The sequence below is a fragment of the Microcebus murinus genome, chromosome 16, assembly GCF_040939455.1.
Source record: "Microcebus murinus isolate Inina chromosome 16, M.murinus_Inina_mat1.0, whole genome shotgun sequence".
Classification (NCBI taxonomy): domain Eukaryota; kingdom Metazoa; phylum Chordata; class Mammalia; order Primates; family Cheirogaleidae; genus Microcebus; species Microcebus murinus.
The window spans coordinates 51025420-51084110 of NC_134119.1; the positions used below are offsets into that span (position 1 = coordinate 51025420).

The 58691-nt window shown below is 56.4% G+C and overlaps 3 protein-coding genes and 1 long non-coding RNA gene across 12 annotated transcripts; 2 read left to right on the forward strand and 2 right to left on the reverse strand.

Moving 5' to 3' along the window:
• Positions 1-341: 341 nt before the first annotated feature.
• Positions 342-14944, reverse strand: FGFRL1 (fibroblast growth factor receptor like 1). Of its 9 annotated transcripts, none has more exons than XM_012783394.3 (8): positions 14771-14944; positions 13991-14091; positions 12066-12146; positions 3977-4249; positions 2762-2842; positions 2362-2646; positions 1918-2271; positions 342-1703 (listed from the first exon to the last, which is right to left on the reverse strand). In XM_012783394.3, exons 2-8 carry the CDS (start codon positions 14073-14075, stop codon positions 1255-1257), a joined length of 1608 nt encoding a protein of 535 aa, XP_012638848.1. In that variant the 5' UTR covers positions 14076-14091; positions 14771-14944; the 3' UTR covers positions 342-1254. The 9 variants fall into 9 exon arrangements, with proteins under 9 accessions (XP_012638848.1, XP_012638847.1, XP_075849028.1 ...); XM_012783393.3 differs by having other exon boundaries at positions 14621-14944; XM_075992913.1 differs by lacking the exon at positions 14771-14944 and adding an exon at positions 14320-14392.
• Positions 14945-15298: 354 nt separating this feature from the next.
• Positions 15299-21082, forward strand: LOC105881657 (uncharacterized). The gene is made up of 4 exons (XR_012912551.1): positions 15299-15568; positions 16065-16341; positions 17105-17265; positions 20575-21082. It is a non-coding gene; the product is annotated as an uncharacterized LOC105881657 (long non-coding RNA).
• Positions 21083-32041: 10959 nt separating this feature from the next.
• On the reverse strand, positions 32042-47747 carry IDUA (alpha-L-iduronidase). Its single transcript, XM_020281825.2, has 14 exons — positions 47424-47747; positions 46604-46744; positions 35668-35753; positions 35385-35492; positions 35014-35109; positions 34685-34887; positions 34416-34595; positions 34090-34306; positions 33457-33669; positions 33233-33354; positions 33026-33151; positions 32869-32945; positions 32453-32553; positions 32042-32277 (listed from the first exon to the last, which is right to left on the reverse strand). Exons 1-14 carry the CDS (start codon positions 47597-47599, stop codon positions 32144-32146), a joined length of 1980 nt encoding a protein of 659 aa, XP_020137414.1. The 5' UTR covers positions 47600-47747; the 3' UTR covers positions 32042-32143.
• On the forward strand, positions 40032-46913 carry SLC26A1 (solute carrier family 26 member 1). The gene is made up of 2 exons (XM_012783390.3): positions 40032-43304; positions 44115-46913. Exons 1-2 carry the CDS (start codon positions 42714-42716, stop codon positions 45639-45641), a joined length of 2118 nt encoding a protein of 705 aa, XP_012638844.2. The 5' UTR covers positions 40032-42713; the 3' UTR covers positions 45642-46913.
• Positions 47748-58691: the final 10944 nt, after the last annotated feature.

Sequence of the window (58691 nt, forward strand, 5' to 3'; positions counted from 1 at the left end):
AGAGGGGTGCCACTCAGCCACGGGCGCGGGATGTTGGCCTGGCCAGGTGTGCAGGCAGTGCTGCACACACACAGCCCAGGATGGGTGAGACTCGCTGGCCTGGGTCCCACACCCAACGATACCCTGAGGCTCAGAAGTCCCAAGTCCTCTGCTGGGAGGCACTGATGACAGTCCCCAGGTCTCAGCCCCTGTGGCCTCAGGCGAGCAACAGGACTCCCCTGGCTGCTGGTTTCGTAAGCCACGCCTGGAAGGCAGGCAGGCATGCACACGTGAGCACATGTATGTGCATGCAGGCATGCTGGCGTACACCACAGACGCAGACACAGGCAGAAACACCAGTGTAGAGGGAAGGAAGCACACTTTCATGTTTAACAAAATAAATTAAATATACGAGGCTTCAAGCTCAAACTCTATATAAAATTACAGAGGTCTGGGGCCACCACGGGCAGTGGGTGGTGGGTGCCTGGCCCCAAGGGTTGGGGACATGGGATAGGTTACAAGGCCAGACTAGTCCTGGGACCCAGGAGAGGCCAAAGTCCCGCAACCCAGCCCTCCATCATTATTAATATTATCTTAATTCCTTAAATATAAATACCAAGGCCCCTTCCCTGGCAGTGGGAGACGGGTGGGGAGGCGCAGGGAGCTGCCTGCCACCCAGCTCCTGCCCGGCAGGCCCTCGGCCTGCTGTGCCCCTGCCCAGGCCCAGGGCACCAGTGGACCTCTGGGCACCAGGGCAGGTGGCAAAAACAACCAACTAGACCAGGCAGGGACACAGGTGGGAAGGGGTGGGGAAATGACGGTGGCCATCATGAAATCCCCCTCGCAGAGCTGGAAAGGTTCCTTCATCAACGAGCCCATCACCACATGCACAGTGCAAGTCACACAGCACACAGCTTCCTGAAGGCGGCTCAGTCCCCGTGTGCGTGTGTGTAGGCAACATGACTGTGTATGCTCGTGTGTGTGTCTGGGCAACGTGTATGTGCATGTGTCCAAGCGATATGTCTATGTGTGTGCATACCTGTGTCCAAACATGAATGTATGTGTATGTGTGTGTCCAGGCAACATGTCTGTGTGTGCGTACATGTGTGTGTGCATGTCCAGGGCTTTGTGTGCCTCACACAGGGTGCCCCAAGGTGCTGGCCACACCTGCTGTGGTGGGTCCACCTCCCTCCTTGTGCTCTGCCCCCTGCCCCTCCCAAGCCGCCTCCTGTCTGCCCTCGGCCCCAGCACCCAGGCATTCAGAGACGCTGCCGTCTAGCACTGGTAGTGGATATGCTGGTGCTGATGCACTTTGCCCTCCACGTGTGAATGTGTATGTGAGTGTGTATGTGTGTGCGTGTGGATGTCCGTGTAGAGTTTGGGGTACAGCTTGGGGCCAGCAACTGGGCCTGGGCCCAGCAGGAGCTGGGGGGCTGCCGGGGGCCCGAGTTCCTCACACAACCCCACGCTAGGGCCAGGGTTGAGGGCAGCTGATGCAGGCAAGTCCTTGTCCCCACTGCGGTCACGGGCCGTCCCAGGCAGGCGGTGCCCGGGCATGGGAGGGGCAGGTGCAGGGGTACATGGCTTCTTCTTGGCCTGGCAGAGCCACAGGAGCACGGTGCCCAGGATGAAGACAGCGCCGGCCGGGATACCAATGACCACAGGCCATGGGAGGCTGGTGGTGGAGGATGAGGGGGCCACCGGTGGCCCTGGTGGTTTGGGGTCTGCAAGAGAAACAGAAGAGAAGAGGTGGGGAGGGAAACATCGCCACAAAAACAGGGAGCGTGTGCCTCGGACCAGCCTATGTGTGCATGGCAGGGACAGCAGCCCCAGAGCTGCCCTGCCCGCGTGGCCCAGGGAGGGAGGGGCCCATCCTAGTCGGGTGGTACCAGGACAGTGGTGGGCGCTGCGTCAGCATGGGGTGGGCGGCCCACACACCTGGCAGCACGGTGAGGAAGGCGCTGCGGAAGCTGTAGCCCATGGTGTTGGCGCCCAGGCAGATGTACATGCCCGCGTCGTCCTGGCGGGCACGCGTGATGAGGAGCTTGTTGAGGTAGGAGCCGTCCGGCCGTGACCACACGTCACCTGTGGGTAGCACCACAAACTTCTGGCCGCCCACGTCGATGGTGGAGTTGTGGCGGCCCTCGGCGCCGTACTCCACCCGCTTCAGCCACTGGATCACGGGCTTCACGTCGCTGCGCACCTTGCACTGGAAGGATGTCGTCCCCCCAAAGTCCACTGTCGTGTTCACGGGGTGCGTGCCTGTGAGCACAGGCTTGGAGCGGGTCCTTTCTACAGCAGGGACACAGCACTTTGACACGGCTCCCAGGCCCACCAGGCTCCCCAGCCACACCAGGCCCCCCGCCCCAGCCCCACACTCACGGATCACATCCACCTTGTAGGTGGCATTGATGGCGCCCACCCGGTTTGACACGCGGCACGTGTACTTGCCGCTGTCCTCGGGCCGCAGGTTCTTCAGGCTCAGTGTCCACTTCTTCTTCCTGTGCTCGCTGGCCTCTGGGCGTGTCAAGGCCTGGTCGTCCTTCATCCATGTGATGTCGGGCCGTGGATGCCCACTGGCCACACACTTCAGCCGCACAGAGCTGCCCACTGGCCGTGCGATCACCCGGCGCCTCATCTTGGAGGGCTGTGTGAAGCGAGGCCGTGCTGTGGGATGGGTGGCATCGAGGTCAGTGGCCACAGGTCCATGGAGCACCAGTAAGGATGGGCGCCATCCCATCCCCTATCCCCAGCAGATAGGGCACCCCAACTGTATGCTTACCCCACTGCTGGCTGGCCGGGTCCTCTTGGCCCCCAGAGAAGCCATCAGGACCCAGGCTCTCCTTCCCTGGGCCAACGTCATCTGCAGAGAGAGAGGGAGGACCCGGAGGGAAGACAGGTGAGGGGGTCCCAAGAAGCCCCCACCAGATTGCATCACAGTCCCCTAAGCAGGAGACCAGCGGCACACACGTCGCAGAATCCCAGGGACAGCTGGGCAGGTGACCCTGCAGGCGGGGGTGCAACTGGAGGGCCAGCCCCCCCACCCTGGCTCCGGGGGGTCTGCAGGACCAGAGAGGGGGCCAGCCCGGCGGCAGCTGCAGTAACCCTAGCCCACATCAAGGGGCCGAGGGCTTGGCAAACAGACGTGGCTCACATACCGCCTGGTCATCGTTCCCTCTGAAAGGACGGAGGGAATGGTCGCAGTATTCCCACTGCACACCCAGAGGAGGCCCTCGGGGCCCGAGTCGGGCAGTGCCGGGGCAGGGCACGGCACACTGAGGAATGTCTCCTCCACCCACCCTGTGACAGCCGCCCACCCTGTGACAGCCGCGTCCTCCACCAAGACTGGGACCAAGGGCCAGACTGTCTCAGGCCACCCCAGATGCAACTGGGGGTGTGGGTCCGGCCCCTCCATCATGAAAGGGGCCAGCCTGGCTCCTGGGAGCCCCACCCCAGCACCCCACACCGGGGAGCCTGGTGGGGGCCAGGCGGGTGCAAGTGCCCAGTACCAATGTGTGGAGGGCGTGTCGACAGGACACCTGTCCATTCCCCAGTGCCCAGGCCCCAGGGGCAGAAGAGAACAGAAAGGCCATTCGTCCCGGCGGCCCCTCTGAACTCCGAAACCTGAGCCTCAAAGTCTCAGCCGACGCCAAGGCACACCCTGCCAAGACTGCGGCCCCGCCCAGGCCTTCAGTGGGACCACTGCCTGGGCCTCACACACCTCCACTGCCCCCAAGGAGGGGGGGAGGATAGGAGCCCAAGGCTGCCCTGGGGGACCTAGTCTAGGGCCAGTGACATAGTCAGGCCCTCCTGGGTCCTGTTCAGGCTCTGGTGGGCCAGGTATAGACTGAACAAGTGGAGTGGGTCAGGGGACACAGGGCAGATTTGCTGCCCAGGACTATGTTGGTTCACCCGCCCCAAGTGTGGCTCCCCAGGGCACCTGCTGCCCTCCTGCACACCCCCTACCCAGGTGACCTCTGACCAGCCAATGACTGACCCATCACAATGAGGGTGTAGTTGACACTGAGGCTGCCAAAGCCATTGGTGGCCTTGCACACGTAGATGCCAGCATCCTCAGACTCCACTTCCTTCACTCTCAGGCCCTGGGGCAGTACACGGAAGCGGCTCCAGCCACTGTGGATTGTGCGGCCATCCTTGGTCCACATGGTCAGCGGTGGTGGGTCCCCTTCCACTGGGCACTGCAGACGCACGGTGCGGCCCAGCCGGGCTACCTGCCTTGGGACCACCTTGTCAGCCATCCTTGGGGGGCCTGCAGGGGTGACGGAGGGCACTGTCAGGGAGGTGAGGATCAGCAGAAGTCCAGAGTAGCAGTGGGCACGAGGGACCCACAGCTCAGTGTGGTGATGGGAGCTGGGGTTCCACCTGGCATCCACCCACAGGAAGTGGAGGCTAAGCATGTGGCCCTCTTCCCAGACCACAGTGGCTGTGTCCACCCAGCACCCACCAAAGCACGGGGAACAGATCCAAGCACCACCCTAGCGACTCTCCGTGTCCAAGGTGGCCCATGAGCCTGGAAGCAGGCTCTCCTCGAAGGAGGACAAGAGCATAGTTTGCACCAGGGCCAAAACACAGCCTGACTCAATAATCCCTTTAAAGCCACAAACTAAGAAAGTGGGTCCAACTCTCAGTCACACAGAAAGGAGCAATATGCTGGGGCCTCAAGGACAAGGCGGCTCCAGGGAACAGAGGCCCCAGGCCCCCTGCACTCTGATGCCTACCACCACAGTGGAGTGCCCATGCTCCCCTGGCCCCTCGTGCCAACCCCACCAGGTCAGGGGCCACAACTTCATGGCATCACCCAGGTCTGCCCTGCAGGCATGTGCGTAGGCATGTGTGACTTAGTCTGTGAGGGCACCAGTGTGCCTGCTGTTTCCGTATCGGGTCTGGCAGCCCACGTCTGTGTCTGTCTGTGTACGTGCCATCCATACCTGAGTTCACAGACAGCATCTGCCTACGTCCGTCTGCCTGCCCCTGGGCCATGCCTTCCCAGGTGGCTTAACCTCCAAGGGGCATGACCCCAAGGCCCTGGGGTCAGGGGGTGTGGGTCTGGAGAGAGCAGCGGTTGGGAGGTGGGCCCCAGGAGCTGCAGCGCTCCTGCCTAGCTGGCAGACCCCTAGGCTACACCTAGGGGGTAGTTTGGCCCAGGGAGCCAGCCCTCCAGTATGGGGGCCACATGAGGAGGGACCCACAGCAGAGAGGCCGAGGCTCTGCAAGGCTGCTCGCCCACCAACCCTTGCCGAGAAATCAAGTCCAGGGCTGAGGCCACGGCTTCCCTCACCAACAGAGAGAAGCCCACTCTGCCCTCGACCCTGGCTGGGCCTGCACCCCATCGACTTCTGCCCTGCCCGGGGCCTCTGGGTTGCTGGACGGACTGGTGGCCTGGGAAGGTGGGTCACACATAGACCCTGCAGGTGTCAGAAATGCAGGCAGGCCTAGGCCTGGACGGTACTCCTGGGGGAGATGCCCCCTCGGTATGTGCTGTTCCCAAGACCCCACTCGCCCACCCGCTGGTGAGGGGTGTCTACCCTGCACTGCAACCACCCCTGGCCAGGAAGGTCAGCACCCAGGCTTAAGGCGCCAGAATGCTATCAGGAAGGGATCTGAGGAGTCTCTGACTCCAGGTGGCACCATCCCAGCCCTGCTGGAGGCTGGGCTATGGGGACAGAGGTTTCCTCCCAGCCTCAGCCCACCTGGCCTGGCCCACTACCCTGCCTCTCTGGGCCCTCTCCCCTGACTCACATCTCCTCCAATCAGGGCTCTCCCAGCTTCACTGTGGGCCCCAGGCCAGTGCCAGCCGAGGTCCCCACAGCCAGTAGCCCCTCCTCACCAGCCCCCCTGGATGGCCAGCCCACCTCGGCTCCCTCCACCACCCACCCAGGGAGGCTGGGCAGTTCCAGAGCAACAGTCGCAGCGGGAGGATCTGTAGGGCCCATGGACACATGGCTGACTGACCCCTCAGCCATCCAGGGTCCCGGCCCCACCCCAGGCAGACTGTGACTGACATCTGTTGCTCCTGAAACTCCCTATCCACGGGGCCTTCCAGGCTGCAGGACCTGCCCTGCCTGCACCTGCTGGGCAGACACCGGGCACAAGCCTCGCACACACGCCCACGCCCACATGCACACGCCCATGCACACGTGGAAGGAGCAAGGGGAAAGACTGCCCAGCCCTATCCTGATCTTGCACCCCAGAAAGGAGCCCACCCCAGTGGCAGAGAAGCCCCAGCCTGGCTGCGCTACAGGGAAAGTCACCTCCAGCCTCGTCCCCTCCCTGCCTCCAGCAGAAGGAAGAAGTTTGGGGCATCTGCAGGGAAGTAGGAGAGGACAGGCACAGATGGAGAGGTCAGGACCCGCCCACGGTCACTGTCAAGAAGAGGAGCAGAGCCAAGTGACCACCAGACTATCAGACTGCCAGACTGCCGGAAACGTGGCCCCCAGGGCAGCCTACATGCCCTGCAGCGGCAGGCCAGAGGAGCCAGCCTTATCCTAAAGCAAACAGCCCTCCTCTCCCCTCCCCTCCCCTCCCCTCCCCTCTTCTCCCTTCCCTTCCCCTCCCCTCCTCTCCCTTCCCCTCCCCTCCTCTCCCCTGCTGCAGGGCCAGCCCTGCCCCCACCCTACCCCCACCTGGGCATCCCTGGACCCTCAGCAGGGCATGCCCAGCAGGAAGCTTGCCCCCACCAGATTCCTGGGAATTCTGGCTGCCAGGACGGCTGCCTTAGCTTTATATTTAGCCCAGGAAAGGTGAACCCCCACTGTTGTACCTGGACAGGCCTCCCAGCCACTCAGCCAATGGGGAAACTGAGGCAAGACCTGAGGCCACGAGCACCTGGTGGGGGAACCGGCTGGCCCCTCCCCAAGCCTAGGAGGAAGCTCAGCATAGCAGACAGTTCTGGGGCTGGGGCTGGGACCAGCAAACCCCGCTGTACACACACCCATCACGCTGAGAAGCCAGCACAGGCAGGTGACAGATGGCTGAGGGTGGTGAGGCCAGGACAGGGTCTCACTGCACTGATGGGCACAGGGGACTGAGTGTGGAGGGGATGGGCTGAGTGAGGATGGCCAACAACCCCTTCCCCCTCCTCCAGCCCCACCCTGCCCAGGTGTGAAAAACACACACAGGAAGTCAGGGCTGGTGGGGGCTGCCCAGAGCAGCAGAGCCCAGAGTGGGGGACAGTAACCTAGGGGCTCACCTTCCCACTCCTCTGGACCAGGCCCACGTGAGCCCAGCCCCCAGCCCACCCAGAGCTCAGGCATGTCACACACAGACCCTGTCATATGTTCCCAGACAAGTCAGGAAGGACAATTGTCTCTAGACACATAATCTGTCCCCAGACAATGTCCCTAGACACACATTCTGACCCCAGTGTCACCAGACACACTGTCCCAATGTCCCCAGACTCACACTGTCTTCAGTGTTCCCAGACATATACTGTCTCCAGTGTTCCTAGATGCACACTCTGTCCCCAATGTCTCCAGACACATACACTGTCCCCAAAGTCCCCAGACACACACACTGTCCCAAATGTCCCCAGCTTCACACTCTGTCCACAATGTTCCAGATACATACTCTGTCCCCAAAGTCCCAAGATGCACACACTGTCCTCAGACAATGTCCCTGGACACACACACTGTCCTCAATGTCCCCAGATGCATATTCTGTCCCCAATGTCCCTGAAGTACACTCTGTCCACAATGTCCAAGAAACACACTCTCCCCAATGTCCCGGATGCACACTCTGTCCCCAGACAATGTCCCCAGATGCACACACTGTCCCCAATGTCCCCATATACACACACTGTCCCCAGTGTCCCTGGATGCATACTCTGTCCCCAGTGTCACCAGAAGCACACTCTGTCCCCAATGTCCCAGGACGCACAATCTGTCCCCAGTGTCCCCAGATGCACACACTGTCCCCAATGTCCCCGGATGCATACACTGTCCCCAGACAATGTCCCAGAAGCACACACACTGTCCCCAGACAACATCCCCAGATACGCACTGTCCCCAATGGACCCAGACACACACTCTGTCCCAAGACAATGTCCCCAGAGACACACTGTCACTAGACAATGTCTCCAGATGCACACTGTCCCCAATATCTCTAGATGCTCATTCTGTCCCCAATGTCCCCAGATGCACACTCTCCTCCCAATGTACCCAGACAATGTACCCAGATGCACTCTGTCCCCAGACACACAGTCTGTTCCCATGTCCACAATGTCTCCAGATGCACACTCTGTCCCTAGACAATGTCCTGGAAGCACATTCTCTCCCTAGACAACGTCCCATATGCACACTCTGTCCCTAACGTCCCCAGATGCTCACTCTGTCCCCAGACAATTCCCCCAACACACACTGTCCCCAGTGTACCCAGACACTCTGTGCCCAATGTCCCCAATGTCCTCAGATGCATGCTCTGTCCCCAATGTCCCCAAGGTCCTCACAGTCTGTCCCCAATGCCCACTCTGTCTCCACTCTCCCAGACACCCCCAAGGGCCCAGGGAGGGCAGTGGGGCCCTGGGATGGAGAGCTGAGGAAGCAGCCCTCTGGAGAGACAGGGGCAGGACACCCCGTGCCCTCCCCTGACAGTCTTCACTGGCCCAGCTCCCACACCTCATTGTCCCTACCAGCTGAACTCTCCCCACACTCCCTCCTCCTTTACCTCCTCCGGGAGCTCCCATGACCCTCTGGAGGGGCCCGTCCTGCCCGCCCTGGCTCAACCCACACCCGAGCCTCTCCCCAGCCCTGTGTGCTCCGTCTGTCCAGGGCCTGGCATACGGCAGGCACTCAAGGAAGTTTGGCCAGGAGAACCGGGTGGGAGTGGGTCGGCCATGTGGACACAGAGGCAGGAACCAGAGCTGCTGACAGCTTCCCACCCTCCCACAACCAGTGGGGCACCTCCAAGTGGGGCCTGGTCCAGGCATGGAGTGCAGGGGACCCCAGAACACAGCCACAGCCCAGGGGGGTGTGAGCCCTGGTGTGCGAGGACACACCGTACGCGTGCCAATATGGCTGTGGGAATCAAGGCCAGGACCAGGAAATATGTTGGAAAAAGCCAATCCCATTGTTCCAGCTCCTTTGTGAAGCTGCCCTGCAATGCTCAGGGCACGAGGCCCCTGGGCCCAGGAGCCCAGCCCAGCACTGGGCACTCCCAGGCCTCCACGGCTCGGGCAGCTGTGTCTGCCCTCTGCAGCGCCCACAGCAGCCCCTAGCCCAGGTCAAACAGGCCTCCTGACCCAGCAGGGATGACAGGGCTTGCCGGCTGAAGGTTCCCTGGGCCTGTATGAGAGTCGTTCCCTGTGGCTGAAGTAGCGACAGCATCAGGGTCAAATGCCTGGCTGAGGACACGGGGATACCCCAGGGACAGACCTGCAAGGGCAGACAGACCCCCAGTGTGCCTGAGGAGTGCAGGACAAGTGGAAGCTGACAGCTGGGGTGCCTGGCCCTACAGCCAGCCCCCACTAATGCCCTGACCTTTTGACCTTGAACCCCCTTCACGAAGGGCCTGGACATGCGCCGGCCCAACCGACCTCAGACACGGTGGGAGTGTGGGTATAGGGGAACCACCTGGCTAGCTCATGGCAGCTGCAGCCTCAACAAGCCCTGCACAGCCCGAAAAACTTCAGGCTGGAAGGTAGTGGACCTGGCCATGGCCATGGGTGGGGGTGTCTGGGCCCCCTCCTGGAGAAGTGAAGTGGCAGGAAGGGCTCAGAGGACAGTGTGTGGACTCTGACGAGAGGGCCAGGAGAAGAGCCAGGTGCAGCCTGGCCCACATAGACCTCTGCACCCGGCCTCAGGGGGACATAGCAGAGCCAACCCAAGGGAGGGACCCAAGGTGTCTGCCCTTTGGTGACATGGCAACTGGGTGCTCAGCCTTCTGTGGCTGGCACCCCCAACTCCTTGAAGCACTGCCAGGCACCGCTGTTACAATAAGGAAATGCAGTCCCTGCTACCCACGCTTGGCCTTTACGTGGTATTGCCAGCCCCCCTGGGGCACCCAGCACAGGGGAGAAGCAGGAAACCCCAGAGACAGTGGCCTAAGGGGCCAGCACCCTCCCTAGGAAGCCCTAGTCCCCTAGGGCTGTCTGCTCTTGCACAGGGACTTCCACAAGGCCCTGCTGCCTACACAGTGCTGGGGGCCAGGCTCTGCCCCACCCTGCAACACTCAGGCGCGAGTGCGCGCACGCGCGCACACACACACACACACACACACATGCACATGCTCTATGCACATGTGCAAAGGCCCAGGGCAAACATGGTCACCAGCTGGCCCAAGGTAGCCTCTTGGCACAGAATACACAGGATCTGTGGGGGAACTGGTAGACCCACAGAACGGGTGGCTGCCCCAGAAACCAGGCATTCCGAGCCCGGTGAGCTGGCTGGAGCACCAGTCCACCCCACTGCCCAGCAGTGTGCACCAGGTGGGCCAGCAGGCTGGGGGGGGCCCTGGGGATGCCGCCTAACCCCTCTATGCCTGCTCTGGGAGCCTTTGGGTGGCACCTTCTGTGGACCTTGGCCTTGGGCACTGCTCCTCCACCCCTCAGAGCACATGTAGGCACCAGAGTACATAGGGGATGCCACTGCCCTGGAGGGCCCACAAGCAGCAGACAAAGACCCGCCTGCCCCAGGACCATTCCAGATGGGTACTGGCTCAGATGGACACCCAGGCAAGCCCCATCTCATGTCCAGAGCCCACCAGGCTCCAGGCTGCCCCCACCTCACGGTGCCCACTTGCCTGGTGCAGGCTCTGAGCTCTCCTGACTAGCACTTTCTGGAGGGCCCCGCTCCACAGCAGGCTCTGACCCCTGACCCCATCAGACCATCAGCACCCTGGAGGTATCAACAAGGAAGTTTCCTGAGCCAGAGGCTGGGTGTTTACTGGTGCTCTGTCCACTGCAGGGACTGTGGGCCCCCAGCTGGACCACTGGGCAGCCCAGGAGTGCAGAGGAGGTCAAGGGAGTCACCACGCCTGGCCTGGGCCCTTCCCAGCCTGCCCCTCCCCCACCCCCACAGCTTCTATGAATCTCTCAGGAAGAAAAGTGACTGTGCTTCCTGCCAAGATGGGAAGCCCCTGCCCCCAGGGTGTCTCTCGGGGGTCCCCCCACCCCATGCTCTGCTCCTCCAGGGGATGGGCACCCAGCTCTCCTCCCAGGCCTGCCCTGGCCAAGGCCGCCTCCTCTCCCATCCATCCCTATCCCACCACAGCTGCCCTGGCCTGTGGACCCCACGGCGACAGCCCCACCTGGAACAGGCCCTGCTCTCCTCAGGCTAAGGGCAGCAGACTGGGTACCTGAGGCTTGACCAGGCACCTGGTGACCTCACAGAAGGGCAACAGCAGGTGGAGCAAGACAACACTGGATGGGGGTCATGGGGAGCAGGGATGCGGCCTGGGCCTGCCTTCCCCTCCTCATGCTGATACACCAGGGCTGGAATTACCGGGCAAGGTGCAGCACCAGGCCCAGGCTGCACACAGGGCCAGTGGCCACAGCCCACTTCCCAGCACAGCCAGAGCCTCTGAGCTAGGGCTGGGTGAGCCGAAGGATGGAGGCCACGGCTGGGGAAAAACCAACATTTCCCTTCGTCAGGGCCATGGCACAGGGCGGGTGGCTGAAAGGCGGCTGAGAGCCCGGAGGCCCATTGATTCCCGCACAATGGATAAAGGAGCCTGCGGTCGGAGTTTCCAGGCCCAGCCAAAGGCGACTTTGTTCACCGCTCCTTCCCTCCCCCCCAAGGGGACAGTGATTTATTTTCCCTTCCAGGAGTGGGGCCCTGAGACGCGCACAGGGCGGCTGGCCCAAACCTCCACCTCACAGGCGCTGGGCCCGGCTCGCACAGGTCCACCTCGGCCCACCGCACGCTAGCCAGCCCCTGCCTGGAGGGGCCTGGGGAAGGGGGGAGGGCCCCTGCAGCCCAGCTGGGGGCTGAAGTCAGTACCACGCACACGGCCACAGCCACAGCGTCCCACACTTAAAGCCTCCTCCCGGCACAGCATCCCTGGCGAGCTGTCCCTGAGACTGCACCATCCCTGTAGCATGGGGCACCGCAGAAGGGCAGGGCTCCGCTCACCCCGTGCACACTGGCTAGGTCCAGAGGACAGGGTAGAGTGACCTCCTGCGTTGGCTGCGTAGCAACTGCTCCCAGGGCCATCTGTGCAAAAGTTCAAAGGTGGCACTTCTCAGAAATCCCCCAAAATGACTTCTTTCAAAGTTATTTGGGGAAGGTATTTCAGGCTGAACCTCTCAAGTTCCCACTGTGAGAAACAAAATGGAAACACAGAAAGCCAAATCCAGTCTTTTTTCAAAATTGAAAAAAAGCAGTTTAAGACAAACCCACCAAGATTGTGAAACTTTGGGAAAAGGGGAACTTTTTAAACATGATCCGAGTCTGTTGATGTACTATTTCCAGAAATTGTGACACCACAGGGAAATGGCTTTCAAAAAATAACCCAAACCCTCTATGTGCTGGTTTGCCAGCCCAGCTGAAGGTCCACACTGGACCAGTTTGCCAGAGCAGTAGGAATGACCCCCCCAACCAGTGCAGGCTGGGCCTGGGGGCATGTCCACACAGGTCGGGGAAGACATTGCTCCCCACCTCCACCCCCAACCACAGAGGCCCTCGCCCTAGGATGTGGCTCCCTCCAGCTCCTGGTGCTGCCAGGGTCTCCAGCAGGCAAAGCTGGGCAGACCAACAGCACAGCCCCAAGGCCGCAGCTGTGAGGGCACAGGTTGAAGGGGGTGGCCCCCTCTGGGCATCTCAGTGAGGAAGCAGGCCCTGCCTCAGCTCCAGGCAGTGACCCTGGCAGGACAGAGGCCTCCAGAGCCTTCCTGGCCAGAGAACAGTCAGGTGCGGATAGGGGGTTATCCAGCAGATAAAAGAGGATCCAAAGTCTGGGTCTTTGGCCATGCGGGGTCCAGCATGCCCGGAGTGCCCGCAATGCCCAGGTTGCTGCCTGGGCCCTCAGAACAGCCACCAGCCTGGCCACGCCTGGACAGCCCCAACCCTCCAGCCAGCCGGCCAGTCCCTGGCGGGCGGGGGGGTACTATGGCATAAGGCCCACCTGGGCCGCCGCCTGCCACCCAACACCCGAACGTGGCCATATAAGGCCAGGTTGGGCTGGGTGCGCTCACTGGGCGGCGGGGGCGGGGTGCGAGGCCTCAGAGGACTGGTGGACAGAGCAGGGACGATCCTGAGTGGTCAGCACACCCAAAGGGCCGGCCTGGCCACAGGTCCCGCCTAGCCACAGGGGAGGCCAGCACTGTGTCCTCCTGCTCCTGGAATATGGCGGGCACGCATCACCCACACACCATGGATGCCCCTTGCTGGGGCTGGGTCCAGGGCTGGGGCTACCTACTTGGACATCAGATGCGTGGGGACGTGCCCAGGCCGTGGTGTAGCACATGCTGAGAGGCAAAGTGTGTGGCCATGCAGCATGCAGTCCTCAGGTGTCTGCCTTGAGATGGCCCCTGCCGTGCCACGATGTCCCAGTGCTCTGGGGCTCAGCCCCTCCACGCAGCCTCTACCCTGCACTGCCTGGGAAGGGCTGGATCAGCTGGGGGGCTGTGGGTCAGGATGAGACCCAGGCTCTGAGAATGTCACCAGGTGTCCCCTAGCCCGCCCTGGCTTTCTGGGGTCTTTGCAGGTTCCCAGGGTCCTAATTGGGTCCACTCCCTAAGAATCCAGGGGTGACCAGCTGCTCTGGACTTCAGAAATGCATGTGAAAGTGTGTGTGTGTGCAAGACTAGGAGTGTGTCCTGAGGGGGGCCAGGGCTAGAGTCCACCAGTGGCAATCGTGAGTGAGGTGAGCCTCTCAGAGGAGCTGGGGGACTCTGTGGGTGAGGGGGCCCTCAAGTGCTGGGGGCCCTGGTGAGCAGGCTGGCAGGGGCAGGCACGGGGCGCGTGCCAGGCGGGCACTGTGGCAGGGTTCAGGGCCGCCGCGGGAAAGGGGCGGCGCTCGCCGAGCCAGGCTGGCCTGGCCAGGCGCCAGGACTCACCTCGGGCGGCGGCGGCCAGTGGGAGGGCCCCCAGCAGCAGCAGGGGCAGCAGCGGCAGCAGCAGCAATGCGGGACTCGGCGTCATCTCGGCCTGTCCAGACCTGGGGGCATTAGGGGAGCGATCACAGAGCGCTGGGACTGGGACGCCACTCTCCATCCCAGGACCCCAGGGCCGCCACCACCCTGTCCTGGGCCCGGATCAGCCGGGCCCCCTCCTCGACCCGCTCCAGGTGGAGGAAGCCTCACGGAGAGAAGCTGTGGGTATCAAAGGCAGACAAAGGGTTTACACTAATTACTGGCCTCCCCCACTGCCCCCCCTCTCCAAACACCGTCTGGATTCCTGGCGCTTGTAACTCCGGCCCTGCCCGCGGGACACACAACACCGAGCGGCCCCGCAGATAATCGCCTGCGCCATTAGCGGACAAATTTGCGCTGGGGGGGGGGCACATGGGGTGCAGGGGCAGGGGCGGGGCACAGAGCAGCACTGCGGGCCAGGAAGAAGCGGCCGCATGACCCGTGCCGGGCGGCCCCGCACAGGGGCCGGGGGCCAGACCCTCCCCGCCTGCGCCTCAGACCCTCGACCTTCCAGTCTGCCCACCCGGGGTCTCGGACGCGCGTGATGGGGCTCACCTCGGCGGGGGCTCGGCGGGCGGGCAGGCGCGCGGGCGGCGGGAGTCAGGGCTGGGCCCGAGGGGTGCGCTCCGTGGTCATTGTCGCCCCAGGCGCCGCATCCCGCCGCCCAGCGCCCCCCGGGCCCGGCCTCGGGCGGGGTGGCGCTACCTGGGCACTGGCGGCTCTGGCTGGGGTCCGGATCTGACACGGGCGCGCGGGGTCCCAGGCCGAGCAGGCGGCAGGGGCACGTCCGCGGGCCGGGGCCGGGGTCCCGGGGCGGCGGGGCGAGGGGCCCGGGGCGCCACGCCGCGAGGCGTCCTTCCCTGCGGGGCTTTGTCGACTCTCCCGGAGCGAGCGCCGAGCCCGCCGCGCGCCCCGCCCCGCACAACTTCTGGCCAATCCGTGCGCGCCGGCCCGCCCCTCGCCCCGCCCCGGGCCCCGCCCCGCGCCCAAACTTCCCCCCAATCCGCGCGCGCGCCGCCCCGCCAGCCGGGCTCCTGGGCCTTAACCCTCGCGGTGCGGGCGGCCCCGCGGGCGGCCCTGCGGGCCGGGCGGCTCCCCGGGGCGGGGCTCTCCCCGCCCGGCCCCTGCCGGGCCCGCGCGCCCCTGGAGCCCGCAGGCAACTCGGGAGCAGCCACGCCCACCCCACACCCACACCCGCCCGCGTCCGGGCCTCGGAGCCCAATCCCAGGGCAGCCCCCTGGACCCCCAGAGCAGGCTCTGGCCGGGCCAAGGCCGCCTGGCCTCTGGCTAGCCCCGTCCCCAGCCTGGACTGTCTCCCTGGTAGTCCTGGGGCGGGGGCGAACTGGAAAGGTGCGGGGCGCTTCCCAGCCTGGAGGTCCGCGTGGGGGAGCCGTTGGGAACAGCTCAGGTCGAGATTGGCCGCCTGGGCGGTGGGGGTGGTGGGGAAGGAGCCCTGCCCCGAGCGCCTTGGCTTACTTGGTGCCCCTGACCGCCTGAGGGCAGGTATGTTTCCACAACTCACCTGGAGGCTTCCCCGCCTGTCATTCGCTAGTGATAGTAATCATCGCTAGTAATAGACAACGCCCCCTTTAATCCTGCTACCAGGCAGGTGTCCCCTGCAACAGGTGAACAGCGAAGACAGCTTACCCGCGGTTTCCCAGCCCGCATTCGGCATGTGCAGGACTCAGACCAGCCAGCTGCCGAGTCCAGCTCTTCCCTGTTCTTCCCCCGCACCGCCCGCCTGCACCCCTCTCCGTGCCCGCCCAGCACACTCGGCTCCCAGGCCGCTTAGCGCCATCAGCAGGGCCTCTGCCCCGCCCGCATTCTCTCTGGCCAGAATGACTGGGCCAGCCTCCTCATGGCCTCCCCTCACCCTGCCCAGTTTCCAGTGCTCTTAACACAAAACCCATGGCCTACCCACTTCCCACATCTCTGCCCCGCAGTTCCTCAGCTCTGGCCAAATTACCAGCCCCTTTTCCACCCCATGCTTTACCCTTAGGAACCCTGCCCAGAATGGCCACTCTCTCTGGGCTCAGAAGCCCCTCTTCCAAGAAGCCTTCCAGGGAAGATTGATATTGGAGAGGCCTTGCAAGCCAGTGTCTCCGGGTAGAGAAGAGCTGGTGAGGGGATGCCAGTTTTCAGGCTTTGGGGCTCACCAAGGCCCAACTAGTCACCCATCCCAAGCTGGTGAGGCCAGTGAGAATCCAGCTTCCCAGCCCAGCGTCCTCAACCCCATCTGTCTCTGGGCCAGTGTGGGCATCTCTAGATGGAGGGAGGTGAGCAGGGCCCATCCCCCATCCTACCCTCCTTGGCTCAACGTGCCCACTCTGCACCCTGGCCAAGGTCAGGGCATGGGCTGAGTGGCCCTCTCTGGGCTGCAAAACACCAGGTGGCCACGGCTGAGGCCTGACACAGCAGCAGCCAGAAGAGAAGGCCTCGGCCACCTGAGGACTGTCCAGCTGGGGCCAGGGGTCACAGACAAGTGCTTCAGAGCAAAACGAACAGGTGGGTGTGAGGTCCCAGGTTAGTGGGCAGGCAGCCCTAAACGTCATGGACAGGTTTTCTAGGAGACACCGCTGAAGCGTGAAGAGCTCCGACAGGTGTGCAGGCTGCCCAGGGCAGGTGTGTGAAGTGAGGGGAGAAGGTAGGCAGTGGGGAGGGATCTCAGCAGGTGAGGTGGCCCAGGCGGGCACAGCTGCGGTGGAGGGGATGGGACGGGAAGTTGAGACTGTAGGTAAGCGGGGAGGGGGGGGCGGTCCACAGCCCCTGCCGGCCTTGCACGCAGCCCGCGACTCAGGCCTGGCCATGCGCCACCCCCCAGCTCGCGCTCCCACCGTGCAGCCCCGCACGCCCCACCCAGCAGCCCCCCCTCTGCCAGCCACGCGCCACCCCCTCGCGTGGGGACACGCTGCCCCCTGGCGGAAGCGCAGAGTGTGGCGGACACCCAAGACCCTGGCCCGGGCTGCCCCGCCCCTTCCTAGGTGCCCTGCCCAGGCCCCCTCCTCCAGAAGCCCCCCACCAGCCCCTCTCTCACCCCAGGAGCCAAGGACAGGCGCCCCGTCTTGGACTCCCACTACCACTCCGCGACAGTTGACCAGAGTGTGCAACCAGACGGCCTGGGTGCAAGTTCTGCCCTTTAAAACTGAAACCTCTGTGTCTCAGCACCTCATCCACAACACCTGCAGGATTGCCCAGCACAGGTAAGCCCCAATAAGTAGTAATTTACTCTTCACAAGATCATTTAGCAATGATGTGCTGAGCGCTCCCTCCATGTCAGGATCTGTACTGGAGCTAGAGGTTTGGGCTGAATAAGGTGGATGGCCCAACCTTCTGCAAAGGTGGCATCTCAGTAGCAGGTGTAGAGACTGAAAGGAAGAGTATCAGATGGTAGAAAGAGCTTGGCAGAGAACTGAGATGAAGTAGCAGGGACCAGATTTGCACACTCTCACCTTAAACAAGAAAAGACCACAGGCAAATATATGTGAAAACAGCTCTCAGGACACTGGACATCATGCATCAAAGGACAGTGATCCTTGAGAGACTGGAAACAAAGAGGGGAACTGTGGATTGTCCATGCCCACTGCCCCAGGCACAGTGCAGTAGGTAGAGCCCAGGCAGAGCCCAGCAGTCTCCCTCCATTGCAGAGATGGAGGTGGAAGGGCAGGTGGCGGGAGTTTGCAGGTGCCCCAGAGGGCTGGAAAGGAGAGGGCTGCATAGGGAGAGGACCCCAGATATCCAGAGTAGGGTCATCCTTGAGGTCTCAGCTAAGTACAGATCAATGCAAGGGTGCGAAGGAAAGCCCTAAGGCTGGAGAAAGAGCCACCCAGAAGGATTAGAGCCTACAGGCAGCTGGGAATAGTGCCTGTGCCCAACAGCCAGAGGGGGAACCTTGATTCAAGGAGCATTGATTAGAGGGAAGAACGGTCTTGCCTCAGTAATAGGGAAAAATCAACATGAGACTAAATATGGTTCTGGTCCCACCTAACACAGCTCTAAAATAAGACCCAAAGGACATAGTTTCTAAGTAACTTAATCACATCCCAGAAACAAATGCAAGAATATTTATAAGTATACAAAAATATTTTTTTTTTTTTTTTTTTTTTTTTTTTGGGACAGAGTCTCACTTTGTTGTCCAGGCTAGAGTGAGTGCCGTGGCGTCAGCCTAGCTCACAGCAACCTCAAACTCCTGGGCTTAAGCGATCCTCCTGCCTCAGCCTCCCGAGTAGCTGGGACTACAGGCATGTGCCACCATGCCCGGCTAATTTTATATATATATATCATTTGGCCAATTAATTTCTTTCTATTTATAGTAGAGACGGGGTCTTGCTCTTGCTCAGGCTGGTTTTGAACTCCTGACCTTGAGCAATCCGCCCGCCTCGGCCTCCCAAGAGCTAGGATTACAGGCGTGAGCCACAGCGCCCGGCCTATACAAAAATATTTATAGGTATCCAGCACCCAGAAAGGTAGAATATGCAATGTTGGATACCCAATAAACAACTGTCAGGCATGAAAAGAAGCAGGAAATTATAACCCATATTGAGAAGGAAAAATCAATCAAAACTGACCCAGAAATGACAAAGATGATAGAATTAGTAGATAAGAACCTCACACATACTTACTATGGCTATATTTCATATGTTTAAGATGCTAGAGGAAAGACTGAATATGTTAAGTAGAGACATGAAAAAAAAAACCCTTAAGCCTCAAATTGAATATCTAGATATGAAAATTACAATATTTGAGAGAAAGAATACTTTGGATGGGATTAATGGAAATTGCAAAAGAAAGAACTAGTGAACTTGAAAACCTAGCAATATGGCCAGGCGCAGTGGCTCACACCTGTAATCCTAGCACTCTGGGAGGCCGAGGCAGGTGGATCACTCAAGGTGAGGGGCTCAAAACCAGCCTGAGCAAGAGTGAGACCCTGTCTCTACTAAAAAAAAATAAATACAAAGAAATTAATTGGACAACTAAAAATATGTAGAAAAATTTAGCCAGACATGATAGCACATTCCTGTAGTCCCAGCTACTTGGGAGGCTGAGGCAGAAGGATTGCTTGAGCCCAGGAGTTTGAGGTTGCTGTGAGCTAGGATGATGCCACAGCACTCTAGTCTGGGTAACAGAATGAAACTCTGTCTCAAAAAAATAAATAAATAAATAAAAGAAAACCTAGCAATAGAAACTATCTAAATGAAACAGAGAAAATGGGGAAAAGTGGAAAAAGCATCAGTGAATTACAATTTTAAGTGGTAAAACACAAGTATAATTGGAGTCTCCAAAGGCAAGGAGATAGAGGTGGGGAAAGAAAAACTATTTTAAGAAAAAAATGGCCAGAATTTTTTCAAATGTGATGGAAAATATAAACCCATGGTTCCGCAAAGCTTAACAAATATGAAGCAAAAAGCACAAGAAACATGAAGAAAATGACATCGAGTCATATTATCAAATGCTGAAAATCAGTTATAAAGAGAATACCTTCAAAGTAACCTGAGAAAAAAGACACAATTGGGATAGAGGAACAAAGAAAAAAGTGTTTTCCTGATGTCTTGTTGAAACAATGCAAGCAAGAAGACAGTGGAGCAACATCTTTAAAATACCAAAAAAAGAAAACCTGTTAACAGGGTATTATTTGCCAGTAGAAATGTCTTTTAATAACAAAGGTGAGGGCCAGGCACAGTGGCTCACGCCTGTAATCCTAGCACTCTGGGAGGCCGAGGCGGGCGGATTGCTCGAGGTCAGAGTTCGAAACCAGCCTGAGCACGAGCAAGACCCCGTCTCTACTATAAAATAGAAAGAAATTAATTGGCCAACTAATATATATATATATATAAATTAGCCGGGCATGGTGGCGCACGCCTGTAGTCCCAGCTACCCGGGAGGCTGAGGCAGAAGGATTGCTTGAGCCCAGGAGTTTGAGGTTGCTGTGAGCTAAGCTGACGCCACGGCACTCACTCTAGCCTGGGCAACAAGCGAGACTCTGTCTCAAAAAAAAAAAAAAAGGGTGCGGTGGCTCATGCCTATAATCCTAGCACTCTGGGAGGCTGAGGTGGGAGGATCACTTGAGGTCAGGAGTTCCAGACCAGCCTGAGAAAGAGCAAGACCCCTACTCTACTAAAAATAGAAAAAAATAGCCAGTCAACTAAAAATAGAAACAAAAAATTAGCTGGGTGTGGTGGCTCCCACCTGTAGTCCCAGCTATTCAGGAGGCTAAGGCAGGAGGATTGCTTCAGCCCAGGAGTTTGAGGTTGCTGTGAGCTAGGCTGACGCCACGGCACTCACTCTAGCCCCGGCAACAAAGCGAGACTCTGTCTCAAAACAAAACAAAACAAAAAAACAAAGGTGAAATAAAGACTTTTTAAGGTATAAGGAACTGGAAGATTTAATCACTAGCAGATTGACACTACAGGAAATGTTTTTCTTTTTAATTTTTTTATTTTGTTTTTGTTTTCTTAGTTTTTTGTTATTTGTTATTATCCTTTTTTTTATTGTCAGTGAGTTGATCTTTACAGGAAATGTTAAAGGATGTTCTTCAAGCAAAAGAAAGATAATACCAGATGGAAACCTGAATCTACATTAAGAAATGAAGAGCACCAGAAATGGTAACTACATAAATAAAGAATGTTTTTCTGGCTGGATGTGGTGGCTCATGCCTGTAATCCCAGCAGTTTGGGAGGCTGAGGCAAGGGCATCCCCTGAGCCCGGGAGTTAGAGGCTGCAGTGAGCTATGATCATGCCACTGCACCCCAGCCTGGGTGGCAGAGTGAGACCCTGCCTCTTAAGAAAAAAAGTTCTTAATATTTAAACTGTTTCAAAAATAATCAACTGTTGGCTGAGTGCAGTGGCTCACACCTGTAAACCCACACTTTGGAAGCCAAGAAAGGAAGATTGCTTGAGGGCAGGAGCTCAAGATCAGCCTGGGCAACATAGTGAGACCCCTATCTCTACAAAATAATTTTTAAAATTAGCTGGATGTGCTGATGTGTGGCCACTGCACCTAGCCAAGATGGTAGATTTAAACCCAACCATATTCATAATCACATTAAATGTAAATATTCTAAGCATCCCTACTAACAGGCAGAGATTTTCAGATTAGGTTAAAAAAAAAACCGAAGACTGTTTCTTAAAAGAAACACACATCAAATATAAAGACACAAATAGGTTAAAAGTAAAAGGGTGGGAAAAGATATACCACACTAACATTAATGAAAAGAAATCTTTTCAGGTGCCGTAGCACAAGCCTGTAGTCCCAACTACTTGGGAGGCTGAGGCAGGAGGATTGTTTGAGCCCAGGAGTTTGAGGTTGCAGTGAACTATGATCATGCCACTGTACTCTAGCCAGGGTAACAAAGAGAGACTCTGTCTTAAAAAAAAAAAAAAAGACCAGTCTGGTCAACATAGTGAGACCCTATATCCAAAAAAGAAATTGAAAAAAAAAATCTGGAATGTCTATATTAATATCAGCTAAAGTATACTTCAGAGCAAAAAATATTATCAGAGATAAATAGGATCATTTCATAATTATAAATTGTTAAAATTATCAAAAGGATATAACAACCCCAAACATGTATTCATACAACAACAGATAATAAAAATCCACGAAGCAAAAACTGATAGAAATGCAAGGAAAGATGGTCAAGTCCATAATTATACTCTGAGATTTCAACCCTCATTTCCCAATATTTGATTGAATAAATGGACAGAAAAACATTAGAAATATAGAAGACTTGAACAATACTACAACTAACTTGGCCTAATTTATATTTATAGAATAGTCCACCATTTTCTTTGCCAAAAGTTGAAACATATTTAAAAGGATTCAAGTTGTTCAAAGCACATTCTCTGACCACATGGAATAATATTAGAAATCAACAACAAAAAGATATTTGGAAAATCCCCTAATATTTGGAAACTAAATAATCTAGTCTTTCATTTCCCATGTAGTGAAGAAGAAACCAAAAAGAAAATTAAAACTCTTTTGAACTGAATGGAAATGAAAAAACAACATATCAAAAACTGTAGAATGTAGTTAAAATAGTACTTAGAGAAAACTTACAGCACTAAATATGTATTTTGGAAAAGAAGACAGGCTTAAAATCAGTGACCTCTACTTCCATCTAAAGAAATTAGAGACCAGGTATGCTGGCTTACTCCTATAATCCTAGCACTCTGGGAGACTGAGGCAGGAGGATCGCTTGAGCTTAGGAGTTTGAGACCAGCCTGAGCAAGAGTGAGACTCTGTCTCTCATAAAAATAGAAAAGTTAGCAGAGGTGGTGGCATATGCCTGTAGTCCCAGCTACTAAGGAGGCTGAGGCAGGAGGATCACTTGAGCCCAGGAGTTGGAGGCTGCTGTAAGTTAGGCTAATGCCACTCTAGCCCAAGTGACAGAGCAGGACTCTGTCTCAGAAAAAAAAAAGAAATTAGAAAAATGAGAACAAATGAAATGCAAAGTAATCAGCAGAAGGGAAATATTAAAGCTCACAGCAGAAATCAATGAAATAGAAAACAGAAAGACTATCAAAAAAACTAATGAAACCAAAAGCCGGTTCTTTGAAATCAATAAAATTGACATCTCTTGCAAATGGACCAGACAAAAAAGAGAAAAGACACAAATTATCAACATCAGAAATGAGAAAGGTTGGCCAGGCGTGGTGGCTCACGCCTGTAATCCTAGCACTCTAGGAGGCTGAGGCAGGTGGATTGTTTGAGCTCAGGAGTTTGCGAGACCAGCCTGAGCAACAGCGAGACCCCATCTCTACTAAAAATAGAAATAAATTATCTGGACAACTAAAAATATATAGAAAAAATTAGCTGGGCATGATGGCGCATGTCTGTAGTCCCAGCTACTCTAGAGGCTGAGGCAGGAGGAGTTTGAGGTTGCTGTGAGCTAGGCTGACGCCATGGCACTCTAGCCTGGGCAACAGAGTGAGACTCTGTCTCAAAAAAAAAAAAAAAAAACTTAAAAATTTTTTAAAAAGAAATGATGGCCAGGGGTGGTGGCTCACGCCTGTAATCCTAACACACTGGGAGGCCAAGGCGGGTGGATTGCTCAAGGTCAGGAGTTCAAAACCAGCTTGAGCAAGAACCTGTCTGTACTAAAAATAGAAAGAAATTAACTGACCAACTAAAAATATATATACAAAAAATTAGCCAGGCATGGTGGCACATGCCTGTAGTCCTAGCTACTCAGGAGGCTGAGGCAGGAGGATCGCTTGAGCCCAGGAGTTTGAGGTTGCTGTGAGCTAGGCTGATGCCACGGCTCTCACTCTAGCCTGGGCAAGAAAGTGAGACTCTGTCTCAAAAAAAAAAAAAAAAAAAGAAAAGAAAAGAAATGAGAAAGGTAATATTATTACAGATTCTACTTACATTAAAAGAATAATAGAAAATATAAATAACTTTATGCTAATAAACTTGACAACTTAGAAGAAATAGACAAATTTATTAAAAGGCAGAAACTCTCAAAGCCCCCTCAAGAATATATAAGATAACCTGAGTAGCTATATATCTATCAAATAATTTGAATTTGTAATTATTAATAAAAACTTTCCCACACACAAAGAATACTAGGCCCAGATGACTTCACGGAGAAATTCTACCAAACCCTTAAGGAGGAAATAATACCAATTCTACACAAACACTATCAGAAAAGTGAAGAGAAAGGAATACCTCCCAACTCATTCGATAAAGCCAGCATTACTCTGCTACCAAAATCAGAATTACAAGAAAAGAAACCTACAACAATATATGTCATGAACATAAATGCAAAATGCTTTTTATTTTAATTAATCAAATCCAACAATACAAAAGAAAAGTATACTACCTCATGATAAAGTGGGATTTATCCAGCAATGCAAAGTTGGTTTAACATTTGAAAATAAATTAATGCAACTTACTGTTGACAGAAAAACAATGAGGCCAGGCACAGTGGCTCATACCTGTAGTCCCAGCACTTAGGGAGGCTGAGGCAGGAGGATTGCTTGAGTCAGGAATTTGGGGCTACAGTGAGCTATGATCAGACCACTGTACTTCAGCCTGGGTGACACAGCAAGACTCTGTCTCCAAAAAAGAAAAAAGAGGCCAGGCGCGATGGCTCATGCCTGTAATCCTAGCATTCTGGGAGGCCGAGGCGGATGGATTGCTCAAGGTCAGGAGTTCAAAACCTGCCTGAGCGAGACCCCATCTCTACTATAAAAAAATAGAAAGAAGGCCGGGCGCTGTGGCTCACGCCTGTAATCCTAGCTCTTGGGAGGCCGAGGCGGGTGGATTGCTCAAGGTCAGGAGTTCAAAACCAGCCTGAGCAAGAGCGAGACCCCCGTCTCTACTATAAATAGAAAGAAATTAATTGGCCAACTGATATATATAGAAAAAAAATTAGCCGGGCATGGTGGCACATGCCTGTAGTCCCAGCTACCCGGGAGGCTGAGGCAGAAGGATCACTCGAGCCCAGGAGTTTGAGGTTGCTGTGAGCTAGGCTGACGCCATGGCACTCATTCTAGCCTGGGCAACAAAGCGAGACTCTGTCTCAAAAAAAAAAAAAAAAAATAGAAAGAAATTAATTGGCCAACTAATATATATAGAAAAAATTAAGCGGGCATGGTGGCCCACGCATGCCTGTAGTCCCAGCTACTCGGGAGGCTGAGGCAGTAGGATCACTTGAGCCCAGGAGTTTGAGGTTGCTGTGAGCTAGGCTGACGCCACGACACTCACTCTAGCCTGGGCAACAAAGTGAGACTGTCTCAAAAAAAATAAAGAAAGAAAAAAGAAAAAGGAAAAACACAATATGATGACCTCAATAGATGCAAAAAGCATATGACAAAATTCAACATCTGTTCCGGATTTTAAAAATCAGCAAACTAGGAATAGAAAAGAATTTTCTCAACCTGATAAAAGTCATGGGGAAAAAAAACTACAGTTAACATCACACTTAACTTTGAAAGACTGATGCTTTCCCCTAAATCAGGAACTAGACAAAATCAACTCTTTCCACTTCTATTCAACATTGTATTAGAGATTCTAGCCGGTACAGTATGTCAAGGAAAAGAAATAAAAGGGATCCAAATTGGAAAGAAAGGAATAAAATGGTCTTTATTTGTAAATGACAAGATCATCTTTGCAGAAAATTCTGTAGAATCTACCAAAAAAAAAAAAAAGGCCACTAGAACTAACAAGTTAACAAGCACACTTAGCAAGGTAGCAAGATACAAAATCGTAAAGGATGTGCAGTGAACTTTGATACGCTGCTGGCAGAGCACATAAAATGACACAAACATTTTGGAGAAGTTTGGCAAGTCTTACAGAGCTAAGCCTGCATCTGACACATGAGCCAGTCATTGCACTCCTAGGTCTTCACCCAACGAAAGGAAGGCGTGCGTCTACACAGGGTTTGTGCACAAATGTTCAAAGCAAACCCAAACTGGAAAACGTCCATCAACAAGTGAAGGGGCAAACCAGTTCCTCTACATCCCTACAATGGAATACTACTTGCCAATAAAAAGGGATGAACCACCAACACACACAGCAACACTGCTGACTCTCAGAATAATTAGGCCGAGCCAGGGAAGTAGCCAAAGCAGGTGGCCACCCCGCATGGTTCCATCGTGTAAACTTGTAGGAAGATTCACTGTCAGTGACCGAAGGCAGCCAGTGGTGGCCGGGGCTGGATCAAAGGAGGCAGTGAAGTGGGGTTCAAAAGGGGCATGCGGTAGCTTCCAGGGGGTCACGTGCACAATCTAGATGCTGACTGGGATGTCATGGATATACACAGCGTCAGAATCTGTCATGTGTTACACTTCAAATGGTGCAGTTCTGTGTCAAGCATACCTCAATAAAGGTGTTATTTAATGCAAACGAGACTGACTTGCTAGAAGGACACAGAGGAGAGCAGCTGTGGAGGGGCAGGAGCTTGCTGAGATGGACTCTGCCGGTGTCGTGACCACCTGACACAGTGGGCGTATATTGTTTTAGACTTTTTAATGCACAAATGGCCTCTCTGGTTCCACCTCTGTCTCGTGGCCTCCTCACTGGAGCTCTCCGTCATCAGAGCCCGGCTGGCCTTGTTTTCCTGCCTGCTCTGGAACCACTGTTTGGAAGAACAGTGGCTGACTTCATCTCCAAGGGACATTTCAGGGGCAGCCAGTGATGTGGTCAGAACTGCAGGGGTGCTGGCTCCGTGCTAAGCCCCGGTCAGAGGACACAGGCATTTCTTAGCCTTGACCCAGAGTCCCTGTTATGACAAATGTTTGTGTTCCCTGAAAATGTGTATGTTAAGCCCTAACCCCAATGTTATGTGGAGATGGAGCCTTTGGGAGGTGATTAGGGTTAGATGAGGTCATGAAGGGCCCATGATGGGACTAGTATCCTCAGAAGGAGACCAGAGCTCCGGGCTGGGCAGGACAGCAGGCCGAGGGACTCACCTGCACTCCTGCTGTGGTTGGGACCCTGAGCTGTCCTGGCCTCCCACACCTCCAGATGGAGAAGCTTGGCCTGCTCAGGCTGTCCCCACCATTGCCATGGCCCAGTCTCTCTACTGGGGCTTTCTGCTGCTCTCAGGAGTGCAGTGGTCTCAGTGGACTCCCAGGCCTGCTGGCCTTCCTCTGCCCCCTCCCTCAGGCTCCTAGAGGAGCCACTGTCCTACAAGCCAGACCTAGACTCCGAAGAAGGGGCTCCGCTGGGTGTGATGGCAAGGGAACCGGGCTTTGGCCACTTGGGACTGCTGTGTGGAGATGTTCTCGGCCCAGCCTCAGCCTCAGTGGGGAGAGGGCCCCTCTTCTGTGCCAGTTGGGCTGCAGGGGGGATTCCTGAGCTGGCATTGGGGTGCTACAGTCCAGGTGGGCAGGGCAGGTCTTGTCCTATATCCTGTAAGGTCCTGCATGGCAAGGTCTAGGCAAAAGGCCAAGGGAAGGGGACATGCAGACCCCAGTGGCTACACCCAGGCCTCTCCCAGCCCCAGGGAGGGTGCACTTACAGCACCACCAAGGAGCCTGTCCAGCCCAGGGCCAGCCTCCATCCACAGGCTACAGTGAGGCGCAGGCTCAGCTCAGCCCTCCTTCCCCACCCCCTCCCCCACCAGTGACAGGTGTGGCTCAGGACACAGCCCCTCCAGACCAGGTTCTGGGCCAGGTGGCAGATCCAAGGAGTCTTGGGCTCGCCTTGTGGGTGGGAATGGCCTCACTGGATAGCCCTGGCAGTGTGGGAGGACATGCAGAGGACAGGGGCTGGCAGACCTGGGTTGGTTACCATGGCAACAGGAATGATTATGTAAAGACAAGAAGTCTCTTTGGTGAAACTGAGGGCTGTGTGAGTGGCTAAGGGTGGGTGGGGCTTTGGGGCTCTGCGGGGTGCAGAGGGCTGGGTGCTGGAGCCCAGCTGAAGGCTTGACCCTACGGGGGCCCTTATTTGCTGAGGAACAGCAACTTGCAAGGAAAGGAGGGACACCTGGAGCCATAGGAGTGGTGCAGGGGCAGACAGGCAGGTGCTTGAGAGCACCCAGTCCCTGTGCCAGGTGCCCCCACCACATGTAAAACGCCTGTCTGTGTCTGCACCGGGGCAGCTGCCTGGAAACTGGTGCCAACTCTGCTCAAGACTCACCCCCACCTGCCAGTCCTCTGCCCCACATCAGACCAAGGTGGGCTCCAGGAAGAAGTCAATCCATAGAGTTCCAGGCTGATCCCTACTGGCAGGAGCCTGGGGAGCCTCACAGGGTGGAACTAAATTCATTAAGCAAAACACAAAACGTGGGTTTGGCAGGCCAGCCACCTCACTGACCAGGACTGAGGTCTGGTATGCCTGCCAGAGCACCTGGAGACTGAGTTAACTGCCCTGGACCAGCCTGGCCTCAACCCAGCCTGCCCACACTGCAGCCAGAAGGCCAGGACCTCCCCCTGCAGGGCCTGCCCTTCGGGTGTTCCCAGGGCCTGCACCAGGAACTTGCTGAAATACGGACTCCCGGGCCCACCTCAGACAGGCAGAGAGTCAGGACCTGCACTCTGACAAGGTTACGGGTGACTCCTAAGCACAGGAGCATTTCTGGAGCCACAGGCCCTCTGGGGTCCGTGGCAACCACAAAATGACTGCCCGGGCAGACTCCAAAGCACTGCTTGAAATACTTGCTGGCAGAAAGTCTGTAGGTCTGGCAGGCATGTATGGAACACAAACCACCACAACAAGGCTTCGCGGCCTCTTGTCCAGTTCCCAGACTGCAGCCAATTCATGGACCCAGAGACCTTGTTAGAAGGGGAGACCGGGTACCTCTGAAAAGGACCTGGCCACACAGCCGCTGCTGCACACTCCCACTCACACGGGAGACTGGGGGCCATTTCCAGGGACTCCGCCCTGGGACGAGGGAGGTAGTGAGACCCCCAGGGTTTACTGGACAACAGCTCTGACCTGCTGCTGACACTGCCACCTGCCGGCCACCATGACCCACTGGTCAGAAGGCGCTTTGGGAAATGTAGCAAAGGTGGGGTATCCACTGAGTCTGCATGGGGGGGGGTGTCTGCAGATGCTTCCTGTAGCTATTGTGCAGGTCCCCAGGAGGTCTAGCAGGAACCTGCGCAGTGCCCTGACCTGCAGAGGGAGGGCTTCTTTCCACACTCTCTATCTCTTGCTAGCTGGGTGTTGAGCATTGGTAGGTTCTCACCACCTCACCACTGGCTGCATTAACTGCAGCCGAGGTCCGCTGCAGTTGGATAAGCCAACCAGCCCCTGGCGCTTGGTGCACTGATGCTGCACTGGCAAATGCTCACTCCTCTCCCCATTGAGAAAGAAAAGCAATCGCAGTATGTCTTCCCGTGACAGAGACATCAGCACACCTTCAGTTTGCCTTGATGAACCCACGCTTCTGTGTAATTATGGTCGGGGATCTTCACTTCCTCGATGACATTATGCTAACTGGGCGTGGTAAGGACAAGATAGCAAGTGCCCCAGATGACTCAGGAAGACATGCTTTCCAGAGGGTGGGAGAGAAACCCTGTGAAAGTTCAGAGCCTCCAGTGAAGGTTTTAGGGACCCAGTGATCTGAGAAATGTTGAGATATGCTGCTTAAAGTCAGATGTGGTGTTGTGCCTCACACCACCCACTTCTAAGAGGCACAGTGCTTGGTGGGACTCTGGATCTGGGGTGCAGCATGTACCACACCTGAACATCCCACTCTGCCCCATGTCCTGGGCAACAGGCAATGCTGGCAAACACATGCTCTGCAGTGGGTCCAGGTGTAACAGAAACAACCTTGCTGCTGGCATGGATGGTCCAGCAGACCCAGCCTTGCCTGAGTACCTGGCGGGGACACCATGCCCTCTGGAAAGCACCAAGAGAATGGCCACCAAGCCCAGACCCCTAGCCTCCTAGGCAAAGGCCACTTCCTCCCCTGTCACAATCCACTCTCCACTTAGAAAGCCACTCTGGGCTCTCCGCTCCTCAGCCCTGGTGAAGGTCTAACACCATTCACCCGTCAGCCCAGGGAGAGCTGAGCGCCCGCACCATCACATAAGTAGCGAGACCAGGCCAAGCACATCTGGAAGTAAAAGCCCACGAACAGAAGCTCAAGCTCCCACTTCCTGCCCCTTCTGAACAGCCACACCCCTCTCAGCCTGCACCAAGGCTCCACAACGGGTTTCCTGCCTGCTGCTGAAGGCAGAAGTAGTTGTGGATGTACTGCACACTGTGCCACCCAGAAGTGGACAGCTGCTGCGTCACCACTGCTGGGGGCTAGCCCTAGGAGCGGGGCGTGGAGGGGTCTGCTCCTGGTGTGCAGGGCCAGGTGGCACATTTAGCCCATGCTTGGCTCTGTATGGGCAGTACTCACGTTAGCCAGCTGGCTAAAGACAGGAAGCTTGTGGGCAAGGAGACATGGGGAACAGACAGAAATGTGGCCCCTGGGATGGGCACAAAAGGAGGGTGTGAGTCCAGCAGAAACACCTGCATTTATCCAGAGGGCACCCACCACCCTGGAGATGCTCATGACCAGCGATGTTGAATCCCAGATCCTTTAGGCCACCCCATAAATGCTCCATGGGCCCAGATGGACAGTAGCCTCAGCAGCAGGGACAGAGGCTGTGTGCAATTGACCAAGATGGACCTTCCTGGCTCACAGCACAGGTTCAAGCCTGACCCACCAATGGCAAAGGCCAAAGCTAACCCACCAGTGAGACCAGAGGGTGGGGACGAGTCAGCAACCCAGTGGCTGCCTGACAATCTCAAGGGCTACTGCCCTAGTGGAGATGGTGACCCAGCCTCGCGAGGAGAGACACAGCACAGATCCGGCTTTGCTGTTGCAGCTGAGACCAGTGCCGGCACCACTGCGTGGGGACTCACAGAATTGCCCACTGACCACCACATCACCTCCAAAGGAGGGGCCCATCTCACCCTGCTAACAGCAGGCCCATGCTGCAAATCCACAGCTGAGGGGAAACTTTGAATGTGTTTTGCTGCTGCTTTTGCCAAAAGCTAGAGCACCCAGGCCCAGGAATGAGGGGAGGTTCCCTTGTGGGGTCTCTGTCCCACACCTACAACCTGGCTCAGAAGGTATGAAGGTCCTGGTGTCTGAGAAGGGACGGTGTTTACTGGCAAATCCAGTCCCACTCCCATTAAGCTAGAGACTGAGATGGTCCCAGACCACAGGGTGTTCAGGCTACCCACCTGTTGGGGGGAATGAAGCTATTTTTCTATGGTTGATGGATCCCAGCCACCAAAGAGGGCCAGTGCTTGTTATGCATCTAACTGTGTCCCCCACAAAATTCATATATTGAAGTTCTAATCCCAGCATCTCAGAATGTGTCCTTATGTGGTCGCTGGTCAGCACAGGGTCCTTACAAACATGATCAGGTTAGAACAAGGTCATGAGAGGGTGGGCCCCTATCCAGTCTGTGTCCTTACAAGAAGAGGTCTGGACACAGGTGCAGAGAAAGGCCAGGTAAGGACACAGAACTGAGCATACCATGAGTGTGGCCATGTGCAAGCCCAGGAGAAGCCTCGGGAGGAACCAGCCTGACCTCAAACGTCCAGCCTCCAGAGCTGTGAGATAATACATTTCCAACGTCTGAGCAAGCAGGTCTGTGGTATTTGTCACAGGAGCCCAAGCCAGACTAACGTGGGGCTCCAGAAGGCAGCGGGAGCACTGTGCCCCACACAGGGGACCCCAGCCCAGCCCCACTGCCCCCATACGGCAACAGCAGTACTCAGAGACACCAAGTCTGGGCTCACATGGGGAAAGGGGCATGGCTTTGGGCTTCAGGTGGAACTACTGTCAAAGTGACATCTCTTGACCACAACTTGGTGGTCCATGTTGGCTGGTGGCGTGCAAGGGACATGAGCTTCACACCTAGACAAAGGGCAGGCAGGTGCAGAGAAGCTGGCGGGATGAGGTAAGGGCCTCCACTCCCAGGCTCCAGCCCGAAGGGTCCCACAGGCTGGCTGTGCCCCTGGGCAGGTCTCTGCCCCTTGCCAGGTACCCTTTCTCCACACCTTTCTCTGTCTGCCTGCTCCCTGGGAGCAGTTCTGCACCTTGCCTCCATCTCTACAGTCACCAAATTGTCCTCATCTGGGCATGCCATCTGTTTCCTCCTGGGCTCAGATGTAAAGCCACTATGACCCAAGGGGGTTGGACACAGGCATGGTAGACACTGCTGGCCTTTTCGCTGCTGGCAGTCTGGGCCAGGCAGGGATGCCCATGCAGCCCCAGCTCCTCACTCTGCAGAGCAGCAAGAAAGCAAGGGACAGGAATGTGCCCCTCACTAGGGGCGATGCCACAGAGCCCTGGCTGGGCATGGTGAAGCTGAGCTCCCTGCCTGGAGTGGGCAGGACTCTCCACGTGGCCAGAGCAGTGTCCCTCAGCCCATCCAGGCTAGAGGCAGGCTCTGGATGGGAGGCGGTGGGAAGAGGCTTTGCTCCAGCTGGGTCCTCACCCCACCCAGGCTTCACCCTCAGGGGCCAGCCCCACCCCTGCCCAGTGGCGGCCCACAAAGCCTCACCCAAGACTGGCGTGTGGAAAGGCACTTTAAAAGCAATGACGGAGCAAGATGGAACAGATGGTGCTGAAGGCTGACTGACTGGCCCGCTGCCCCAGGTCACTAGTCAGCACAGGCTCACGGGTCACCAGGGGCTGGTGACCCTCCTGGGGCAGGGACCTCCAGATATGACACAGGGTCCGAGAAGGGGCCTGGCCGGGCCCAGTAGTCCAGTGCTCGAACTCGGTAGGAACCCGAGACAACAGCTGTGTCTGCAGACACAAACATACACATGTGTTACTGAGCGTGTGCCCACCTGAACCTACCTCGATTCCCAATGCCCCTGACTCAAGTCTTTGGGAGGCCCTGACCCTCAGCACACCTGGAACTGTGTGGAGGCGCAGGAAGGGGGGGGGCTGAGGCCAGGGAAATTGGGGGTGGGCATACCTGGGCTAAACACAAAGAGGTTAAACGTTGATGGCTTCCTGCTGACCGGGGTATACACCTTACCATCCTGGGAGAATTGGATCTCATATGTCCACAGGCACCTGGAGAGGTCAGAGTCACGACCAAGGCTGGGAGGCAGGGAAGACCCTCAGCACTATTCCCTCCAGCCCCCTCCCTGTGTCCTTGGCACTCTTCCTGCAATTTCAGGGGAGAAGGGAGAAGGCTGGAGCCCAACTGTTGCCTTTGATGTCCCCTGCAGGTGCCCCTACATCCCACCAGACTAGGTGTGATGTCACACAATGCGGGGGGTGGAAGGCAGAGAGGTAGAGAGCTGGCCCACCACCATGGAGTGTCCACAGGGCCACTGCACCCTGAAAGTGCTGGGGCAAAATGGGAAGTGGCCCCTACTCACGTACTTGGAGCCCACGTACTCATCCGACCAGACCAGAGCCAGTTGCCCCTCAGTCAGGGGCAGTGCACGGAGCCGGGTGACCTGGGGGAAGGGAGGTGCTGTGTCAGGGTGACAGGGTGGGGTGGGCGTGAGTCCGGACAGCTGTGGGGGCTGCCACTTGCCTGGCCAGGTGGCTTCTCTGGGCGTGCACACACATGCACCAGCAGGAGCGAGGGCAGCGGGAGCTCTGGGCGCAGGGTCAGGTGGCGACTGGCAGGGAAAGGGCGTGGTGCTGTGGCCACAGGGTCCTGGGGATAAAGGTGGGTCCTCAGGTATTTCAGGGTGGGCTGACGGCCCTCTGCACCCTAACCCTAATGCGCCCTGCAAACCTCAGCTGCACGCATGAGCCGGAACTGCTCCGCGGAGGGGAAGTCTGGCTGGCCAGCGCGCTGCCACTCGCCTTGGGGGCTGCAGAGCCGGTTGTCCATGTAGCGTGTGAGGTAGACCAGCCCTGCGGAGCACACGCTGGGGCCTCGCCTCACTGGCCGCCCCCTCCAGGCCCCGCCCCTCCAGAGTGCCCGCAGCGAGAGACCTCCCTGGGACCTCAACTCACCTGGGCCAGGGGGCACGCCATGCAGCTTTAGGGTCACTGCAACGCTGCGGTTGGCGTGGGCGAGGGTGTCGTCACTTGCGTAGACCAGCACCGTGGCACGCCAGGCATCAGCAGAGCCCTCCGGGCTGTGGGCACTGGCCAGGACGCCCACTGTGTGGTTGCTGTCCAGGACCACGCCAGCCTGTGACACCTCAGCCCAGAGCTGCTCCCCATCTACAGGGGGAGGCTGTCACCATGTGGGGAAGCTGCCCCTCCACCCTCCCAGGGCCTGGCTTTCCACATCTGTCCCCTCCTCTTGGTAAAGAGGTCCCTGCCTGGGGGTCCCGGTCACACCACAACCTCTGCAGCCCACAGATCCGGAGAAGCATGTGGGATGGGAGGGCAAACCCCAAACCACAACCTCTACAGCCCACAGATCCGGAGAAGCATGTGGGATGGGAGGGCAAACCCCAAGGAAGTGTGCTCTGCCCCCCATGTCCACGCCCCCCTGCCTCAGGCCTACTCCTCAGCCCAGAAGACATCCCTGCCTGACCAAGGCCCTGATCAGCACACCCAGGCCCTCCTCTGGTCCTAGCACACCCAGGGCGTGCCAGGCCGCCTTGGCTGTCTGCAGGCTGTCCTGGCACTGCTCACCCAGCAGAGCCAGCAGCCCCATGGCCGTGAGCACCGGCTTGCGCAGCAGCTGCACGTGGGGCGGGCGGGTGTTGTTGACCTGGAAGCGTGCGGTGAGCGTGCGCTGCGAGAAGGGGTGTGGGTGGTAGCTCAAGAAGGCGTTGTCGTTGCTCAGGAGCGCATAGTGGACGGAGGAGCTGGTGTTAGCCACTAGCATGTTCTGGTGCTGGGCGATGACCTGGGGGCAAACGGGGCGGCTGGAACAATGGCTGCAGTGGCCCCCACTTCCACCCTGAGAAAAAGGTGGCTCTGGGGGGAAGATGTACAAGGGCAGAGGGCGAGCCCACCTTCACAACCATGGCTGCATAGGTCACGTCGGCCCTCCACGGCTGCGGCTGAGACCAGCCCACCAGTGGGTCCGCCTCGTCGTTGTAAATGGGGGTGTCAGCGAACTTGGGGAAGAGCTGCCGTATCTGCTGCCCTACCGCCTTCTCCTGCTCCAGGATGTAGATGGAGCTGCCCGCACCCTGCAGGTGCCACCATGGTCAACTACACCACTGCCACCACCAGAGAGGGGCAGACGAGGGTCCGGGGCTGGCGGAGGGGCGGGCTGCACCTTCTTGTGGAGGGAGATGTAGTCCAGCCGCACGCCCAGCTCCCCCGTGAAGAAGTTGGTGCCGCTGTGGCAGTGCTCCAGGAGGCCCCAGCTCAGCGGAGAACGCGGCGGGGCGTGGAAGGAGTCACCAGGACCGCCCAGCCGCAGAGCGGCACTGGCAGCACGCAGCCCCTCGGAGCAGGCATCATAGTAATTCAGGAAGCCTGGGTGGAAGGGACAGCATGTCCATGCCTGCCCTCAGGGACCAGCAGGTGCAGTGTCCTCCCCACCCCACCCCCACCGTGCTCCCATGCCCCTTTCAGCTCGCAGGACCAGGAAGCACCGCCCACCTTGCGTGGTCATGGAGACGTTGTCAAAGTCGTGGTGGTCCGGCTCATTCCATGTCTCGAAATTCCACTTGGAAACATGCACAAGTCCATACCTCCCTGCAGAGCGTCCCTGCTGTCACACGCGCTCCACCCCTTTGTGTTGGAACATCCAGCCCATCCGTAACCCAGGGAGTCCCACGTTGGAGATTTGGGCCTGATGGAGGGTCTGAGTGCAGCCGAGCCTCCCCCACCCTGTCTACCCTCCCTGCCATCAGGAAGCCCTGGCTCAAAGGGGCCAAACACAGAAGACCCAAGGGATGGCCTGGGTGATGGGGGAAGGACAGCCTGCCCAGGAGTATCCACCCTGTCCCCAGGGCCTGCACCCTGCCCACCAATGTATCTCCTGGCTAGGAGAGAGACCAGGTCCTTCCACGCAAACACCTGCTGCTTGTCCTCAAAGTCAGTGAAGAGTCCCGAGGGGCTGCCCATCAGCTCAAATCCTACAACAAAGGAGGATGGCAGCCCTGCTGCCCACTGCCCATGCCATGCCCATGCCCTGCTACAGCTTGCTAGTACCAAGGCCGGTCCTAAGCAAACAATCCACAAGGACCCAGAGGGGCTGGGTGGTGGGAGAGGGGGTGCAGGTGGGCTGAGAGGGTAGAGCCAGCCACTCACCTGGGAGGAGCTGATTCTCCCTGAGAAGGTCCAGGTACTTGTCCAGGTGGGTGAAGTTGTAGCTCAAGCCCTGCCCAGCTGATGCCCTGTGGACAGTCAATGTCAGTGTGGAGAGCTCAGAACACAGATGTAACTTAGCTCTCTACACCGGGACTGTGGCCACATTCCAGCAGAGCAAGAGCTACCACACAGGGCTGAGACCCAGGGTTCCTGATAGGCCCTTTCCCTTAAAAAATAACCAACACTATGGAAACCTATCAGCCACTCACAGCCTAGTGTGAACTAGTGTGCCTGTACTTTCAAACCTCCCACCTCTTCCTTCAAGAGATGGAAGACTTGGGGTGGAGACTCAGAACAGCCATGAGGCTCAGAGGTGCGATGGAGCAGGCAGATCCTTCAGGAAAGGTACAGGATGGGCACTGTGGGACAGGAGCCAGGAAAATCCCAGTGGCCATTGTACCCTGACTCTCTGCCTCTCCTGGAATCCAGGGCCCCAAACTTGGCCCAACAGCACCGTCGTCCCTGCCCCCACGCTCCAAGATACAACATGGATGGGAGAAAGGGAGAAGACAGCCTCCCACACCCTACACTCATTCCAGGTAGGGCTCAATTCCCAAACATTCCCAAATGTTCAGAGAGGGGACAGATGTCATCAGGCAACCATCAGAATCTTTTTTTTTTTTTTTTTTTTTTGAGACAGAGTCTCACTTTGTTGCCCAGGCTAGTGTGAGTGCCGTGGCGTCAGCCTAGCTCACAGCAACCTCAAACTCCTGGGCTCAAGTGATCCTCCTGCCTCAGCCTCCTGAGTAGCTGGGACTACAGGCATGCACCACCATGCCCGGCTAATTTTTTCTATGTATAGTAGTTGGCCAATTAATTTCTTTTTTATTTATAGTAGAGACGAGGTCTTGCTCTTGCTCAGGCTGGTTTCGAACTCCTGACCTTGAACAATCCGCCCGCCTGGGCCTCCCAGAGTGCTAGGATTACAGGCGTGAGCCACCACGCCCGGCCAACCATCAGAATCTTTAAGAGCACATCAGATGTTTGGTGAAGAGGACATGACAGAGAGTGAAGGGGGCAGAAGGTCAGGGAGGGAGGGCCTCTCTGAGGAGGGGATGTCTAAGACCTGCCAGGTAATGGGATGAGCTAGCAAAGAGAATGGGGAAAAACAGATGAGACTGCATGTGCAAAGTCCCTGGGGTAGGAACCAGCTCCTAGTAAACAAGCAGCAGAAAGGCACCTATTGGGCCTGGGGCAGAACAAGGGTGTAACATCATAGAAAATGAGGTTACATGCGGGTCTTGTGACCACTGTGAAGCTAGGACCCTGACTCAGGGTGAAATGTAGAGGCCTTTCAGGGTTCTGGGCAGAGCAGTGCCGGGATGTTTTTGAAGGATCCTTCTGGCGATTCGCTGGAGCCAGACGACTGGCTAGGGGGCCACCGTGGTCACCCACGGGGAGATGTGGTGCCCAGACTGGGTGGCTGCCAGGGAGGCAGCAGGAAGGGCTGGAGCAGATGGATTACAAAGTAGACGGACAACAACTCCATGCTTCCAGCCTGCGCAGCTGGACAGGTGGAGATCAGCTTGGAGCCAGGCTGGTCTCGACTGGGCCGCAGGGAGTTGGGCATCTGGGGGGGGGCTGGGTGGAGACACTGGCGCTCAGGGGTCTGGGGCTGTGGGGGACGCTTCTGGCCCTAGGCAAGGGTGTGAGGTGGCAGAACAGGGGACAGCAGCCAGCACCTAGCCTGGTGGGCCGGGAGGAAAGGCTGCAGCCGAAGTGAGGGCCCGGGCGTGTGGAGAGGTGCTTGGCGTGGGACACGGATAGGTGGGTCAGCCAGGGTCTGAGGGCGTCTCACACCATTAGGATGCAAGGAGCTGGTGGCGCGATGCGCCCCCTTGAGGCAGCTGGGTCTGTTCCGAGTGTGCCATGGCGCAGCAGGGGCAGGGCAGTGTCCCACCAAGGACCGGGAATCTAGCCCTAAACAGCTGTATGTTAGTCACGGCAATTTCCCGCCACAGCCCAGCCGCTCCAGCACTGCTCCCTAGCGCAGCCAGGTCTGGACAACTCGGAACCTCCCTTCTGGTTGTCCCTGTTCTTGCTTGTACGGGTCAAGGCAGAGCGCCGCCCGTCCACCGCACAGGTGCCAGCCCCTGCTCCTCCCGCCGTGCCCTAGGCCAGGGCCGGACGCCAGCGGGTGCACAGTGGAGCCCTCTCCACCCTACCCCCGCCACCGCCCGTCCCATCCAAAGGTCACAGCAGTAGCTAAGAAATAAAACTTAACAAGCACTTGGGTAAAAATTAAATGCCCAGCGGATGGGTTCCAAAGTCCTACAGGTGGGGGTGGGGCAGGGGCAGGCGATGGCAGCCGGGCAGAAAGTGAAGGTGCTGGCGCGGCTCCAGGCTTTCTCGAAGATCCCAAGGTGATAACCCGGCCCTGCGCACACAGGCCTGGGGTCAACACCGTCCCGGTGCTGGGCCGGCTGGGCCGCCAGCGGGGGGAGCCCCAACGTCAGAGATGTCCCCAGCCTGTCACCACGGTGGACTCGAGTGTTAGCTCGAGGCCTGGCAGTCTCGCAGCTATGATGCCCGGAACCAGGATGCCGCCCCCAGGGGCGACCCTAGGCCAAGGAACAGGGAGTAGCCCTTCTGCACCACGGCCCGCGCCTCGGTCTCCCTTCGCCTCAGTCCCCGGTCCCCGGCCGGAGGGGGATTTGAGAGACCCAGATTAGAGAGGGGCTGAGCCGGTGAGACCAAGAGCGCAGCCCACCCCACGCCCCTGTGGAGCGGCCTGGCCTGGAAACGCAGACGGGGCCATCGCCCAGCCGGGGGCGGAGGCCCGAGGACCGGTCCGCCCTGCCAGACCCCGCGAGGCACCGCGGCCGCACAACCGGCTCCTTCTCCGTCCCCCCTCGCCGGGCTCCTGCCCCGAGCCCCAGCCCAGCCCGAGCCCGAGCGCCTACGCCCGAGGCCGAGCCACCGCCCGCCCGGTGAGTTTACGGGGCGGGGCGGGGCCGGGCCTCGCGTGCTCGGCAGTGGGGGCGGGGGTGCGCGTGCATAGGGACAGCGCAGGCGGGGACAAGCACCGGGTGGGGACCGATGGCGCTCGCTCTCGCCAGGCCCGAGCGGGGGGTGGGGTGGGGGTGTGCGGAGTGCGGCCAGACCGACACAGATCCCCCTGGGAGAACCTGCAGCGCCGCGGCGTGGGCACTGGTGCAGGGGGTGTCAGCGGGGGTCTCCGTCTTCTCTCCCGGACCCCAGCACGGCGCACACGGGCGGGTCATTCCAGAGAACGTGGGGTCTGGCCCCCAGAGCCCTGCCGGCCTGGCCTCTTTCCAAGGGTGGTGGGTACAATGTTTGCAAATAAATGTACTCCAACTTAAAACGGGTGATTCAAAGACAAAATTAAGGAAATAACCCTATGGCCCGGACTTGACTGGAGGTCCAGTGGGAGGGTGGTTCAGGCAGGTTTGACCCCATCCTCCTCCCTACCTGGGGAGCAGCTACGGGCACAGGGGCTAGTGCACCTGCCCACCCTGTCCAACCAGCAAGGTCCCAGGACTCCTAGACAGCTGGCACACAGCAGCACCAGCCTCTGGCCTCAGCACACAGGCAGAGAAACTGAGGCAGGGGGATATGTCGAGAAGAGAGGGTTAGGCCCCAAGTGTCCTACAGGTATGATCTCAATAGTACTTCCTCACCGGCAGGGGACACCCAGCAGAGGCAGGGCCCCCATAGTGCACCCATAGTGGGGGTTCTGTGTGCCTCAAAAATGCCCTCCTGAGCTATCCCCACCAGCCTAAAATCCCCCCACAGGCCAGCCCTCCCTAGCCTCTGGAAATCCCCACTCCCTTGGTAGGCGGATGGCTGCTCCCCACACTTAGGTTTTTATGTGTCCCCAGGTGGCACCCCCCACCCTGTCCTGCACCAGCACCTCAGCCCCAGCACGGGTGCACGCGGGTCTGCACCCCTGGAGCCCTTGGCCCTACCCACTCTCACGCCCACAGCTTCTCCCCACCGTCTGGCCACCCCCATCCCCCAGCCACATTCCACTCCCATTTCACCTCCAAATGGGGCCAACATGTAGTCAGGTCTTCCCTGGCCAGGCCCATGGCTCCAGGGAACCAGGCAGGGCTTGCCAGCAGGCTGCAAAGGAACTGAGTGTCACGGGGCCTGATGGGAGCACCTTCCCTCTGGGGCTCTGTCCCCTTGACACCCCAGTGTCCTCTCTGCAGGAGAATGCAGCCCCAGGGCCACATCTGACTCTGCAAGACACTGGGCTGTTGGCTGGAATCCCCCTTTAAGGACCTGTGCGCACAGCAGAGGCAGCAAGGCAACCTCACAGTCCTCAGGCCCGTGCCAGGCTGCCCAGAGTGCCAGGGCTGGCAGGGCCAGCAGGCCCAGGCCAGCTTGGCCTTCTAGCCCCGCCAAAGGGACCCCCACAGCCTCTCGGGCCTGCCTCCAAGATGGGAGCATGCTTGGGACTGCAGCAGCCCCCCGGAAAGGAACCAGCCCTTGTCACTCACAACCCTCAAGCACCCAGTGACGGGGGCTCATCTCCACTATCCACTTTAAAGATGGGGGATCTGAAGCTCTGCATGATAATTTTAAAAATGGCAGCTCACTCTGTTTTCTTGTATGGACTACTGCCCTAAGAGTCTCAGGGCCTCTGGTTTAATTCATTTTAAGGGATCTTTTATCTTCATGGCAGCCCAAGAAGGCAGGTCCTGCTGGTCCCACCCTACTGTGGGGGAGAGAGCAGAGCCGAGTGCGTGGCCAATCTTAGCGGGTTGGGCTGGAATGCAGGCAAACCCAGGACCCTGCCCCCAAGAGAAGGGCATGCTAGGCTGGCGGTAGTATCTGGATGCCAGGAAGCCCTCTGCCCTGGGCCGTACACACCACACACACATGTGCCCAGACAAGCATGCAAACCATGCATGCGTGCACACACACACTAGCAACCGTGTCTGCTTTCCACACATGGACACAGGACGGAGGCTGGGAGCATGGTGGTCCTATGCCAAGCTGGCCATTACAGCCTCCACCCCTGCTCGGGCGTGGACCAGAATGGCTCCTTGCAGGACCAGGATGTCCAGCGATTGGACCAGGCGACAGCCCCTCCTTCAGTCCTCTCCCAGGTGGGGAGGAGTGACTGCACTTGGCCCCAGAGAGGGGTCTGTACTCAGCACACAAGCCTCTGTCTCACACTGGGTCCCCAACACCCACACCCAGCACAGCCACTCCTCCCCTCGCTCCCTGGCAGCTACACCTGGAGCCCCACACAGCTGCAATGATTTGTGAGCCTGATTACAGTGCAACTCCCTGGGTTAGCTGCTCAGGTAACACGTCTGGGGGGAACCCATGACTCAGCAATCTTTGGGGTAAATAATTTAACTGCAGATCCCAGCACACAGAGCGCTGCCTGCAGGTCGGTGCCAGACTCACTGCTCTTCTCTCCCACCTGCTCACGAAAGCCAGGCGGTTCTGGGTCCAGCCGGGCCTAGCCTCAAGGGACGCGCCAGCTCTCAACATCCCATGGCCATCTGAGCCTATAAGGTGCTCCCTCAGGTAAGAGCCAAACTGGGGCCCCGGACAACTCAGCCACCACAGAGACAGCTCAGGAGGCAGAGGAGGCAGGAGCTGTGGACAACTGGCCAGGACCCCTGGATTCCATGGCTTCTTAAAGGACCCTCAGGCTCAAGGCAGGTGGCATGTACAGTCCTTGTGCTGCACACCTAGACCCCAGGGAGCCTGTGTGGTGGGGTCTTCAGAGGAAGAGAACACAACTCTCATCACAATCCCTACAGGGCCAGCACCCATGCTCTGGAGCCCACATGGGCTGTGCCCAGCCAGCCCGTGCTGACCTGCCAGGCTGGGGCCATCACTGTCCCCACTCCCCAGGGAGTCCCAGGCCTGTGTCCTGGGCTCTGAGGGAGCAAAGAACATCTGCTCAACACTGCTATGCAGGGAGTTTTGAAAACAGAAGTACTTTGGAGCCTGTAAACAGGGCAGAGCAGACCCGAGCCACAGATGTCATAAGTTTGGCCTCTAAGCGCCGCCTCCCTGGCACAGTGGTGCCCTCCGAACGCAAAGAAAATGTCAGAAGGTGCCCTTCCAGCTCTGCTCGCCTGGGGTGGCTGTTTGCAGAGGACTGGGCCCCCTCTGGGAGGCTGCCCTGAGGGACAGTGCGGCGTGCCTGTGCACTGCGTGGACTTGAGGGACTTGGGCACATACCTAGGAAGGGCCCCCATGACCCAGAACACCCCGGACAGGGGAGATAGATTCCAGTCATCCCCCTCCCCTCCCAGGTGGCCCTAGTGCCACTCCCCTGGAAGATTTGGGGTCCCAGTTTCCACAAGGTTTGGCAGGCACACGAGGAGACCCCCTTCCTGTATGCCCTCTGCCAATCCCAGGGCCCGAGGTGCAGAGGTGATGGAGGGGCCAACTGGAAGTGTCCATAGGGGAGCAGGCACTGGTTTGGATGGGAGAGGGGAGGGGTTCCAGTGTGGGGATGGGGTGGACTGCAGGGCCCTTTGTTGGGCCAGGGAGGCAGACAAGAAGCAGCAAGGGCTCAGGTGTGTTCACCGTGTCTGGGTCTCTGACAGTCTGACTTGAAGTACATGTGTGAGGTGGCCCAGCCTCCTCCCTCCACTGGGGAGGTGAGTGGCAGGAGGCTAGGGCAGATTTGAGGCAGGAACTGCTGGGCCACCCCTCAGCACCAATGGCCTTGGCACACCCCAGGCACGTGGCCCATTGTCGTAATCATGTCTCACCCCACAGATGGAAGGAACCTTGGAGTGAGCAGGACCTGATGTCCATCCAGATGGGGTAGGGTGTCTGGGCCCATGCTGCTGGGAGGGGCTCAGCACCAGCTCCTGGCCCAGTCCCCTCATCTCCCGAGACCAGGGCAACCTCTGACCCCTGCCCTGGGCAGTAGCAGCACTTGCCCCTGTCGGAGACTTTTTGGTTGAGACCCAGGCCCTGGGACCCCAAGGCCATGCCCCTTTCTCTGTTGCAGGTGGGGCTGAGCGGCCTAGTGCTGCAGGATGGAGGTGTCCTCTGAGCCCCTGCAGCAGGGCAGGGGGCTGGTGCTGGTCCGACGGCAGCCCCCGGTGCCCCAGGGTCTGCGCAAAACACTGAAGGCCAGGCTGCTGCGGAGCTGCACGTGCAGCCTGCCACGAGCCAGGGCACTGGTGCAGGACCTGATCCCTGCCACGCGCTGGCTGCGCCAGTACCGCCCTCGGGAGTACCTGGCGGGTGACATCATGTCAGGTCTAGTCATTGGCATCATCCTGGTGCCGCAGGCCATCGCCTACTCGCTGCTGGCCGGGCTGCAGCCCATCTACAGCCTTTACACGTCCTTCTTCGCCAACCTCATCTACTTCTTCATGGGCACCTCGCGCCACATCTCCGTGGGCATCTTCAGTCTGCTCTGCCTCATGGTGGGGCAAGTGGTTGACCGCGAGCTCCACCTGGCTGGCTTCGACCCCTCCCAGGACAGCCTGGGGCCCAGAGCCAACGGCAGCAACCTCAACGACTCAGCTGCCACGCTGGTGCTTGGGCCTCCCGACTGTGGGCGGGACTGCTACGCCATCCGCGTCGCCACTGCCCTCACACTGGTGGCCGGGGTTTACCAGGTGAGGAGCCAGCTGCACGGGGGTAAAAGTGGGCCACTCAGCCGCTCAGGACACCCCACTCTTAGGTGCCCCTCACCTACCACAGGGGCAAGCCTGGGAGGAAATATGGGTTCAGGTCCGGAGGACAGGCTGGGGCCTTGGAGAGGACAGAGCAAGGCACAGGCGGAGCTGGGCCTCCAAGAGCATTCCAGGGCAAGGCACTGACACCCAAGGGCTGAGGGCGCAGTGGGGAGGGGTCCTGAGAGCCAGCCTGGCCAGTGGCTGGGGCTCAGTCAAGCCAGACTATGGCCTCCTGAGCTTTCTTTCCCTGGTGGAACCTGGGGTACAGGGCTGCCTTACTGCAGCTCCCCACATCTGGCTATCTCCTACCTAAGGCCTGCCCACTCCAGTTCCCCGTCGGCTCCATGTCTGCACGGGAGGGCACTGGGGGGTCAGTGCTATTGCAGGGCAATGGGGGTCAGTGCCACGTGCAGGAAACAGGAAGAAAGGCTTTTTTAATGCCTAGAGCCCAGAGGCCTCAATTCTGAAATAAAACTGGTTCCTGTGCATGCGAGAGGGTAAGAAGTGAGCATCCATGGCCAACGGTGTACACATGCAACACCCATGGGTGTGTCCGAGTATCCGCTGGTGTGTGTGCAGGTGTGCAGTGCAGGAACATAGGAGGAGTCTGATTTGGAAAACAGGCAGCTGGAGCAGTGGGTTGTCAGACTCTGTGCTGCGACCACGCCCCTCAGGCCACACCAAGTGCCAGTGGCAGGGCACATAGCTCCTGCTGGACAGCCTGCTGGCCTGACCACACTCTGTCCACAGGTCCTTATGGGCGTCCTCCAGCTGGGCTTCGTGTCCGCCTACCTCTCGCAGCCGCTGCTCGATGGCTTTGCCATGGGGGCCTCCGTGACCATCCTGACCTCGCAGCTCAGGCACCTGCTGGGCGTGCGGATGCCTCGGCACCAGGGGCTGGGCATGGTGGTCAGCACATGGCTAAGCCTGCTTCGTAGCGCCAGCCAGGCCAACGTGTGCGATGTGGTCACCAGCACTATATGTCTGGCAGTGCTGCTGGTTGCTAAGGAGCTTTCAGACCGCTGCCGGCACCGCCTGAGGGTGCCACTGCCCACAGAGCTTCTGGTCATTGTGGTGGCCACGCTTGTGTCCCACTTTGGGCAGCTCCATGAGCGCTTTGGCTCAAGTGTGGCTGGCAACATCCCCACTGGTTTTGTGGTTCCACGGGTGCCAGACCCAGAGCTGATGCAGCGTGTGGCCCTGGACGCCGTGGCCCTGGCCCTCGTGGGCTCAGCCTTCTCCATCTCACTAGCGGAGATGTTCGCCCACAACCATGGCTACTCCATCCGCGCCAACCAGGAGCTGCTGGCCGTGGGCTGCTGCAACGTGCTGCCTGCCTTCTTCCACTGCTTTGCCACCAGCGCTGCCCTTGCCAAGAGCCTGGTGAAGACCTCCACTGGCTGCCGGACGCAGCTGTCCAGTGTGGTCAGCGCCGCCGTGGTGCTGCTAGTGCTGCTGGTGCTGGCGCCACTGTTCCGGGACCTGCAGCGGAGCGTGCTGGCGTGTGTCATTGTTGTCAGCCTGCGTGGGGCCCTACGCAAGGTGAGAGATCTCCCTCGGCTGTGGCGGCTGAGCCCAGCTGATGCGCTGGTCTGGATGGGCACCGCGGCCACCTGCGTGCTGGTCAGCACTGAGGCCGGGCTGCTGGCCGGCGTGATCCTCTCGCTGCTCAGCCTGGTGGGCCGTACACAGCGCCCACATGCTGCCTTACTCGCCCGCATCGGGGACTCAGCATTCTACGAGGATACCACAGAATTTGAGGGCCTCGTCCCTGAGCCCAGGGTCCAGGTGTTCCGCTTCTCAGGGCCACTCTACTATGCCAACAAGGACTTCTTCCTGCAGTCCCTCTACAGCCTCACGGGGCTAGACGCAGGGCGCTTGGCTGCCAGAAGGAAGGAACGGAGCTCAGAGGTGGGGGCCAGCGAAACAGACCCTGTCGAGAGCAAAGATGGCCCCGGGAGCAGCAGGGCCGCGCTGGTGCCTACAGCGGCGGGCTTCCACACAGTGGTCATTGACTGTGCCCCGCTGCTGTTCCTGGATACGACTGGCATGGCCACACTGCAGGGTCTGCGCCAAGACTATAAGGCCCTGGGCATCAGCCTGCTCCTGGCCTGTTGCAGCCCCCCAGTGAGGGATGCTCTGGGGAAAGGTGGCTTCCTCAGGGAGGACCAGGGGGACGTGGCTGAGGAGGAACAGCTGTTCCACAGCGTGCACAGTGCCGTTCTGGCAGCACGAGCCCGCCATGGGGAGCTGGCGGCTGCCGACTCCACCCTCTAGCAGGGCCAGGGCCTGCTCACCACTCCCTGCTGGGAGCCTGCAGTGCAGATCTGCAGCCATCGCCAAGATCCCTCCCGGGGAGCGATGCCAAGGGCTGGAGTCATCAGGGAGGTGCACTCTTGCACCGCCTCTGCCCTAGGAAACCAGGGAACCCCAACTGGGGAAGGGGAAGGGGACACTCTGATCACATGCAAGGACCCCAGCCACTCAATAATCAAGATCCTTCACCTTTGAGACAAGTGCTGCCCCCAGGATGCTGGCTGGGCTGTGATGCCAGCCACCCATGCAGTCCCTCAGCCTGAGCCCAGAAGTGCTGTGCCTGACCTGACACTCTGTGTCACTGTCTTATTTGAACAAGGGTCCCTGCAAATCATGCAGCCTCCAAGGTGCCAAAAGGACACACTATCCCAGGGCCTGTCCAGCCTTAGCCCCACAGGGTAGGGGCTGGCGACTCTGGCCAAAGGCATGAGGAGCTCTGTTTCTCTAAGCCCTCCACACCCAAGTGCCCTGCGCCCGCTCCTGCCCTATGCCTCCCCCTCACGGTGACAGCCTGCTCCAGGGAAGGAGATCCAGTGTCAGGGCCAAAGGTGGTGTGAGCAATAGAACCTCAGCCCAGCACTCAGGCCTGGCACACAAAGCCACATGCCACACAACACCAAGTAGGCCTCAACCTCCAAGGTGATCTCCAGGGGGAAGCCAGCTGTGTCCCATCCAGCAGTTGTCCCCAACACACACTGCCCCACTGGCCCCCCGGAGCACAGCCAGTGAGAACGTCCTCCCACCTTCCCTCCCCAACAGGATGCTGTAACAGGAAGTGTAAGGGCAATGGGTCCTCCAAGCAGCAGTCCCGGCCCACACTGTCCAACACAGCGTGAGGCCAGGCTGGCTCCTCACTTGGCCTCGCCTTCTTCTCCGGGGACTCTGGCCAGCTGCCCCAGGAGGCCCACCCCTACACCACCCACCTGGCTGTGATGAGGTCGAGCAGCCAGTGAGTCCGGACCTGCTCAATGCCATGGTGAGGGACAGCACCCACGTAGGCGAGGTTCAGCTGCTGGTCCCAGCTGAGGACGTACTGGTCGGCCTGGTTGTGTGGCAGCGGGGGACTGGGAACAGAAGGGGTGGCTGTGTTAGTCCTGAGCCTTGGGCCCTGCTCAGCAGCGCAGTCTCCCTACACATCCGGCCCCTATAAATCCAGGACCCATGACTGGTGGGGCTCCAGGCGACTGATTGGTGCTTGTCTACTCAGTGAATAATAAAATGACCCTAATGCCAGGAACGTTGTGAAGTCTTGTCTTCTCCGGGAAGGGAGCTCCCACGGGACAGAAAACCATGTTCCACCCCACCCGCTGCCCTGCCATACAGGAGACTCTCAGCCCACTTTGAGGGGCTTGGGGACACACAGGACAGCAGCCAGGTCATGTGACACCCCTGGGGCTGCCCCCTCTCGGGAGACTCCTGGTCTGCCTCAACCACAAGCAGTGCCCTGAGCCCCTGGGGGCAGCCACAAGCTTCTTGAGTCTGGAGGCCACTGGCCAAGCTCAGGGCTGCTCCAGGCCTCCACCACACGCGCTGGGCGGCACGGGGATGAGCAGAGGGCCCTGTCCTCTCTTGGGAGCACCTACTGTACTCAAGACCACAGGCAAGCGAGCCCGAGTGTCTCCCTAGATGCGCCAAGAGGGTCCCTGAGGCCAGGGGCAGGGTGGGCTTCCGGGGCTTGGGAAGAGCGAGCGATATGGGCGGGTGGGACGCTCGGTCCTCAGTTTCCCTGCGCAGAGCGCTCACCAGAAGCCCGTGCTCCTCCAGAAGTGCCGCAGGGGCCGCACTGCGCGGGCCGCGTCCACGCGCACCAGGTACGGGGCTTCGGCCGGGGCGGCCGGGAGCGCAGCCAGCAGCGCGAGCAGCGCGGCGCGGGAGCACACGACCCAGGCGCGGGCGGCGCGGGACCGCGGAGCTCCCATGGCCGGGGCGCCGGGGTCGCGGGGGTCGCGCGGCTAGGGTGCGGGGCCGCCTGGGGGCGTCCCCGGACCTGCACGGCCCAGTCCGTCAGCGCGCACCTCCGCCGTCCGGGAGCCGGCGGTTCCGCCTCCGGGTCGGGTCCCGCGCGCCCCACGTGGCCGCCTCCGCGGGGCGGGGCCGGGGGCGGGGCCTCGGGGCGGGGCGGGGCCGGGGGCGGGGCGAGGCCGCGGGGCGGGGCGAGGCCGCGGGGCGGGGCGAGGCCGCGGGGCGGGGCGGACGCTCCTCCCGCTGCTCCCCTGGGCGCGGCCGCCGAGGTGGTGGCGGGGGCCGAGCGACTAAGCCCGGGAAAGGCTCTCCGAGGAACGCTTGGTCGGCCGGGGTGCGCGTCGAGCCCCGTCTGGTTCGTGCTCCGAGCAGGTCGGGCCGGAGCCGGAACAGGCCGGGGCGGCGGACTCGGGAGGCCGGTCGGGACCGCGGGCTCAGTCCCTCGGTGGCCGGGCGGCGGGGAGGGGTCGGGCGCAGGTGCCTGCGGAGGCGAAGCTCTGGGCCGGGCTGGCTGGTTTGGGTGAGGGCTGCAGAGGGAGATGCGAGGTGGCCCCGCGTGGCCCCAGGCTCGCCAGAGCAGCGGATCCGCGGACTCTGCGTGCGTGAATTCAACCAGCTGCGGATTTAAAATACTTTTTAAGGCCGGCGCGGTGGCTCACGCCTGTAATCCTAACATTCTGGGAGGCCAAGACGGGAAGATCGCTCAAGGTCAGGAGTTCGAGACCAGCCTGAGCAAGAGCGAGACCCCGTCTCTACTAAAAAATAGAAATTATCTGGACAACTAAAAATGTATTAAAAAAATTAGCCGGGCACGGTAGCGCATGCCTGTAGTCCCACCAGCTCAGAAGGCTGAGGCAGGAGGATCGCTTTAGCCTAGGAGTTTGAGGTTGCTGTCAGGGCGCTGTCGGTCACGTAAGCCTGTAATCCTAGCGCTTTGGGAGGCCGAGGTAGGAGGATCGCTTGATCTCAGGAGTTGCAGACCAGCTTGAGCAAGAGCAAGACCCCGTCTGGTCTCTACTAAAAATAGGAAAATTAGCAGGGCACGCTGTCGCCTGTAGTCCCAGCTACCCCAGAGGCTGAGGCAGGAAGCTCACTTGAGCCCCAAAGTCTGAGGCTGCAGTGAGCTATGATGACTGCACTGCACTCTAACCTGGGTGACAGAGCGAGACCCTGTCTCCAAAACAAACCAATGATACAACAAAAAAAATAGTACAAAATTTAAAACAATACAACTATTTGCATAGCATTTACATTGTATTAGGTATTATAAGTACTCTAGGGATGATTTAAAGTGTGTGGAAAGGTATGTGTAGGTTGTGTGCAAAATACTATGCCATTTTGTATCTGGGACTTGAGCATCTGGGGATTTGGTGATCTCAGAGGTCCTAGAACCAATCCCCAGGGATACTGTGTGATGACTATAGTCCGATGTACATATGTGACTTCAAGCAAACATTGTATAAAATAATAATGAAATGAACAGTATAATAAGAAGAAAACTGAAATACTGGACAGCAATAGCCCACAAGTTGTGCAGAGGGTCATCAGAGTCACAGTGCTCTGGGTTTTTTTCTATTTTGGGGAGAGGGGTTAAGATGTTGTCTAACATTAGGTCTTCTTATGCTGAAATTGCAAAAGACGTCATAATTAGCCATTTAAAAGACAGTGTATAGATTCCAAGCCAGCAGAAAGGTAAAAATGTAATACAAAAAAAAAATTTAGTGGAAAAAAATTTGATAAAAAACTAAAAGGTAAGAAAGGGAGGGAAAGCTAAGAAAAAAAATGACAGCACAGAAACGTCTCTTTCCAGGAATAGCAGGCTGTGATTCAGTCCAAACACTCCAGAGAAAACGACTAAAAGCAGTGGATAAATGATCTGAAAAACAAATCTTAAAAGAATTACAGAACTGAAAAGACTGAGGAATCACCAGGCCAAAACTGAAGAGAAGGGCCTCCAGCAATGGGAACAGTTGTTTCAGTCAAACCCTCCTCCTCAGAACAGCTAGCAAAGCTGGACAGCAAAATCTGTTTGCAAAATCTGTTTGCAGCACTGGAGCGCTACAAAGGCAGCAAAGATTTACAGGGCCAAGATTTGGGAGAAAGTTTCCCAGAGTGGTGAGGTGAGCATTTGGACCTGGGCTCCAAACCACCAGAGGACATTCCAATCATAACTGCAAGGTTCTTGGTGGACTCACAGGGCTATGGGACGGAATTCAGAGTTCACGCAGAGAGGCCCTGGTGAACACTTTAGGCTTTCAGTGGGGACCCCAAAGGGCTATACCCTAAAAGTAAAGGTGAACCAGGAACTGAAGCCCAGACTTGAATTGTCCTACAGGAACTGAAGCCCAGCCTTGAATTTCCTCAAGCCCAGAGTGAATTAAGGTGATCTGCTAACCTAGCCACCTGCCAGAAAAAAATGTGAATCTCCCTGCAGGAAGATAAAACCAACAAACAAAACAAAAATGAACAGAAACCTTCAATACATGATGCAGGAATGGATCCTGGATGAGGAAAAAAGGGTTTATAAAGTGCATGATTGGGATAATTCACAACTTGGACTATGTACTGTGTTTTACATGATAAAATTCTACCAGTGATAAATTCTAAAATTATTAAATGGCCTTTCCACACCACCCAGAGAGGGGTCCAACCAGTGTTGTTCTGGATTCCTCTTGCGACTTAAATGGAAAGTTTTACACTGTCCGGAGCCCTTGAAGTCCTACAAATCAAGGAGGAGGACATCCTCAAATTCCTTGCAGCAGGAACCTACTTAGGTGGCACCAATCTTGATGTCCGAATGGGACAGTACATGTGCAAAAGGAAAGTGATGACATCTGCATCGTAAATCTGAAGAGGACCCAGGAGAAGCTACTACTGACAAGTGATACCACTGCTGCCATCGATAACCCAGCTAATGGCAGTGTCATGTCCTCTAGGACTACTGGCCAGCAGGTTGTGCTGACGTTTGCAGCTGCCCCTGGAGCCACTCCTAGAACCTCCACTAACCAGGTCCAGGCAGCCTCCCAGGAGCTACATCTGCTGGTGGCTACTGACCCGACTCGGGCTGACCACCAGCCTCTCACAGAGGTATCTTATGTTCACCTACCCACATGCTGTGCGTGACACGGGCTCTCCTCTGTGCCATGTGGACTTTGCCATTGCATGCAACAAGGGAGCTCGCTCAGTGGGTCTGATGGCCTGGGACATTCTATACATGTATGGCATTGTCTCCTGTGAACACCTGTGGGAGGTCATGCCTGATCTCTACTTACGCAAAGACCCCAAAGGGACTGAAAAGGAAGAGTAGGCTGCTGCTGCCAAGCTGGGACCAAGAAGGACTTTTAGGATGAATGGACCACGCTACCTCCTGAGTTCACAGCTACCCAACCTGAGGTTGCTGACTGGTCTGAAGGCCTGCAGGTGCCTCCCGGGCCTGTTCAGCAGATTCCTGCTGAAAACCAGAGCACTCAGCTGGCCACAGAAGCCTGGCCTGCAGTGCCCACTCCCCAGGCTGCTGAATGGGCAAGATCAACCACTGAGTGGTCTTAAGCTATTCTTCCACAGCTCTTAGGATTGACAGAAAACAGGCCAGGCATGGTGGCTAACGCCTGTAATCCTAGTACTCTGGGAGGCCAAGGTAGGAGGATCACTTGAACTCAGGAGTTCGAGACCAGCCTGAGCAACAGCAAGACCCTGTCTGTACTAAAATAGAAAAAATTGGCCGGGCGTGGTGGCGCCTGTAGTCCCAGCCACTTGGGAGGCTGAGGCAGGAAGATTGCTTGAACTCAGGAGTTTGAGGTTGCTGTGAGCTAGGCTGATGCCATGGCACTATAGCCCTGGCAACAGAGTGAGACCCTGTCAAGGAAGGAAGGAAGGAAGGGAGGGAGGGAGGGAAGAAGGAAGGAAGGAGATTGACAGAAAATAAATATCAGTTTCTAAGGGAAAAAAAGGAAAGAAAAAAGAAAAAAAGAAAATTATTAAATGACTTAATTGCATTACAGTTGTGAATGGAGATATCCTTATTCTTTTGATATCCATGCTGAAGTATTTAGAGGTAATGGGTTGCTATGGCTATACTTAAAATGGTTCTGAAAATTAAAACAAAAAACTATAATATGATTACATATATAGAGAAAAATAAAAGCAAATATAGCAAAATGTTAACAATCGGCACTCCCTGGTGGTCTAGTGGCTAAAAAAAAAAAAAGAATTGGAAGATTTGGTGGAAAGTATGTACTATTATTATAACTTTTCTAAGAGCTTGAAACTTTTCAAAATTAAAACATTAAAAAAGTATAAAAACTTCAAGAAAGCTTAGTGAAAATTTATTTAATTACACATTATCAATCAGTCTATTTTATTGTATGTAAATCACACCTTAATAAAGCTCGTTATGGCCGGGCGTGGTGGCTCATGCCTGTAATCCTAGCACTCTGGGAGATCGAGGCAGGCGGATTGAGGTCAGGAGTTCGAAACCAGCCTGAGTGAGACCCCATCTCTACTAAAAATAAAAAGAAATTAATTGACCAACTAAAAAATATATATAAAGAAAAAATTAGCCAGGCATGGTGGTGCATGCCTATAGTCCCAGCTACTCGAGAGGCTGAGGCAGGAGGATCGCTTGAGCCCAGGAGTTTGAGGTTGCTGTGAGCTAGGCTGATGCCACGGCACTCACTCTAGCCTGGACAACAAAGCGAGACTTTGTCTCAAACAAAAAAAAAATTAAAAAATAAAATAAAATAAAAAATAAAGCTCGTTAAAAACAGTGGTTTAATAGCAGATTAGACCCAATTGAAGAAAGAATTAAATTAATAATGTTTTATGGGTTTAAAATATATCTAAAGAATTAAAATTTCTGACAAGAACAGCATAGATCTTGAGAGGGGAATAAATGGAGTGTGAGAGACTGAATAAAGGCCCCCGGAGATGCCCGTCACCTATATGGTGAAGGGCTTTGCAGGTGTGATCACGCTAAGGCTGTTGGACGGGGAGATGATCAGGAGGACCCTACACGTAATCCCAGTGTCCGTATGCGGTGTGGCAGAGGGAAATTGACACAGAAGAGGTTTGATGACGTCAGAAGAGAGACAGATTTGAAGATTGTTCTAAAATTTGTCCCCAGGATTTGTTTTAAATAGGTTTGGTGAGACACGCAGACACAGATGTGACAGTCAAGCCCTTCAAAGGAAGGGCTTATGGAATGTCCCAGGAAGGCCTGGCATGTATATATAGACGATGTGATTTCGATTTCGATTTTGGGTATCTGTGAGGCAAGAGATTCCCATAAATCTCTACCCAGGTGGCAACTTTTAGGTAACTGCCCAATAATTTACAATAAATGTGCAGAAGAGAACATGTGCTGGCCAGGGCACCCAGTGCTGCCTGAATTTTTGCCAAGTGTGCCGTGTCTTGGGTCCCATCCTTCATAAGTGGCGTCTTGGCTAAGGAAGGAAGGCACCAGTGTCCCACTGAGCTCTGTCACGAAGGATGGCTGGCATAGCACAGCTCCGTCATGTAGCCCCTCCCTCTGCAGGTGTGTGGCTCCAGCCTGCCTTGGTGGCTGTGCTGAGCTTGTTTCCATGACCCAGAACACAATGGGCAGCTGGGTGTGGGGGCCATAGGCTCAGGGTCTTTGAGAGCCTCTGTTTCCAGGAGAGCCCAGTAGGTGCCCAGTCATTTGTTGTTTTAATGGGGTAGCACGAGGCCAAAAGGAGTAGTTTCTTGCGTAAGGAGCCCCTGGGCACCTCATGGCCGTTGTGAGTGGCTGAGAGACTCCAGCGGGGCTGAGAAGAGGCTGGCAAAGCCCCTACGGTAAAGGAGTCTCTGGGTGCGCCAATCAGAGCGCCTGTTGATTTTATTTTGGAAGTAGGTGTCTGTGATGAGTGTGTTAAATAAATGACCTTGGAGGAGGATGTCCTTAAGGTGATGTTGAATGTGCTCCTGGAGAAGGTAGATGTCGCTAGGATCTTGCCTGCACAGACTGGGTGTGGAGCTGCGGAGGTCCTGGGGTGGCCTGAGGGGGGGTTGTGTCCCTTGGAGTCAGCGGCAAACTGCAGCTGGGAGCTGCGGAGCCAGCACAGAACAGAAGGTGCTGCCACACCTGTGGGGCGGCAGGTCTGCCGGTGTGACTGGCAGGGTCAGTCCCTTTAACACCATTGGATACCGGGTATGGGGCCTCCCGTGGGGCCACACCATCAGTTTGTAGCATTCCGTCATCCCTACCCTTGATCTTGCCAGCTAGAAACCCAGGCCAAATTGAGCTGATATTTTAGCCATCCCAGGCCACGTTTTCAGTTTCTTTCTCTGACTGATGGGAGGAAGGGAGACGGAGGGGAAGCAGCCTCGCTTGGGTGCCCCCATCCCCAACATAGACACTCACTTTCTATTGTTCCTCTTAAACAAAACCTGGGTTATTTTCTCTTAAAATCTGGCTTACATCTCTAAGTGGATAATTTTTTTTCCTGTCTGTCCTGATTGTATTGACTATATTTCTTATTTTCTGTGTTCTTTTTTCTTTCACTTTTCTTTTTTTTATATAAAGAGAAAGCTGGGCTGGGCATGGTGGCTCACGCCTGTAATCCTAGCACTCTGGGAGCCCGAGGCGGGCGGATTGCTTGAGGCCAGGAGTTCGAAACCAGCCTGAGCAAGAGTGAGACCCCATCTCTACCATAAATAGAAAGAAATTAATTGGCAAACTAATATGTATAGAAAAAATTAGCCAGGCATGGTGGCACATGCCTGTAGTCCCAGCCACTTGGGAGGCTGAGGCAGAAGGATCACTTGAGCCCAGGAGTGTGAGGTTGCTGTGAGCTAGGCTGACACCACGGCACTCACTCTAGCCTGGGCAATAAAGTGAGACTCTGTCTCAAAAGAAAAAAAAAAAAAGAGAAAGCTGGAAAATCACTTTTTTTTTCAGAGACAGGGTCTTGCTATGTTGTCCAGGCTGGAGTGCAGTGGTGTCATCATAGCTCACTGCAGCCTTGAACTCCTGGCCTCTAGTGATCCTCCTTCCTCAGCCTCTCAAGTAGCTGAGACTACAGGCACCTCCACACCTGGCTACTTTTTCTATTTTTCATGGAGACAGGGTCTTGCTGTGTTGCTCAGGCTGGTCTTAAACTCTTGGGCTCATTGGATGCTCCCACCTCAGCCTCCCAAAGTGCTGGGATGAGAGGCGTGAGCCACCACGCCTGGCCTCTTCTGCATTCTTGGTGTGCGGGCACTGGGGCCTTTGTCCTGGAGATAGCGCCCCTCTCAGAGCTAGCAAATTCTTAGAGCTAGCAAAATGACCCCCCTTCAGACACAAACCGCCCAATTCAGGGCCCACAGCTATCTCCTTTATCTGACTCTCACACACCCTCTGTCACCCCAGGGTGAGGTACAGACAACTAGGAACTGCCCCTGAGGCCAAGGGCCAAGGGAAATTATTCAAACTTTCCAATCCTACGTCAGGAGCTTCCACCCTCCCTCACCCCAGTAAAGGCTCTGGCCATGTCCCTCCCTCCTGCTCCTGCCCTGACCAAAACTGGGGCCTCACCTGCAGCCCTGTGGGGCATGAGGGTGTGGCGTGGCTTGCCTCTTCTCTCGGGAAATGTAAATGATAACCTTCTAAAGGCAGTTGTCTCCATATCTGTCACCTTACCATGCCTGATTAAAACAAGTCCCAGGACAAATTTTAGAAACAATGTGCTCCCATGATGGTTTGGATGTGGAAGGGGCCAGGTGCTTTGCCTCTGGAGGGAACGTGACCTGCCAACACCTTCAGCATATGAAGAGGTCTGGTGCCATCTTAGACCAAGAATATAAAGGCATGAAGACAGCATGGCCCTGGCACAGATGGACAAAGGACCATGCATGAAGACAACAGGTCCACACAAGGGGATGGACTGGTGGGCAGCGGATGGTTCCCCTCCAAGGCCCCAGAGGGAGCCTTGGTCCTGTGTCACGTGGTCGTGTAAAATTCGCCAGGCTGAGACACTGTAACCACGGCGGTTCCCGTCTTGCTGGATGGGCACTGGAGAGGCGGTGGGCACCTCTGGGGCCTGGCCAAGGGGAAGCTGAGTTGTGGGAACGTCAGCTGGGGTTAGTAGCGTCTATTCATGTCCTTCCCAGCCACTTCCTTTACCAGCCAAGTGCAGACCACACATCCTGGGGCAGAAAACAGCTTCCAGGAACACTCCTGGCAACTCACGAAGACGAGTGAATCACAGGAACTTTTGGAAAAGGATTAAAGATCTGGCTGCTTTAACAGGAAACTCTGACATCAACAAGATGACACAGAACCCTCATACTCTGTGTTGCAAACACATGATGTAGCAAAGCTCCCCACAGTAGGCATTTTAGATTAGTCACCTCAGAAGAAAAACGTAAGGCCCCAAAGCTCCAGCTTATAGAGGACACAAAATTGACAAAGTTTTCTCCAAATTGGACAACAGTCTTACCAAGGTATATGATGGAACTAGTAATGAGTCGTCAAGCACAAACTTTTTTAAACAGGTCATGATTGTTTTTTTTTTAAGCAGCCATGCTAGAGAGACTAAATTATCTTTCTCTTTTCTCTTTGGAAAATTATATTGCAAAACTGTTATAAGAGGCCGGGCGCGGTGGCTCACGCCTGTAATCCTAGCTCTCTGGGAGGCCGAGGCGGGCAGATCGCTCGAGGTCAGGAGTTCGAAACCAGCCTGAGCAAGAGCGAGACCCCGTCTCTACTATAAATAGAAAAGAAACTAATTGGCCAACTAATATATATAGAAAAAATTAGCCGGGCATGGTGGCTCATGCCTGTAGTCCCAGCTACTTGGGAGGCTGAGACAGAAGGATCGCTTGAGCCCAGGAGTTTGAGGTTGCTGTGAGCTAGGCTGACGCCACGGCACTCACTCTAGCCTGGGCAACAAAGCAAGACTCTGTCTCAAAAAAAAAAAAAAAAAAAAAAAAAACTGTTATAAGAAATGATAGAAGATGTAGATGAAAAATATGCTGTGGCAGGCCACTATAAATAATAATTATGCTACTTTCTGGATTTTGTGACCTTTGTGCTATCAGTCAACATTTTTTGTTTCTGTTTTTGTTTGAGACAGAGTCTCGCTTTGTTGCCCAGGCTAGAGTGAGTGCCGTGGCGTCAGCCTAGCTCACAGCAACCTCAAACTCCTGGGCTCAAGCAATCCTACTGCCTCAGCCTCTCGAGTAACTGGGACTACAGTCATGCGCCACCATGCCCGGCTAATTTTATATATATATATATATATATATATATATATATATTAGTTGGCCAATTAATTTATTTCTATCTATAGTGGAGATGGGGTCTTGCTCCCACTCAGGGTGGCTTCGAACCCCTGACCTTGAGCAATCCGCCCGCCTCGGCCTCCCAGCGTGCCAGGATTACAGGAGTGAGCCACCGCGCCCAACTCAGTCAACTTTTTAAAATGTTGTGATTTCTTCTCTTATTTGGAGTAGATATATATCTAATTTTATAATAATTATTTTGCATTTTTCTTGAAGAGAGCCCTATTGGCTTGAGGCTGCCCCACACCCAGCCACCTGCCGTGTGGCAGAGGTGCCCCAGAGCCCTGGGAGGAGTGGACCACACAACAAGCCAGGACCCCACCCACAATCAGCCCTGGCTGGCTCAGAGATGTCAGTGTGAGAGGGAAACAAGGCTCCCGTACTAGAGGAGCATCTGCATGACGTTAGTGGCAGCAGGTGCTTAAGTAGGACACCACCCAGAGCAGAAGGGAAAGGCTTGGTCATTCAGACACAGTGACAACTAAGAACGTCAGAAGCCACCTCTGAAGGGTGCAGCCACCCCGCCGTGGAGGGAGGTGGGGCCCACATCCTGCATTTACCAATTAACCCATTTGTTAATTGCTGAATTTTGTTTGTAACCTCAAAGTCAACACTCACTGTGCCTCCACGGCCATTCATGAATGTGCTCAGAGCAAGGAAGACGGAATCACGGGCTTGCCCTGCTGCGCTGGAGCGAGGCCACACTCTACCTTCTCCTTCCCACTCAGCCTGCAAACAATCATCCTTTTCATGGTCTACTCAGTGCCACATTTTCTGCATCTTTGTGCTTCTTTTGGTGATTTTGATCTTTAAAACGGCCCCACGCCAAGTGCCAAAGTGCTGCCAGTGTCCCGAAGCACAAGCAGCTGTGATGGGCCTCACAGAGAAAACGTGCATAGGTGAGCCTTGTCCAGGTGCGAGCGGTAGCGCTGTTGGCCGTGAGCTTGATGGTGATGAATCAACAATATTTATATACACAGTGGGGTTTTTCTGGAGAACATTTAAAAATATTTATTTTAAAAGACAATAAGAATCCATTCAATGTTAACATAAAACACATAACTATTTTCCCAAACAAAATTTAGCGAGAATAATGACCATTGTTCAAATCTCTTTAAAGTTTGGCTTAACAGAAGGCAGCGGAATTCCCATACCTGCTGCTTCTTCAACCTGTTGCAATAGGTTGTAAAATCTGGCTTCATGCAGGCAGACACTTAGAAATGGAGGGAAATTTAATAGCCTTCTCAGCTAACAGTATTCTTTGACACTATCCCACAAATTGACAAATCCCATAAACCTGGTTCCTGGTTTTTAGTCAATTCTCATAAAAATTATCTCCAAAGCTATGACATTGTTAGGATGCAATATCAAAAATTAATATATATGTGTAATAAATATATATTGAATAAAGGTGTCCTTAAACAGAACCACACAGAAAACTAGGTGATGTATTGACTGAGTGCCAAAAATGTGACCAGAGGCTGGCAGGAACCTAACTCAGTATTTCCCCTAAAAGCAATGGTTCAGTATTCCCTAATTCAGTGTTCATGGTGTACAGTTACTGTCATCCTTGATAGAACAGAACTATCTTGAACAATGAGAATCAACTGTAATGGATGAAAGAATCACTTCCAGAATATATAAAGAATTCCTACAAATCAATAAGAAAAAGAAATTAAATAGAAAACACATTTAACAGAGCCTCACAAGAAGAGCTGCAAATGGCAGACAAATCTGTGACAAGGTGTAAGCCTGCCTTGCCATCTG

What these genes read in the sequence shown, in the direction of transcription:
- FGFRL1 (XM_012783394.3), bottom strand. Translation starts at nt 14,075, where the DNA reads ATGACGCCGAGTCCCGCATTGCTGCTGCTGCCGCTGCTGCCCCTGCTG. An exon ending in CTACACCCTCATTGTGATGG is followed by an intron (nt 2,843 to 3,976) that starts GTCAGTCATTGG and finishes CTCTCTCTGCAG; the next exon opens with ATGACGTTGGCCCAGGGAAG. An exon ending in CCCGGCCAGCCAGCAGTGGG is followed by an intron (nt 2,647 to 2,761) that starts GTAAGCATACAG and finishes CCCATCCCACAG; the next exon opens with CACGGCCTCGCTTCACACAG.
- SLC26A1 (XM_012783390.3), top strand. Translation starts at nt 42,714, where the DNA reads ATGGAGGTGTCCTCTGAGCCCCTGCAGCAGGGCAGGGGGCTGGTGCTG. An exon ending in TGGTGGCCGGGGTTTACCAG is followed by an intron (nt 43,305 to 44,114) that starts GTGAGGAGCCAG and finishes CTCTGTCCACAG; the next exon opens with GTCCTTATGGGCGTCCTCCA.
- IDUA (XM_020281825.2), bottom strand. Translation starts at nt 47,599, where the DNA reads ATGGGAGCTCCGCGGTCCCGCGCCGCCCGCGCCTGGGTCGTGTGCTCC. An exon ending in TGGAGGAGCACGGGCTTCTG is followed by an intron (nt 46,745 to 47,423) that starts GTGAGCGCTCTG and finishes TTCTGTTCCCAG; the next exon opens with TCCCCCGCTGCCACACAACC. An exon ending in CTCGACCTCATCACAGCCAG is followed by an intron (nt 35,754 to 46,603) that starts GTGGGTGGTGTA and finishes GACTGTCCACAG; the next exon opens with GGCATCAGCTGGGCAGGGCT.